This window comes from Helianthus annuus, chromosome 17 (assembly GCF_002127325.2).
Source record: "Helianthus annuus cultivar XRQ/B chromosome 17, HanXRQr2.0-SUNRISE, whole genome shotgun sequence".
NCBI classification, from domain to species: domain Eukaryota; kingdom Viridiplantae; phylum Streptophyta; class Magnoliopsida; order Asterales; family Asteraceae; genus Helianthus; species Helianthus annuus.
In genome coordinates this window covers 26,798,111-26,870,199 of record NC_035449.2, presented here as the reverse complement: position 1 = coordinate 26,870,199, position 72,089 = coordinate 26,798,111, and the positions used below count along the sequence as shown (strand labels likewise).

At 38.7% G+C, this 72,089-nt stretch overlaps 3 protein-coding genes across 5 annotated transcripts; 1 reads left to right on the top strand and 2 right to left on the bottom strand.

Moving 5' to 3' along the window:
* Positions 1 to 658: 658 nt before the first annotated feature.
* On the bottom strand, positions 659 to 6,971 carry LOC110868030 (zinc finger CCCH domain-containing protein 13). 2 transcript variants are annotated; one of them, XM_022117111.2, is made up of 10 exons: positions 6,653 to 6,971; positions 4,685 to 4,811; positions 3,737 to 3,878; positions 3,591 to 3,659; positions 3,413 to 3,510; positions 2,893 to 2,964; positions 2,513 to 2,784; positions 1,470 to 1,663; positions 1,217 to 1,405; positions 659 to 904 (listed from the first exon to the last, which is right to left on the bottom strand). In XM_022117111.2, exons 1-10 carry the CDS (start codon positions 6,798 to 6,800, stop codon positions 827 to 829), a joined length of 1,389 nt encoding a protein of 462 aa, XP_021972803.1. In that variant the 5' UTR covers positions 6,801 to 6,971; the 3' UTR covers positions 659 to 826. The 2 variants fall into 2 exon arrangements, with proteins under 2 accessions (XP_021972803.1, XP_021972804.1); XM_022117112.2 differs by having other exon boundaries at positions 3,591 to 3,647; positions 6,653 to 6,970.
* A 50,236-nt stretch (positions 6,972 to 57,207) lies between these two features.
* LOC110932218 (berberine bridge enzyme-like 22) lies at positions 57,208 to 58,858 on the top strand. The gene has a single exon (XM_022175570.2). It carries the CDS (start codon positions 57,227 to 57,229, stop codon positions 58,757 to 58,759), a length of 1,533 nt encoding a protein of 510 aa, XP_022031262.2. The 5' UTR covers positions 57,208 to 57,226; the 3' UTR covers positions 58,760 to 58,858.
* Positions 58,859 to 59,446: 588 nt separating this feature from the next.
* On the bottom strand, positions 59,447 to 67,976 carry LOC110930006. Of its 2 annotated transcripts, none has more exons than XM_022173214.2 (8): positions 67,698 to 67,976; positions 67,431 to 67,566; positions 64,841 to 66,471; positions 63,888 to 64,732; positions 63,679 to 63,809; positions 61,013 to 61,578; positions 60,771 to 60,883; positions 59,447 to 60,001 (listed from the first exon to the last, which is right to left on the bottom strand). In XM_022173214.2, the coding sequence occupies exons 1-8, from the start codon at positions 67,752 to 67,754 to the stop codon at positions 59,698 to 59,700; spliced, it is 3,783 nt and encodes a 1,260-aa protein (XP_022028906.1). In that variant the 5' UTR covers positions 67,755 to 67,976; the 3' UTR covers positions 59,447 to 59,697. The 2 variants fall into 2 exon arrangements, with proteins under 2 accessions (XP_022028906.1, XP_022028907.1); XM_022173215.2 differs by having other exon boundaries at positions 64,865 to 66,471.
* Between the last annotated feature and the right edge of the window lie 4,113 nt (positions 67,977 to 72,089).

Sequence of the window (72,089 nt, the reverse complement as noted above, 5' to 3'; positions counted from 1 at the left end):
TCCATTTTCAACAAACTTTATACCGTCATATTGAGAAAACCATAAAAAACAAATACAGATTCGGTACTAATGTTCAAACAATGCCGGTTCGGTTCCTCATGATAAAGTAAAAGTTCTATTATATTTGACCTATTCAAATAAAGGCGACCTCATACGCCCGCAACCACAGACAACGCCCCAAGCCCATCGCAAACAAACGGCCACTAAAATTGTTTATCGTATTGTAATGAAGTTCATTAAGATTTACCATGTCACTATCTAAATAGCAAATAGAGTTGAATGTCATTTTAGTCCCTGTGGTTTGGGCCATTTTGACAGTTTAGTCCAAATGTTTCATTTTTCGCATGTGGGTCCAAAAAGGTTTCATCATTGCCATTTTAGTCCACTAAGTTAACTTCATCCATTATTTATGTTAACGAGAAGGGCAATTCGGTTATTTTATATGTATAATTCTGTTAACTAGAATGACAATTCGGCCATATAAAATGACCGAATTTCCCTTCTCGTAACAAAAATAATTGATGAAGTTAACCCAGTGAACTAAAATGGCAACAGTGAAACATTTTGGACCCACAGGCGAAAAATGAAACCTTCGGACTAAACTCGCAAAATGATCCAAACCACAAGGAACTAAAATGGCATTTAACTCTAGCAAATATAATCACACGCATACTCTATTGCTACAGAAGTCCCTGCCAAAGCCTAAAAGTGCATAACCCTTACTTGTTACCGGGTATTAGAAACACGAAAGCATATCAAAATACTGTTACACATACTGCAAAAAACTAGGGCGACTATGCATTCTGTATTTCTGAGCTAATAAGAGTCAATCTATGTCAACATCCAGCATCTCGTCCTCGTCAATATCGTTAACCGCATCCAGAGTCTCATTTTCCCCCTTGTACTACAAGCAAAATTAAAAAACAAAATCATATCTCACGTGCCGAAAGGCTTGATGAAATTTGAGAATTTCACTTGGAGCATCTTACAAAGTAAGAATTGTTCAAGTTATGTCTCATGACATAATTGTTCAAATTGAGGGTTTAACCGTCACACTTAAATATAAGAAAGTAGTTTAATTTTCAAGGAACACTAAAATATGATATTGCTGTCATATAGAGACAATATTACTTTATAGTAGAACACTTCAGTTGAGAAATAGTAACAGTATAAAAAATATAATTTATACCAAATTGATAGATAAATATAAGCTAACCTGTAAGTAAGCATTGGAGGCAATCGGAGGAGGCGGTGGAGGTGGCAAAGCTGTAATTTCGCGTGTAGTAGAGCCACCCTCAACTCTAGTAGAGGTATCTTGTGCTTCAAGTTTTTCATTCAATTCATCCACTTCAACAACTTCATCCAGCGCATTTGCAGCCATTCTAGTTGCCTTCAGATCCTTATACTGCTCATCAAAGTAACCGTAAACAAATGCTACATAATAAGAAAGTACGAATACAAGAAGGTACCCTGTTTCCGGAAGGAGAGGTGCTGAAATTGCTATTTCTTCTTATCGGCTTGCGCTTGCCATCGCTGCCCAAAGGCTTAGTGCTGCTTGTTCCGTTATTCTCCGTATTTTTTGTTTCAGCAAGGTGTGGGACCCATCTAGAATGCCTTTCAGATCTCATATTTCCAAAACTTGCCCGTTCTCCTGTAGCAGAACCTGATGGTGCACCAAAAAGATATCAATAAAAATTTTGATGAATACAATAATATTATAATAATAATGATAACAATAATAATGATAATAATAATAATAGCAGCATACGGCAATTCTAAAAAAAAAGTGCTTACATACTTCTATGTAGGAGTGTGCATGGGTCTGTTTTCGCCAAAAACTATAATCATAACCGCGACGTCGGTTAATGGATAACCACAACCATAACCATAACCAATCGGTTATGGCGGTTTTGGTTAATCGGTTTTGAAGATTATGGAGGGTCGGTTATGAGTCGATTAACCTTGAATTTGGGTCTAGCTAAAAATAGCTCATTTTTCTAAACCATATAATAAATTGTTATTACACATTTTTATATAATAATATATAACATAGGATTAAGATATACAAAATCTATAACATAAATCCATTTAATTACCGAATATTCAAACAAAACGATATGCTATAATCCATAAATTCAAACAAACATTCAACCAAAACGATATGATATATAACCCATAAATTCTAACAAACATTTAACTAAAAACATCGAATATTGAAAAAATGGTGAAAAATCTAAAACGTGACAGATTTTATCGGTTATGGCAGGTATGGAAACATTGATAACCATAACTGGCCCACTACTTTCGGTTTTCTGAAAAACAATTTACCGACCCACCAGTTTTTTATTTGGTTCGGTTTTGTCAGTTAATTCGGTTTTTGCACACCCCTACTTCTATGTTATAACAACTAATGCCCTTAGTCCTTAATCCCAACCATCATATAGAATTATTAAAAACAATAGAGCAATAAATCATGGTAGCTTGAGCTTCAGCAAACAATATAAAAAGATACCTTGTTTTGATCTTTCGTCAGCTTCTACGATGTGAGCCCTCATCCTTTTCTTGCTTGGAGAAGCATTATATTCATCCTTCCGTGGGACCACTAAACGATTACCAAACGTCTCATTCTTCGTTGGTGAAGCCTTGTGAATTTTGGGGCTCATTAAGAGATTGCCCATAGTTTCTTCATCACTTAATATACTAATGTTGGTATCATCTTCATTAGCAGCAACTCTAGCATCTGAACCAAGTTGATCCCCAAGCCTTTGAAGACGAGATTGCGACCTACATAATGTAAAATTTGTCTGAAGAGTCAAAGAGGGAAATCAAACGGAAGAAAATATAATAGCCCCAACGAATGTGCAAGTTGACGATAAAGCAACAGATGTTTGCCTCTTTAGTTCCTCTTGCAGCCTTGTATGGCGGTTATTAGCCTTGACAAACTTCCTAATTTTGGAAGAAATTCTGGCATAAACAAGAAAAATTATAAGAGATTAAAAGTTCAGAAAGAGGGTGTAAACATAAAACTTAAAAGTAAAAATGAAGATGAGTAAAGTACACGGATAGTCCCTGTGATTTTTCAAAATTTTGGATTTGGTCCCTAGCTTTCCAAAAGTACACGGATGATCCCTGTGGTTTGCACTTTGTAACGCATTAGTCCTCAGCTAACAACTGAAGGTTTTAGGAGGTCCAAGTTAGGGACTAAATATGTTACAAAGCGCAAACCACAGGGACCATGCGTGTACTTTTGTCAATAGTTGGGGACTAAATGCGTTACAAAATGCAAATTACCAGGACCATCCGTGTACTTTTGGAAAGCTAGAGACGAAATCCAAAATTTTGAAAAACCACAGGCACTATCCATGTACTTTACTTAAAGAAGATTATATATTTGATGTGGCCCATTAAATACCTCTTGCATTCATCTTTCTCGGTGGATAATTGCATCTCAAGCTCTTCAATTTTGGAATTTAGACTTTCTGCTTCTTGAGTACTTTCTTCCAAATAGATCTATGTACCATTGCATTGATTACAATAATGCTTACAAATGTAAAAAGTTTTTACATGCACCTGTAGTTGGTCACACGCACCTGTAGTTGCTGCTTGTGATCTTCTAGCATGTCAATTTCAGATTGCAATTGCTTCAACTGCACCATGGATTTAAAAGAAAATACAAATAGGTAAGCAGCAAGAACATGGTAATTAGCAAATAATGACTTACAAGTAATAAAAAAACCTGCTCATCATGAATATCGTCAAATTCTGGAGATAAAGGTTTTCTATCTCGGGCATGCCGTTCAACTCCATCGGCTAATCTCAAGCTTCCGGAATAATCATTTTCGCCATCAAAGTGCTGTCTTTTTCTATGACCCCAATCACTATAAGACAAGTACAAAATAGATAGATAAGTAAAAAAGAGATTGCTGAAATCTCAAACGGATCTCTAATGAAAATCCATTTAAAACAATAAATCACACAGCAAGGCCACTAAGTATCTTAAAATAAGATCACCACCAAATTAAATGTTCTTAACCTATTGACTATATGTGGGCCTGTAAACAAGCCGGACATTCATGAACTTGTTCGGCGGGAAGCTCGTTTATTTAATAAACGAACAAACGAAGATGAACACACGTTTTGTTCGTTCATTTATGATCATGAACGTCCGTCTATGTTCGTTTATTTACATTTGTTTATATACATAAGTAGTTATATTTTTATAAATATTAAACATAAAAGGAACTTTCTAACTAGTTATATAAATAGAGCTAATTGTTAATTGGCTTTCTAGTAATAAAAATGGGTTTTCCAATGTAATTTATCGTAATTAATCACTAATTTATATAGAAAATTACTTTATGTTCGTTTATGTTTAGTCAGTTATGTTCAATTGTGTTTGTTTAATTGTGTTGCTTTATGTTTGTTTGTTTGTTTATGTCTGTTTACGTTCGTGACCTGTTCGTTTAGGTTTCAAACGAATGAACCTAAACGAACACGAACATGCCCATTTTCTTAATAAACGAACATGAACAAAAAAATGTGTTTGATTGTATGTTCGTGTTCGGTTAAAGTTACATGAACGAACACGAACATACCTTTGTTCGTGTTCGTTCGGTTCATTTACAGGCCTAACTATATGCAAATTAAAAAGGAAAAAAAAAAATAACTGATTTCAGAAACACACCTCCTTTTCCCATATCTTGGAGACGGGAGTGGATCTCTTGAGTCTCTTTCAAGAGAGTTTCTCCGAGGTGGGGACCACTGTCTTCCTAACTTATCTCTTAAATCACCAGCACGGTGGTCCCGCCTCGCTGCAAAATGTGAAAATACGATTTTCAGTAGATTGAAAACCAGCATCCGCTTGTTTTAAATTCAAAGTAACCATATGTGCCATAGTCAATATTCAATAACAAAGATACGCCTTACCATTAGATGTAACCACATCTTAACAAAATGACGAAAAGTTACGGTGCCTTCTTTCAAGTGCCAAAGAGAGCCACAGCCCTCGTATAAATAAGAACGTATAAGATTGTAGACATTTCTCTTCTTGAATAATATGAATAAGGTATGGTGTTTTATAACTTTATTCTTCTTGAAGTCATAGAATGAATATATAAGTCCGTCGCTCTTGCTAATAGCTATATAATTGGTTGTTTCGTATAAATATTCCGTTCGACTGATTCTGTTGCCGTATCATGTTCAAAGAGGAGTGAAAATGATAAAGTAGCATAGTCGCACAGACTCCAACAGCACACAAGCGAATACGTAACAGAAAAGTGTGAACATTTGAAAATAACCATCTGATGATGTCTAAGAGCAAATGAAGATGAAATTCCCGAGAATAATAGTACAATACCACCAGCAGCAATAAAGCAACCAGTATAATTCCTTCTGATAATAGATGATAGAGATACGCAACTGCTGATACGATTATGTATCTCAACAACTTGATGACATACGTAGGAAGTTTGCAGTCATAGATATACCCATAAATGCATTATGAGCACTGTACAGTAACCTGATTGACTTAAGTAATACTTAAGAGTTAAGACGGGTTCAAACCGCAACATAAAGAGCTGAAAAAGTGCCGTGGAAGTCCTAGAGCGTAAAGAGGATACGAAAACCACTCAGAAAACCACAATGCAGATATGAGCATACTTGCTTAGGTCAACTATTGAATCGCGTTTTCAAATACAAATAGTTAGATGATTAGATAAAATAATTATTCAGAAAACCAGATGCTTGTATCTAACTGCAGTGATAGTTGTTATCCTTGACGAACCCGTGAATCTTGGGCCTAAGCAATCCTTACCAAGTATTGACTTCAACCAAACATACTTTAACAACTGAGTAATAATAAATCTGGAAAGGAAAACTATACTGGATATCATATGCACTTAAATAAGTGACCTGTCCCTTTTTTACATGAAATAAGGACGAGCAACAAAAGGTTACATTATACTCCGCTAATCCTATTTTCTTGTGAACAAAAATGCTGTCTACTGAAACGAATCATTCATATCATTATGAGTACACAAACAAAACAAAGTAATTAGAAAAGCATACAAGTAACCGATACTTCCACGAACATACCTTCCCCAATTTCCCCCATTCCAGAATTCAAATATCAAAACCAATGACCGACCGATAAATCAAAATAATAACAACCACCTCCTTGTGCTCTTATAATTACAGTCAACACATGTAATCTTTCATAAACATTATCATACTCTTGGTTTAAAACAGCGAGCCTGGGCGAAAGGCGCAACCCCCTGCGCTTTTGGTAGCATCAGACGCGCCTTATTCAAAACGCACACCTGAGGCCCGACTTTGTGGCAAAAAAACTGACCCTGAGGCGCGCGCCTCATGTACTTCCCATATTTTGTGCAGCAGGTTGTTGTACGGTATGCTTTTCAGGTTGTACATGTATTTAATTTCCATAGTAAAACATATATAAAGCTTACTTATCTTTAAATATTGGGTAAATGATGCTAGAAACCTATAGTTACAGATGCAACCCTAAGATCATATATGCTAACAACAGCAAACCCTAACTGAAACAAAATTAGGTGGTAATCAAGTTAATTAATATAAATTGAAGCGCAAACAAAGCAAAATAATAACAAAGTGAGGTTGGTATATTGTTGAATACCATTATTATTAAAGGAGGATGATGAAGAACTATTATTATAGCGACGGAGCTCAGCGTCACCGTGTGCAAAAGAACAGGACTGGCGATGACAACGGCCTTTTGTATATAGAACGCATATCCTCGTTTTGAATACCTTTCGTCCAACCATTATCGATTCGATTTGAGGAATAGATTCATACAGATATCAATTTACGCCCGTTGTTAAAAGAAAATAAGATGAATTGCAGCGAATGAAAGGTCGAATTTCTGATCATCGGTCGGACAGCGAATGGCCCGTTGAGAAGAGGGAGTGTAATTAGGTATCCTGGTCATCTCAACTCGGGTATATATTAGGTAAAAGGGACGAGCACGCTTCCCGTTCGTGCAATTGGTACAACAGGACACGTGGTAACATCTTCGTGCACGCACAATACGTCTAGGACACGTGGCACGTCTGTGACTTGCGCTTCTGTCAAGTCTACGAAAAGCTGTAAGTTGACAGTCGGTCTCTAGGCCCATTGGCCTTTCTCTTTCACTTTTCGGCTATAAATACTCACTTCGAACCAGGTTTGAGGTAATGGTAATCTGTTCCCTCACAATTACTACTTAACACTTATCTTGCTTCCAAAGCAAATACGTATTCTTACGCCGGAGGTGGTAACAATGAGCAACCCCCACCTCATTCTCCTTGTTGCGAGTCACGGTGTGTTTCACTATGCAGGTGACAGATTAGAATACGACCCAATCATCGATCGAGAAAAAAAAGGGATTAACCCTACTTGACGAGACTCGACCCGTGGACTATCCTTCCGGTTAACCATTGTTTCTAAAGAACCTTGCATATTTTAATAGATGGAAATGTGCTAATTTACATCTTGTGTCCCAATCCCTACAAATCCTCTCTTTGGCCCATTTTCCCTTGTCCATTGCCCATGCCTTCTCCCTAGCTTGTTTTAACCATTTTGTCTTATTTCCTTTTCTTATGTATGCCTATATAGATAGGTGGTATGTAGCTTTCTCATCATTCATTTTTCAACAGATCTTTTACCATAATAAAATTATTATGGTATCAGAGCAAACACACGATCCTACATAAAACAACCCCCCACCCCAAAAAAAAAACGAAATCAAGGGCTGCTCGTATCGAAGGTGAAACAAGCAAGATGCCAGGATTAACCAACGAACAATACCAACAGATTTTGAAGCTCTTTAGTGACAAAATGAGTACCGCTAAAGAGGAAGAAACGCCGATCATTAACATGGCAGATAACATCAACCATGAAGGTAAATGGGTTAGACGTAAATGGGTTGTTGATTCGGGTGCCACCGAAAACATTACTTGTAACGACTCTATGCTCGAGAATAAAACAAAGAAAAACTATGAAGCACCGGTTGTCATACCAAACGGTGATGCCATAGCCGTAAGAGGAAGAGGAGAATTCATGTGACAACTCGAAATTTAGAACCTTTCGTTGTAACTTGCTTGTACGTTATGTGATTAGTTGAATGATTAAACTTAATGATAATGTGAACTTTTATGTGCTTTGTTTTGTGTGCATTGTATGTATATATGTATGTGTGTTATATGTGAACCGAGAACCCGACACGAAACAACAAGGACCCGACTCGAGACCATGTGGTCTCGAGTGAACCGTAACCATTAGGCCGGTTTGGGCCTTTGGCCGGTTGGGCCATTGGGCCGAAAACCCTTAGCCGAAACCCATAGGGTGCACACACTTGGAACTTTGACTATAAATACACTACCTTAGTTAGTGTTACCATTTTGTTGAACATTACACCCACATACTCTCCTACTTCTCTCTCTCACCTAAACTCTAGAACACAAACACACTCCATCATTCTTGGATCTTTGGACTTGGATCGGCTCACACACACACCCGGTTGGAAGCTTTTCACACACCCTCGAAATCCATAACCGGTTAGTGTTCTTAATGCTTTGTTGAATGTTAGTGTGTTTATGTTATGTTTGTAAGATGAGATTATGTGACAATATGTTAAGATGAGTTATACATAATGTTTTGAAAAGAAATCGGTTCATGAATGTTTCTTGTTATGAGTTGAACTATACATAAATATTTGATAATGAAAATGGGTTCATTGTATGTTAAAAAGGGTGAATGATGATATTGGTTGCACTTGGATTAGATCCGAAAAGTTTGGGTGTTTATACTATGAAAATCGGCTAATGAATATGTTTGTCAAGTAGGATGCATGCTAGTAAAATTGTATCTTGATAGTTGTTCATGATTTTGGGTGAATAAGTGGTTAATATGTTATGAACTGGTTGAATATGTGTTTGAATATGTGAAGAACACTTTGAATGATAGTTAAGAATGTGAAAACCCTTGTGATTTTGATCCATCTTTGACTAGTAACCTGATTAGGAAAACTGTTAGTGGAATGCTATTGGTAGTTTCCGGATTTGGGCCTGATTATATTGTACTAATGGGACTGATACACCTGCATCAACACGTGAACTTGAAAACGACAGCTTACCGACTCGCAATCACCCGTTGCGACTCGCAACCACAGCGTGATGACTCGAGACCACGCGGTTGCGACTCGCAACCATAACAGGACAAGCCGAGACCGCAGGTTACGAGTCCCGTTGCGACTCGAGACCTCAGCATGATGAACCGAAACCATGGTTGCGACACCGGTTGCGACTCGCAACCATCCATGATCAACACACAGCATGACTCGAGACCATGATTACGAGTCCGGTTGCGACTCGAGACCACACTTTTGGGCCTTAGTTAGTGGGCCGGACTTATGAACTTCTGTGCTACTGTTGATGAGTTATTTGGGCCTGTTATCACGAGCCCAACTGTTTGGACTTTGAACATGTGATTAACTGTTACCTATGAACTGTTACTGATTAAACGTGCTTGCCAAACGTGTTGAACAATTGTGCACTACTTGATTCGAATCTGATTATACGTGGTAACCGTGTTAGGACGTTATTGACTACTTGCGACTTGATTGACTTTCTGTGAATAACTGCCGAGCAAACCAAGGTGAGTTCACACCCTCTACAAAGCATGGGATTCCCTGGGTTGGGAACGGGGTTAAGGAACGTGGATTCCTCGTCCTCCTTGGGTAGGACGTCAGTGGTTCAGGAATGTAATTCCTCGTCCGGATGGATGGATAAACGTACTAGACTAAAACTCTATCACGAAGTCCCTCCTTTTTGTATCGACTAATCGCCGGGCCAATGGCGAGCGGGTCATTAGTTAGATAGCGCTATTTAGGTCTGACAAGCCTCACACCGTGCCGCAGAGGACGGGCGTGAACTAATGGATCTGGGGCACGTCAATGATGATAGACATTGATGTTTTCAGGGCACATAAACATGACTACAGTCAGCAATCGATACGGTAACGAGTCTAGTATACACATGGGGTAGCCCCCACGGCTGGAGAGCCAGATGATGTACATGGGGTAGCCCCCACGGCCGAAATGCCTGATAACTACATGGGGTAGCCCCCACGGCCGGAGTGCCGGAGTAACTGGGAACGAACTGGTCACGTTTTTAAAACTATGGGGTAACCCCCACGGCAGGATGCCAGATAAAGTAAACTGCTTTCGAAACAACTAAAACTAACGCCCACCCGTGAACTCACTCAACTAGTTGTTGACTCGTTACTACATGCTTTGCAGGACCATAGGTACTCAGTGGGAGCTTGCATGGAGGAAGATCGTTGTGGGACAGGGATTGCTACAAGACTATGTTAAACTTGAAACTTTTGGAACTTATGTTATAACTTTAAACTTATGCTTCCGCTTGCAACTTAAACTTATTTGTTTTGGAACACCAATCGTGATGGTTAAACTTTTATAACTACTTATATGCTTGTTCAGTATGATTGGTGGCTGGATCCTGGTCAGTCACGCCTCCAAGCGGTAGTACTCCGCAGGTGGGATTTTGGGGGTGTGACAGATTGGTATCAGAGCCATTGGTTATAGTGAACTTGGTTTTAATAAAGGAGAAACGTTTTTGTTAAAACCAGACTATAACCGGTTTAGTGCTCAACGGTCCACAACGACACTTCGCTCCTCATGCAAGGCTCGACGTTCTAGGTAATATGATGTATGTATATTGCCTACTTGTTAGTTGCGTAGTACATTGCTCATGGTATGCTTGATTAGTATAACTACTGTTGTTTGAACACGTGCGTGCTTACCCTGTCTTACTATCGTACTTTCGCGAACCTCTCTCACACGTATTACTCTTGTTATGAAGAACTATGTCTGGACGCGTTAACATGACACAAGCCCAGTTAACGGCTTTGATCAACGAACGAGTTGCCGCAGCACTCGCAGCTGCACACGCAGGAGGTATATCCTGCAGTCCGAAATTGTTCTAGGATCATTTGGATCCTACTCTCGTGAACCAACCTTTGTGTGTTAAACTCTGTCTTTCTTTCACCTACCTTAGGTCAGTATGCTCAGGCACCGGTGTGCACTTTTAAGACCTTTATGGACTGTCGACCCACGACTTTTAGCGGCACTGAAGGAGCAGTAGGTCTCCTACACTGGTTTGAGAAACTGGAGTCCGTGTTCGAAATGTGTGAATGCCCTGAAGCGCGCAGGGTGAAGTATGCTACTGGTACTCTCGAGGGTTTGGCTCTCACGTGGTGGAATGCTCAAGTGCAGATGTTGGGGTTGGTTGCTGCCAACGCCACCCCATGGGAAAACTTCAAGGAAATGATCAGGGAGGAATACTGCAGTCGTGACGACATTCACAAACTGGAAGATGAGTTCTACAATCTCAAGATGTCGGGGTCAGAGATTGAGGCATACACTAAGAGATCGCATGAGCTAGCCTTGTTGTGTCCTACTATGGTGGATCCTCCCTACAAGCGAATTGAACTCTATCTCAAGGGCTTGGTGCCAGAGATCCAAAGTCATGTGACTTCAGCGAGGTTGACTACTATCCAACAGGTTGTACAATTGGCTCACCGTCTCACTGATCAAGCGGTGGAGCAGAACAAGTTACCGAAGCGTATAGGTGCTGCAACTACTTCTGGTGCTTCTAGTGGGGATAAACGGAAATGGGATGGAACTTCAAGCAGGGGTTCAACTTCAGTGCAAACCCAGTCTCAGCAGAGAAAGACGGATGATCACAAGAGCCCCGGTCAGCAGTCATCTAGTGGTCAAAGTCATGGTGGATACAAAGGGTATCACCCCAAGTGCAATCGTTGCAGCCTACACCACAGTGGGCCATGCACCAGGGGCAACTGTCATCGATGCAACAAGCCTGGTCATGTTGCAAAGGATTGCAGAAGTGCATACCCCGTCAATCAGAATCGTCAGCAACCTCAGCAGAACCAGCGACAGCAGCAGGGTAACAACAAAGGGTGCTTTCAGTGTGGAGCTGAAGGCCACTTCAAGAAAGACTGTCCCCAACTGAATCAGAACAACAACAACAATCAGGGGAATGGTAACAATGGAAACAATAACAATGGTGCTAGGGGACGAGTATTCGTGATTGGTCAAGGTGAAGCAAGGAATGATCCCAACGTGGTGACGGGTAAGTTCCTTCTCGACGACTTTTTTGTTACAGTCTTATTTGATTCGGGTGCCGATGCCAGCTATGTGTCACTAGAAGTTAGTAAGATACTTAAGCGTATTCCTACACCCCTGAGCGACAAGCACACTGTAGAACTAGCTAATGGTAAGAGTTTGGAAGCCTCACACGTAGTCAAGGGTTGCCAGCTTATTCTCGCTAACCAGACCTTCTCTATCGATCTTATTCCTATTGTCTTGGGTAGTTTCGACGTTGTCATTGGAATGGATTGGTTATCCCAACACCGAGCAGAGATTCTTTGCAACGAGAAGATCGTTCGTATTCCTGGTTTAGGTGGTGAACCTCTCATGATACGTGGCGACAAGAGAAGTGCTGTTGAGAACATCATCTCTCTTCTTAAGGCCCAGAAATGCTTACGAAAGGGCCACACTGCGATTTTGGCTCTAGTTACTGACACCACAGAGAAAGAGAAGAAGCTAGAAGATTTTCCGGTTGTACGCGACTATCCTGAGGTATTCCCTGAGGAATTACCTGGTCTTCCGCCCCATCGCCAAGTCGAGTTTCAGATTGATCTAGCTCCTGGAGCCGCGCCTGTAGCCCGTGCACCTTATCGTTTAGCGCCATCAGAGTTGGAAGAACTCTCCACGCAACTACAAGAACTCTTGGATAAGGGTTTCATTCGTCCTAGCTCATCGCCTTGGGGAGCTCCAGTGTTATTTGTGAAGAAGAAGGATGGTACCTTCAGAATGTGTATCGACTATCGCGAACTCAACAAGGTGACTGTGAAGAATCGTTATCCTCTACCGCGTATTGACGACTTGTTCGACCAGTTGCAGGGGTCGAGCTACTATTCGAAGATCGATTTGAGATCGGGATATCACCAGCTGAGAGTTCGGGAAGAGGATGTCTCTAAGACGGCCTTTAGGACTCGATATGGACACTATGAGTTTCTGGTCATGCCGTTTGGGCTGACGAACGCACCGGCAGTTTTTATGGATTTGATGAATCGAGTGTGCAAACCGTATCTGGACAAGTTTGTTATAGTCTTTATCGACGACATCCTGATCTATTCTAAGAGCAAAGAGGAACACGAACAACATCTACGACTTATTCTGGAACTCCTTCGAAAGGAACAGCTTTACGCAAAGTTCTCGAAATGCGACTTCTGGCTTCGAGAGGTCCATTTCCTAGGGCATGTGGTGAACAAGGATGGGATTCACGTTGATCCATCCAAAGTGGAATCTATTAAGAACTGGCCTGCGCCTCGTACACCAAAGGAAATTCGCCAATTTTTGGGATTGGCAGGTTACTACAGGAGATTCATTAAGGATTTTTCTAAGATCGCGCAGCCTCTCACCCTACTAACGCAGAAAGGCGTTGTTTATCATTGGGGAAATGCACAAGAGTTAGCTTTTCAGCATCTAAAGGATAGACTTTGCAGTGCACCTATCCTTTCATTGCCAGAGGGCACAGAAGATTTTGTGGTTTACTGTGATGCATCAATTCAAGGTCTTGGTTGTGTATTGATGCAACGAGATAAAGTCATGGCCTACGCCTCACGACAACTTAAAGTTCACGAGAAGAACTACACGACGCATGATTTAGAGCTGGGAGCTGTTGTTTTCGCACTCAAGTTATGGCGGCATTACCTGTACGGAACCAAGTGCGCCATCTACACCGACCACAGAAGTTTAGAACACATATTCAAGCAGAAGGAACTGAATATGCGGCAGCGACGATGGGTCGAGCTGCTGAATGACTACGAGTGCTCTATCAGGTATCACCCGGGCAAGGCCAATGTAGTGGCGGACGCCCTCAGTCGAAAGGACACTACGCCTAAGCGTGTAAGAGCTTTACAACTCACGATCCATTCTAGTCTACCTTCGCAAATACGAGCTGCTCAGATAGAAGCACTGAAACCAGAGAACATTAGAGCTGAAGCTCTACGCGGGTCAAGGCAACGTTTAGAACAGAAGGAAGACGGTGCTTATTATGTAACAGGACGCATTTGGGTCCCACTCTATGGCGATTTACGGGAACTCGTGATGGATGAAGCGCACAAATCTCGCTACTCGGTACACCCTGGTTCGGACAAGATGTACCACGATATTAAAACTACGTATTGGTGGCCTAGCATGAAGGCCCATATAGCAACTTACGTCAGCAAGTGTTTGACTTGTGCGCGAGTCAAGACAGAATATCAGAAACCTTCAGGCCTACTCCAACAACCAGAGATACCACAATGGAAATGGGAGCAAATTTCCATGGATTTTGTTACTGGCCTACCTAGATCACAGCGCGGAAACGATACTATCTGGGTGATCGTGGATCGACTCACAAAATCCGCACACTTTTTGGCAATCAAGGAAACGGATAAGTTCTCCACTCTGGCGGAGATATACCTCAAGGAAGTTGTTTCGAGGCATGGGGTGCCCACTTCTATCATCTCTGATCGAGATGCACGTTTTACTTCGGAACTGTGGCAGGCAATGCACAAATCTTTTGGCTCACGTCTTGATATGAGCACAGCGTATCACCCGCAGACGGACGGGCAGTCCGAGCGTACTATCCAAACACTAGAAGACATGCTTCGCGCTTGTGTAATCGACTTTGGCAACAGCTGGGAAAGGCATCTGCCACTCGTGGAATTTTCGTATAATAACAGCTACCACACTAGCATTAAAGCTGCTCCGTTTGAGGCATTGTACGGACGTAAATGCCGGTCACCCCTCTGTTGGGCAGAGGTGGGGGATAGTCAAATCACTGGTCCAGAACATGTGGTAGACACTACTGAGCGGATTGCTCAAATACGACAACGCATGGCGGCCGCTCGTGACCGTCAGAAGGCATACGCCGATAAGGGCAGGAAACCACTCGAGCTCCAGGTTGGGGAGCGGGTATTACTCAAAGTTTCACCCTGGAAGGGTGTGGTTCGTTTTGGTAAACGCGGCAAACTCAACCCACGGTACGTTGGACCTTTTGAAATTCTTGAGAAAATAGGCAAGGTGGCCTACAGACTGAAATTACCAGCAGAACTCGGGGCAGTTCACAACGTTTTCCATGTGTCGAATCTGAAGAAGTGTCTGTCAGATGAGACGCACGTAGTTCCTCTGAAGGAACTTACGATCGACGAACAGTTGAAATTCGTCGAAGAACCTGTCGAGATCACGGACCGGGATGTTAAGGTCCTCAAGAGCACTAGAATACCTCTTGTTCGAGTTCGTTGGAACTCACGTCGCGGCCCAGAGTTTACCTGGGAGCGCGAAGATCGGATGAAACAAAAGTATCCCCAACTGTTTGAGAACAGTACAAACGCTACTGAGGCTGAAGCTACGGAATTTCGGGACGAAATTCCAGATCAACGGGGGGTGGATGTGACACCCCAGGAAAACCGGGAAAACCTTACAACTTGACTAGCTTCCTCAGTGAGTGCCATCAAATTTCGGGACGAAATTTCTTTCAACTTGGGGATGATGTGACAACTCGAAATTTAGAACCTTTCGTTGTAACTTGCTTGTACGTTATGTGATTAGTTGAATGATTAAACTTAATGATAATGTGAACTTTTATGTGCTTTGTTTTGTGTGCATTGTATGTATATATGTATGTGTGTTATATGTGAACCGAGAACCCGACACGAAACAACAAGGACCCGACTCGAGACCATGTGGTCTCGAGTGAACCGTAACCATTAGGCCGGTTTGGGCCTTTGGCCGGTTGGGCCATTGGGCCGAAAACCCTTAGCCGAAACCCATAGGGTGCACACACTTGGAACTTTGACTATAAATACACTACCTTAGTTAGTGTTACCATTTTGTTGAACATTACACCCACATACTCTCCTACTTCTCTCTCTCACCTAAACTCTAGAACACAAACACACTCCATCATTCTTGGATCTTTGGACTTGGATCGGCTCACACACACACCCGGTTGGAAGCTTTTCACACACCCTCGAAATCCATAACCGGTTAGTGTTCTTAATGCTTTGTTGAATGTTAGTGTGTTTATGTTATGTTTGTAAGATGAGATTATGTGACAATATGTTAAGATGAGTTATACATAATGTTTTGAAAAGAAATCGGTTCATGAATGTTTCTTGTTATGAGTTGAACTATACATAAATATTTGATAATGAAAATGGGTTCATTGTATGTTAAAAAGGGTGAATGATGATATTGGTTGCACTTGGATTAGATCCGAAAAGTTTGGGTGTTTATACTATGAAAATCGGCTAATGAATATGTTTGTCAAGTAGGATGCATGCTAGTAAAATTGTATCTTGATAGTTGTTCATGATTTTGGGTGAATAAGTGGTTAATATGTTATGAACTGGTTGAATATGTGTTTGAATATGTGAAGAACACTTTGAATGATAGTTAAGAATGTGAAAACCCTTGTGATTTTGATCCATCTTTGACTAGTAACCTGATTAGGAAAACTGTTAGTGGAATGCTATTGGTAGTTTCCGGATTTGGGCCTGATTATATTGTACTAATGGGACTGATACACCTGCATCAACACGTGAACTTGAAAACGACAGCTTACCGACTCGCAATCACCCGTTGCGACTCGCAACCACAGCGTGATGACTCGAGACCACGCGGTTGCGACTCGCAACCATAACAGGACAAGCCGAGACCGCAGGTTACGAGTCCCGTTGCGACTCGAGACCTCAGCATGATGAACCGAAACCATGGTTGCGACACCGGTTGCGACTCGCAACCATCCATGATCAACACACAGCATGACTCGAGACCATGATTACGAGTCCGGTTGCGACTCGAGACCACACTTTTGGGCCTTAGTTAGTGGGCCGGACTTATGAACTTCTGTGCTACTGTTGATGAGTTATTTGGGCCTGTTATCACGAGCCCAACTGTTTGGACTTTGAACATGTGATTAACTGTTACCTATGAACTGTTACTGATTAAACGTGCTTGCCAAACGTGTTGAACAATTGTGCACTACTTGATTCGAATCTGATTATACGTGGTAACCGTGTTAGGACGTTATTGACTACTTGCGACTTGATTGACTTTCTGTGAATAACTGCCGAGCAAACCAAGGTGAGTTCACACCCTCTACAAAGCATGGGATTCCCTGGGTTGGGAACGGGGTTAAGGAACGTGGATTCCTCGTCCTCCTTGGGTAGGACGTCAGTGGTTCAGGAATGTAATTCCTCGTCCGGATGGATGGATAAACGTACTAGACTAAAACTCTATCACGAAGTCCCTCCTTTTTGTATCGACTAATCGCCGGGCCAATGGCGAGCGGGTCATTAGTTAGATAGCGCTATTTAGGTCTGACAAGCCTCACACCGTGCCGCAGAGGACGGGCGTGAACTAATGGATCTGGGGCACGTCAATGATGATAGACATTGATGTTTTCAGGGCACATAAACATGACTACAGTCAGCAATCGATACGGTAACGAGTCTAGTATACACATGGGGTAGCCCCCACGGCTGGAGAGCCAGATGATGTACATGGGGTAGCCCCCACGGCCGAAATGCCTGATAACTACATGGGGTAGCCCCCACGGCCGGAGTGCCGGAGTAACTGGGAACGAACTGGTCACGTTTTTAAAACTATGGGGTAACCCCCACGGCAGGATGCCAGATAAAGTAAACTGCTTTCGAAACAACTAAAACTAACGCCCACCCGTGAACTCACTCAACTAGTTGTTGACTCGTTACTACATGCTTTGCAGGACCATAGGTACTCAGTGGGAGCTTGCATGGAGGAAGATCGTTGTGGGACAGGGATTGCTACAAGACTATGTTAAACTTGAAACTTTTGGAACTTATGTTATAACTTTAAACTTATGCTTCCGCTTGCAACTTAAACTTATTTGTTTTGGAACACCAATCGTGATGGTTAAACTTTTATAACTACTTATATGCTTGTTCAGTATGATTGGTGGCTGGATCCTGGTCAGTCACGCCTCCAAGCGGTAGTACTCCGCAGGTGGGATTTTGGGGGTGTGACAATTCATATTACCCAATGGCATGAAAATAAAAGATGTTCTCCATGTTCCCGAATTCAAATGCAATCTCCTATCTGTTAGTAAACTGACACGGGGCCTTAAATGTGTTATAACCTTTTTTCCAGATTTTTTTATCATGCAGGATTTGAGTACAAGGACGTTGATCGGAGTGGGTGATTGCGAGAACAGTCTATACAAGATGGGGATGGCGGGAGAACAAAGAAGGGCAATGGCTACCACGGTTGATACATGGCACAATAGATTGGGTCATGCTGCGAATTCTAAACTTATTCATGTTGATTTTCTTAAAAACGCCCATTTGAACCAAATGTTTTTTTGTGATTCTTGTGTTAAGGCTAAGTTTGCAAGATTACCGTTTCCTATCAGCACTACTAAAGTCTAAAACCAATGCTTGCTTTGATCTAATACATTGTGATGTATGGGGGAAGTATCACACACCTTCTCTTTCACGAGCAAGCTATTTTTTGACAATCGTAGACGATTTTAGTAGAGCTGTGTGGGTCTTCTTGCTAAAACACAAATACGAGGCAAGCACTTGTCTCATCACTTTCCATAAGATGATACAAGTGCAATTTGAAAAAAATATAAAAAGAATCCGATGTGACAATCGGGGAGAGTTCACATCCACTCACATGCTCAATTTTTATGCAAATGAAGGAATTGTCTTAGAAACAACGTGTCCACACACACCTCAACAAAATGGAGTGGTGGAATGGAAACATCGACACCTTTTGGAGATGGCTCGGGCCTTAAGATTCGAGTCCAACTTACCAACAAGGTTTTGGGGCGAATGCATTCTTACCGCCACATACATCATAAACCGGTTACCATCGGAGGTTATTGGTAACAAGACTCCTTACGAGATTCTATACAATTTAAAACCCGATTACGAACATATGCGAGTTTTTGGTTGTCTAGCATACTATAAGAGCACCGAAACACTTGGTGACAAATTTGTTGAAAGAGGCAAACCAGGTATTTTTGTGGGGTATCCACCGGGCACAAAAGGGTATAAAATTTTTTCGGCCAAACAAAACAAAATAATTATTTCAAGAGATGTCAAATTTGTTGAAAACATTTTCCCTTTCAAAAATGCCACTCTTGAAGAAGAAGAAGAAGAAATCTTTGTACCCCCAAAATGGCGGGATAATGAACCTATATTTCAGTTCAATTTAAATAATGAAATCTATATTTCAATTTCATTCTGAATCTATTCCATATATTAGAGAAACGAACACTACCTTAGAGTTAACTTTGGTTTTCCTCCGGACAAAAAATAACTATTTTTATCCAAAAAATTAAAATTAAAAAATCATTTTACCTCCAAAAGTTTCATAAATATTTCATGTTTATCCAGACCTCTAGCCACATCCTTTTCATCTGTTAAGTTTAACCCATGTGTATGTCATGTGATGGGTATCTTGGTCTTTTTGTCTCTCGTTGATTAAACTCAAGAAACCTTACGTAATCCAAATCCCTCCCATGTTCGTTTGTTCATTCCAATATGTTCGTCACATGTGTTAGATTTAACGAAGGAAATGGATGTTGTTAAAGGTATAGAAAAAATGAAACAAGATATGAAATCTTTGAGGGTAAAATCGATGTTTTAGTGAGCAAAACCAAACTTAGCTCTTGAATTTATTTGTTCTATTAATGTTTTATGAAAACTTTGTTTATAAATACTAAACCCGAAATCTAAGCCCTCAAAAAACCTAAACCCCTCAACCCTTCCCCCCCCCCCTAAAAAAAAAAAAAGCCCTCAACACGGTTTTACCCTTTTAAATAATAACATATGAACAAGGTAGAAATGTTTGAAAATTTATATATTTTTCCTATTTTCTCACTAATTATGAGTTTTTAATTGAACCCTCCTATATATATATATATATATATATATATATATATGATTAGGTTAGAACCCCGTGTATTACACTGGTTGAATAAATGTAATTTTATATATTAAATAATAAAAAATTATATCGTTATGAACCCCGTATATTGTACGTGTTAAATAAATGTAATTTTATATATGAAATAATAAAAAATAGTTATCTCTTTAAAAACCATGTGTATTACACAGATTAAATAAATGTAATTTTGTATACTAAATACTAAAAACGTCGTATCTAAAAAAACGTATATAAACGGGTTAAATAAATCTACCAAATAATAAAAATATTACATCCTTAAAAAACCCCGTATGTTACACGTGTTGAATAGATCTAAAAATAGTTATATGTTTAAAAACCATGTGTATTACACATATTAAATAAATGTAATTTTGTATATTAAATACTAAAAACGTCGTATCTTTAAAAAAACCCGTGTATAGTCGGGTTGAAGAAACTATCAAATAATAAAAAATTGTATCCTTAAAAACCTCGTGTATTACACGTGTTGAATAAATCTAATTTTACATAGCAAATGATAAAAAGTTATAACTTTAAAAACTTCGTGTATTACACGTGTTATATAAATGTAATTTTGTATAGTAAATAATAAAAAAAGTTATATTTTTAAAAATCCCACATTTTACACGTGTTGAATAAATATAATTTTGTATACCAATTAATAAAAAAAGTTATATTTTTAATAAATTAGGATAACATTTAATATTAATTTATTATTTATATATTTAATATAAAATAAGTAGGAAAGAGACGTATTTGTTTTAAAAATATATTAAATTAACAATTCAGATTTAAGGATAATATTTTATTAAAGCATGATAAGATTTAATATTAATTTATTATTTATTTATTTAGTTAATATAAGATAAGTATAGATTTGAGGATACCTTCTATGAATGACACGTATCCAAAACTTGGTTTCTTTTATTATAGTAGATAGATGTATATTAAATACTAAACACGTCGTATCTTTAGAAAACCTGTGTATAGTCGGGTTGAAAAATCTACCAAATAATAAAAAAAAATTGTATCCTTAAAAACCCCATGTATTACACGTGTTGAATAAATCTAATTTTACATAGCAAATGATAAAAAGTTATAACTTTAAAAACTTCGTGTATTACACATGTTATATAAATGTAACTTTGTATAGTAAATAATAAAAAAAGTTATATTTTTAAAAATCCCGCGTTTACACGAGTTGAATAAATATAATTTTGTATACCAATTAATAAAAAAAGTTATATTTTTAATAAATTAGATAACATTTAATATTAATTTATTATTTATATATTTAATATAAGATATGTAGGAAATAGAGGTATTTGTTTTAAAAATATATTAAATTAACAATTCAGATTTAAGGATAATATTTTATTAAAGCATGAATAGATTTATATTAATTTATATTTTATTTATTTAGTTAATATAAGATAAGTATAGATTTGATGATATCTCCTATGAATGACACGTGTCAAAAACTTGGTTTCTTTTATTATGTTAGATAGATAGATACTCATTCTTTAATATACATGGGATAAATTGGAATTCACTTCTTTTCCCTTACGAATCAATTAGATAAAGATACATGTATTAATTATTGAAAAATCAAAATAAAATATACGTATTAACTATTTAAAACTTAAAATATAATAAAAAAGTTATATTTTTAATAAATTAGATAACATTTAATATTAATTTATTATTTATATATTTAATATAAGATAAGTAGGAAAGAGAGGTATTTGTTTTAAAAATATATTAAATTAACAATTCAGATTTAAGGATAATATTTTATTAAAGCATGATTAGATTTATATTAATTCATATTTTATTTATTTAGTTAATATAAGATAAGTATAGATTTGATGATACCTTCTATGAATGACACGTGTCCAAAACTTGGTTTCTTTTATTATAGTACATAGAATAGATACTAGTAGGGTGCCCGCGCGATGCGGCGGGGGTGACACTTTGCATTGTGGTACTGGTTTCTGGTAGTTTTCTTATTCGTATAATACTAGGTTATCACCCGCGAACTTCGCGGGTTGGACCATTTAAATTTTATCAATCACAATTGTATATACATTTTAAAAGAGATATTGGATTTAAGTAACCTAAACTTTCATCAATTGGTCGATAACACTTTCAACTTTCGATTTGTAGCACACAACTCTCAACTTTTAACTAATTAGCCGATAGCACTTTATAAAAATTATAAAAATAATAATAAAAAACAAAAATATGTTATGTTCATGTACAACGCTAGTATCAGTACCAACTACTATGACGCCAAAGAGGAGATCAAGTTAGAAACTCGAGTTACACGGGTTGAATCCATTCATGACTATTCACAAAAACGAAGAAGATAAAAAAAAGACATTCATGATTAGTGATACAACTATTAACGAATAAAAAGTAAACGAATGAAAAATGTATTGCATATAATTAAAAAATCATGTTATACGAGTGGAATCCAACTACTAACCATGCTTAGTGCCTATTAACCAACATGGTACCTCATTAGGTTTAATCTTGAATGCACCCAAATCCACTCCAAAATCATATACCATAAGATTGACAGATGCTAGTTTTGTGGAAAGAACCTGAAATTCATGTATTAAACAATAGCTGATGTGTGTAAAATGCAACATATAAATTACATCAAATTAGGCATAAAACTAACCCCTTTTTTAGTACTAATGTTGGAAAAAATGTGCTTTTGTCTTCCTTTTGTATTTTCAGGGTTAAATGAGCTTAAATAAACAAAAGAAGCAAAAATACAGCCAAATCTAACAATAATACGAGAAAAGGAATAAACGTGGCATGCCCGACCCCTCGACAGCATCTTCCCAAGCAAAAACAAGACATTAGAAGGCTGAACACGCCCCGTGCCCATCGGACACGGGGGCGTGCCCAAGTGTCTGCAGAAAAGACAAAGTTGTAGAAGCTTCTATTTCCCAACACGGGGGCGTGCCCAGCGGACATGGGACCGTGGTCAACGATAAGATTCGCAGAATCCAAGCAAATCTTGATAGTACAGATACGCTTCTGCACACGGGGCCGTGCCCAGCAGACACGGGGGCGTGGTCAACTAATACAGACAAACTTCAATTAATGAAGAAAGAGAAGATGGGTGGACACGGGGTCGTGCCCAGCGGGCACGGGTCCGTGTCCGGCCTTCTGTGCAGACTATAAATAGGGGTGTTTGGTTCACTTCAAAGGCATCCCTTGACAAACCACCTCTCTCCCACTTCACCCACACTCCACCACCATCACAACACCTACATCCACCACCATCATCCATCATAAAGTGTGTGTAGTAGTCTCGCGATCCAAGATTGATAGTAAGAGTTCTTGACAATCAAAGGCCATGTTTGCCTAAGTCTCTTACATCACTTGGTGAAGACAGGCATTTAGTGTAATACTTTTGTTTTTTTTTTTATCTTTTCGCACTTTTTATTTAGTTTTGTATTAATGACTTTAATAACTAGTTTCTTATGTTGAAGGTGAAACTTCCTTATCATTTGTCTGTGGTATCTTGGCGTTATTTTACTGTCTATATAAAATAAAAGATTTACACCATTCATATCTCCACGGTCTATATGGAGATATGTTGGCTACCTAGTCGGGGGTTAAGGGAATGGTTTGGTAAGGTTCTTGCCTTGTTCAGTGTATAGATCCTGCAAGGACCTGAGTCAAGCTTAGTAGGACCTCCTTCAATACCCAATGGTATTGGATGGCGGGGGTGCGAATTTCTTGATTCCCTCATATGTAAACTACTATTAATACATTAACCCGGCTACTTGGGATTGTATCTCTGCTGACTCAAACCACTTAGCCGAGGGTAACGTCACCTTCAAAAGAGGGGCCTACCACATTACGCATTAATAACTTAATTAATTATCTTCCAATAATCCAACCCTTTAAGATTGTATCCTTGCTGACTCAAACTACTGGGTTGAGGGTAACGTCACCTTCAAAAGAGGGGCCTACCTCTATAACTAAGATAATCTCTTAAAAAATGCAAAAGTGCGGAAAACATCAAAGGTTACACTAAAGGCGAGTCGGATCCAAGTGATTCATCTTGTCTATCTGTTTTTATTTTTATTTTCAGCATTTTTAGTTAGTTTTTATTTTCTTGTTTAAATTTTTTTCTAAATTTTTGATTTGATTAGACGTTGAGGATAAACCGGTATTAAAAGCTCTTGTGTCCTTGGACGACCTCGGTATCTTACCAACGCTACACTATGCTCACGATGGGTGCACTTGCCCATATGTGTGTTTAGTGTTAGTAAAATATCGTGTTTTATAAATTTAAAACTTGACTAAAGTGTTAAAAAGAGCTAAAAATATACATTAAAAACTATATAACACGACACACATCAATAGCCAAGTAAGTTTATCTTCTCCAACTAATATAATTAAACAAAATAGATACACATACACTTCGACTTTATTAATGAAAGGGCCAGACATAATTAATAATTTCATCTAATATGAGGGCCTTTCCAGTTACCCACATATCAATCAATCCAACATGAAATTGTGGAATCCTAAACTAAATTTATCTTAAATAATTAAAAAACAAAGAAAGAAGAAAGCCGGTTCACCTTGTCCGGAGCAATGGTTTGCAATTTCATCCCTTTCATTCAGTACCACATGTGTAAAAGTTGATGCTTTTAACGTAAACAACCAGCTGCTGTGTTTCAAATATTTGATCTAACACAATCGTCAACATTCTTTATTAGATTCCTATATTACAACTTCAATTCAGATTTGTTTTCCTACCAAATAATGTTGTTGATTTCAAACGCTTGAAGAATCTACTAAGTTTAGCATTTACTCTATTTTTTTATCGAAAATCCTATACCTGTGTTAGTTAACAATTTACATGACCGGTGGTTGTTATGATTATACGTCTTGCCATCGACTATTGCACGCTCCATTTCCTAATCGTCATAATTAAAATTTGTATATGATTGTAGCTGTATACTAAAATTAGTAGATTGATTACCAAAACTTGATATATGTCATGTTGCCACTAACCGTGTCATGTGTAATTTCCATGTCTTATCTGCAAAGAAACGGATGTAGAACACTTAACCTTATGAACAAATAAAATACAAAACACATTCTTATCTGCAAAGAAACGGATGTAGAACACTTAACCTTGTCAACAAATAAAATACAAAACACATTGATGAGACATAAAACTTAATTCTGAGGTGGTGAGTCTGGCCCGTTCACGTAATAAGTGGTGAGTACGGCAATCAAACTTCTTCCCAACACCCATCTTATCAAATAATTAAAAAAGTATGTGAAGAAAAAAAAATAAAAACTGAAAAACCTAATCCGAAATGAAGAAATCCTAATTTGAAAAAAATCAAATCGATGAACATAAATTTAACAAATAGAAAGCCTAATTTGAACGAATCGATGTAACAAAACTAAACAAAAAAACCCTAATCTAAACTTCTTTGTAAAAATAAAATGTAATCCAAACAAAAATAAACCCTAATCTCAACGAATCAACATAACTCACCTCGGAGTGGAAGAATTAAAAACCCAAAGAATTTCTTCTTGATGATAAGCAATACACGTTAGAAAACGGATTAATAATAAAAACAAAGAGGGAAAGAACAATAACATACCTATGATAAAAGAACAATAACATACCTACCATCATAATTAACACATACATTTAAAAGGGCAAGAGGTCCTTTATGAGCCACCAAAATAAGAAGAGTAGAACCAACACCAAACATCAGTTCCAGCGACCATTGCTTTATTTCCTTAAAAAAACTCTTAGACGCTCGATCTTCTTCCCAAGCTCCGCCATTTACTGCTGAATCAAATGGTATCCGACTTAGAACTGAATAAGAGAAGATAAGTATCCTAGCCTCAAACGTCAAGAGAACATGCAACAAATGGATGATCAAGAAGCGTTGGCCAAGCCAGCCTATATTGAAACTTTGCTTAAAAGGGAAACTTGTTTGTGGGACATCCTAAAAGAATTAAGCTTTAAATTTTAGAATAGATTTGGTAAAATATTCACTATGATCATGAAAAACGAATGAACCCTATCCTTGATGTGGATATGTTGATATTCAATACATGTAATGCAAAACAAATGAACCCTATCCTAAACTATTATTTCTCTATATCCATCAATGGAGATGGAACTCTAAACCATTTAGGGGCTGTTTGGTAGCCTCTTAATGACCATTCAGATGCTACCTCTTAATGGTTTAAAACCTCTGAATGAATAAGAGGTAACCTCAAGTCTGAATGGTTAAGAGGTAACCTCAAGTCTGAATGGTTAAGAGGTAACCTATGAATGGTAAATCATCACATGTCACATTCTTCTACCTTCTCATTGGTAAAATTCTTAAAGGTTCCATTAAGAGGTAGCCTCTTAATGACCATTCAGAGGCTACCAAACAACCCCTTAATTTGGTTTGTTAATGCCAAGTAACAACCATCAATCCTCCAAAAGACCAAAGAAGCACTGTAGTTTGCAAGAATAAGAAATAGTGGACAATTCGTACAAAAGTACTTGCGGTTCCGACAAAATCTAAGGTTGTTTTGGATTTTCGCAAGAACAATAGTTCATTTACATTGAAAAAGCTAAGTATGATGTCACACCTCTATCTCCACGTGTCACCGGTGGGCCCGGTGTGGGGTATGGTGACGTAGTTGGCATCGTCATAGACAAACAACACAATATAATATAATGCACAGCGGAAGCAGAATAGATTCATTTCAACTTTATTCAAAATGTAATAATAAATATCACAAGTAGTTGAAACGGATCCACAGGCGGATCAAATAAAATAAGATATATTGTTCAACAGTTTATTGTCGTCCGAGCTTGCGAGACTATTGTGGACGCTCTTTAGGAAACAGCCAGCCTAGTACGTATAGTACCTGCACTTAACCTTTTGGGAAAATACATCAGTTTACACTGGTAAATACAAATTAACTGACTCATTTTAAAAATGATTGAAAATTGATTTAAATGCACATGGCATAAATATTTTTATAACTTGGGATAATTATGCAATATAAACTTGTGAACGAATTACATGCTACTCGTACGTTTGGTAGCCCGGGATCTTGTCCGGGTTAAAGATTAATTGACACACCATATTAAAGAGTTATACACGACGGGTGTACGCCTACACCCCGTGCTCTGGTCGTGGCCATCTCGTAAGATAATGCCAAGGATATCCGGGACACGGTCAATAACCCCCCAAAGGCTTAAAGTAAAACAAGACTGTTTAAACGAGCCGATCAAATTATTCCAATTGCATACCCAAGGGTGCAAGATTTGTACGCTCGATCAAGCGGTATTCTATATACCGTACCCCAAGCCCGTATAGGGAAAATAAGTTAAAATGTATTTACCTGAGTAAGTATGAATCACAATTGGTAAGTGTAGATAGCTTTTACTGGGCCTCCTATTCTGGAACAAAGGTTTGTAATAACCTATTAGATTCCTAACGGGTCTTTATTTAAGCCTAAGCTTAGACCGGTTAGTTTTAAGGACGATACGGTACACGCGCACGATTAAGCGAAAGACCGGATAGAATGTGATTTAGACCCGACAAGTTTGAATACTTGCATAATATGGGTATACTAAATACATTCTGGATTTTGAGACAAAAATGATAACGTTTGGACCCGTTTCGGCCAATTTATGCAAACTAGTTACATAAACCGAACCGAGCGCTAAAAGAGCGTTACGGGTAGCCAAAAGAGTCATATGCAAGTTCCCTGAGATCATATGCTTTAAATATGATATAATATCAGCAAGTTATGTTCTATTATGCCCCGAATGAATTTAAACTCAATTTATGCCTTATAAGGGCATTTTGGTCATTTAAAAGATTATAAAAGAGTCAATTTGGAAATCTGAGTTACGGGTCTGATTTATACAGTAAATATACTTCATTTAACATATTATAACAGTAGGGTATGACCCATATACAAAACTTATCATTTAAAATCAAACTATGCACCGTAGGGGTATTTTAGTAATTTCACAAGGGCTAAAAATGTCAAAACTGGAAATCTGAGTTCAAACTCTTATACTTACTGTTATTATATGAAAATATGCTAAATACATCAGTAGGTATGAATCTTATATGTTTAATATGAGTATAACGCTTACTATGCGCTAAAAACGCTTAAAAATGCGATTTAGAGCCGTTTCCGGGTTTTCAAAAGAAAGCTGAGATTTTTATATTTCCAGAATGCTCAAAATAATTTATTTAACAAATAAAATCAGTAGAAAAAGGTTTGGGGTCAAAAGGATTTATAAAACTCATTTTATGGCTTAAACGGTCAAAACCGGCATTAACCGAATTAACTTAGCGACCTATGATACGTTCAGCCAAAAATTAAATAAAAATCATCAAAAATCCCAGAATATTATATAACATCAGTGGGTAAAAAGTTTTATATTAAAACGTGGCCTTAAATAGATTATATGCTAAATGCGCCGTTTATTTAACATAAAGATATAGTTTTACGATATCGGCCATAACTCAAAATCTGGACCTCCAACTGGTCTCAAATTTTCGGTGCAAGTTTATAAATCAGTAATAAAGATTTCTACTCTTTCACTTTTCCAAAAATCACGTTTTATATCAGAAAGGGCAAAATAGTCAACTTTTAAGCATAATCAGAAACATGCATATGAATCGGTTAAGCATAGACTCAAGTTGCAAAAATTCCAGAGAGTTAGACTAAAATAAAAATGGTCAAAAATAAACTCTAAGACAGATCTCAAACATGCATGCACGGATCCGAATCGAGAGTCAACGAAAAAGTCGTTTTATAAGACTTTCGGTTCCGATCCGAGTTTATACCAAGGATTGTCGAGTTGATTATGATAAAACACATTCTTATATTCATTATAAGTTATTTTTGATGATCAAACTGATTGCATGTCATCTACATTACCATTTATGCTATTTTTCGCAAAAACAATTTCTGTTGACTTTTTAAGAACAACTTTGACTCGACAAATAGCATGCTTAGAGTGGGAATCAGAGAATACCCTTTTGAGGGTTTGTTTCCCACATAAATACCAACTTATAAGTGGTTTCAATTTGAGAAATGACAGAGCCAATTTCGTTTAATTGAAAAGTCAAACTATATGAACAACGGTTTGACTTTTGGCTAATAATCAAAGCTAGAACGAATTATAGAATGATATGAATGCTTACAAAGGTCCTAATGAAGCTTAGATAACACTATGAGGCTTCCTTGACGACCAGAAAGCTCCTGGAATGCTTTGTGAAGATCTTGCAAGTTTGGTGTTCTTGTTTCTCTAACCCAAGTGCCTCCAAATGAGGAGTTTGATCAGATTATAAGGTGTTTTCAGCTGTTGTAGGAGCATCACAAGTGTCCCAACATGCATGTAATCTTATTGGTGAGTTTTAGAGGTGCTCACAGCTGTTTCCAACTCAAATTCGGACCCAAAATGGCCACTGTTCGCAAAATCCGGAGCTGGGCGCTGGGTCGCGGCCCGCGTAAGGCCTCAGGCGGGCGCCTGGGGTCTGCAGCTCCAAACTTGGTTCATTTGTTGCAGTTTTGGTCCCTGTACTTTGGTTACGATGATTTTGCTGCTTATCTTGACTCGTAAACCCTAAATCTTGGTTTTTAGGAACCTTGGGACATTTACCAACATGGTAGAGTCCTCGGTTAACTTTGCGCTCACCCGAAAAGTCATGAAATTCGACGTTGACGCTTTTAACCCCTCAAGTACGGTTTTGGCCATAACTTTCTCATACGATAACGAAACTTCATGAAATTTTTACCACATATTCTAGTGAGTATATTTTAGCATTACAAAGCTTCGGGTCTGCCAAAAGTTTACTCAGAGGTATAAATTCAACATGTTGACACTTTTGGCCCCAATAGTTTGTAATTCCTCACTTTCGTGCATTTTCCGCTTCGTATGATCCATGATCCATCCGTTTAAGGTTATAAACATTATGTAGGGTTATCATAGAGTCAATTTATCCATTGTTGACACTTTGGACCCTTACGTTCCATAGTTTTCACCGTTTGTCAACTTTAGTCCCTCTAAAGTATATTTTTGCATATGCAAAGTCTATGACACGTGTCAATGCATTATTGGACGAAATTTTTCGAGGTGTTACATCCTCACCCCCTTAAAAGAAATCTCGACCTCGAGATTTACTGAAACAAATGAGGGTATTTCTCTTTCATCGTGGATTCCACTTCCCACGTATATTCGGGACCTCTACGGGCATCCCATTTGACCTTTACAATAGGTATATATTTCCTTCGAAGCTTCTTCACCTGTCGGTCCTCGATCGACAGTGGTTTTTCCACGAACTTCAAACTCTCATCTATGTGTATATCTGTATGTGGTATAACCAGTGATTCGTCCGCGAAACACTTCTTCAAATTACAGATGTGGAACACATTATGAATAGCGCTAAGTTCTTCCGGCAAGTTTAACTTATAAGCAACTGCCCCGACACGTTCGATGATCTCGAAAGGTCCTATGTTTCTCGGGCTTAGCTTGCCTTTCTTACCAAATCGCATCACCCCCTTCCAGGGCGATACTTTAAGCAACACTTTATCACCCACGTCGAAGTGAAAATCTTTGCGCTTAGGATCCGCATAACTCTTCTGCCTATCCCTGGCAGCTTTCAAACGATCGCGAATCTGAACGATCTTGTCCGTCGTCTCAAAGACGATATCTGGTCCTGACAGTTGGACATCTCCAACTTCTGCCCAACAGATGGGCGATCTACACTTTCTACCATATAAGGCCTCAAAAGGCGCAGCTTTTATGCTGGAATGGTAGCTATTGTTGTAGGAGAATTCAATCAGTGGTAGGTTCTTATCCCAACTACCACCCAAGTCGATCGCACATGCACGCAGCATGTCTTCCAAAGTTTGAATAGTACGCTCACTCTGACCATCGGTCTGAGGATGATAGGCCGTACTAAAATTCAAACGAGTGCCCAATGATTGTTGGAAACTCTTCCAAAAATGTGACGTATATCTAGTATCTCTATCAGAGATAATAGATACAGGTATACCATGTAGCGCTACTATCTTATCAACGTATAATTGAGCTAACATATCGGAGCTATACGTCTCCTTGATGGGTAGAAAATGAGCTGACTTTGTCAGTCTATCTACTATGACCCATATGGTATCATTTCCTTTTCTCGTCTTTGGTAACTTGGTGATGAAATCCATTGTCACCATTTCCCATTTCCACTTGGGAATTTCAGGTTGTTGAAGCAAACCTGACGGCTTCTGGTGCTCAGCTTTGACTTGAGCACAAGTCAAACATTTAGCTACATGCTCAGCTACAGACTTCTTCAAACCAATCCACCAGTAGTTTGCTTTCAGATCCTGGTACATCTTATCAGCTCTAGGATGAACGGAATATTTAGAGCTGTGGGCTTCCTGGAGGATAACATCCCGAAGTCCTCCATAAACTGGAACCCATATTCGTCCGTTTAGCCTTAGCATTCCATCCTTGTCGTAGGATAACTGCTCCTCAGTTACTCCTAACTTCTCTTCAGAATAGTTAGCTTCCAACACAGCTTCCTTCTGTGCGGCTAACACTCTTTCATTCAAATTATTCCTTATTTCAATGCGCTTGGCATTGATCCTGATCGGTTTTACTCTCTCATTTCTGCTCAAGGCGTCGGCAACTACATTTGCCTTGCCTGGATGGTATCTGATCTCACAGTCGTAATCATTTAGAGTTTCCATCCATCGCCTTTGTCGCATGTTCAATTCCTTCTGATTGAACAAGTGTTGAAGACTCTTGTGGTCCAAATAAATTATACACTTGGTTCCATACAAGTAATGTCTCCATAGCTTCAATGCAAATACAACAGCACCCAATTCCAAATCGTGGGTGGTGTAGTTCTTCTCGTGCACCTTGAGCTCTCGAGAAGCGTAGGCAATTACCTTGCCTCTCTGCATGAGTACACAACCCATACCAGTGTGCGATGCATCGCAATACACCACAAATTCCTCTATACCATCAGGCAATGTTAACACTGGGGCATTGCTCAACTTCTTCTTCAAAATGTCAAAGGATTCCTGCTGCTTAGGGCCCCAATCAAACTTAATCTTCTTACGAGTCAACGAAGTTAGGGGCGCAGCAATCCTCGAAAAGTTTTCAATGAATCGCCTATAGTATCCTGCTAATCCTAGGAAACTGCGAATCTCTGTAGGAGTCTTTGGCTCCTGCCAATTCATGACTGCTTCTACTTTAGCGGGATCTACTTGGATACCACGCTCACTTACCACATGTCCAAGGAATTGGACTTCTCGAAGCCAAAATTCACACTTCGAAAATTTGGCATAAAGTTTCTCATGATGTAGAAGTTTGAGAATACAACGGAGGTGTTTCTCATGGTCAGCTTGGTTCTTCGAGTAGATAAGGATGTCGTCAATAAAGACGATGACGAATTTATCTAGATAAGGCTTGCAGACACGATTCATGAGATCCATGAATGCGGCTGGTGCGTTAGTGAGCCCAAAAGGCATCACTAGGAACTCGTAATGTCCATATCGAGTCCTAAACGCTGTCTTGTGCACGTCTTCATCCTTGACCTTCAACTGATGATAACCTGACCTCAGGTCAATCTTTGAGAAATAGCTTGCTCCGTGCAGCTGATCGAACAGATCGTCGATCCTGGGTAACGGATACCTATTCTTGATAGTGACCTTGTTAAGCTCACGGTAATCGATGCACAGACGCATCGATCCATCCTTCTTTTTAACGAACAAGATTGGCGCTCCCCAAGGAGACGAGCTAGGTCTAATAAAACCCTTAGCTAACAAATCATCCAATTGCGTCCTCAACTCCTTCATCTCCGTTGGTGCCAACCTATATGGTGCTCTCGCTACAGGCGCTGCACCTGGAATGATGTCTATTCGAAACTCCACTTGCCTATCCGGTGGCAAATCGGGTAGTTCTTCAGGGAATACTTCAGGGTATTCTGAGATAACAGGGATATCTTCGATCTTCGGCTTTGGCTCATCAATAGTAACTTGTGCCATATAAATGACACATCCCTTCTGCAGACATCTGGATGCCTTGAGCATGGACACTTGCTCAGGCAATCCATGCTGGGTATCACCTTGGATAGTAAGTGACTCACCAGACGGAGTCTTAACTACCACTTGCTTTCTATTGCACACAATCTGGGCTTGGTTACGCGATAACCAATCCATGCCTATCACTATATCGAATCCAGCTAGCTTAAAGGGAAGCAAGGATAACGGGAAAGAATGATTCCTAATGGATATAACACATCCATCTAGAACAGTCGAGGTGGTTTCTATGGTTCCATCGGCTAATTCCACCTCATACTTCACACTTAAGGTTTTAACAGGTAGGTTTAACAACTTACAGAATTTATCATCTACAAACGACTTATCAGCTCCTGAATCAAATAGAACTCTAGCAAAAACATCATTTACAAGAAAAGTACCTGTAATGACGTTGTCATCAAGAACTGCTTCCTTGGCGTCCATTCTGATGACTCTTGCATTTGTCTTCTTTCCCTCATCGGCTTTCTTAGCATTCTTTGGGCAATTCGGTCGGATGTGCCCTTTCTCGTTGCAACCATAACAAGTTGCATCCTTAAGTTTCTTACAATCTAATGCCTTATGATCCGGGGACTTACAAATCCCACATAATTTCTGCTGAGATTGAGATCTAGACTCCTGTCTGCATTTCCCAAAATGATGCTTCCTACAAACCTTGCATCTGGGTTTCTCACCCGACTGATGTTCTCCCTTCTTGAATCCCGACCCTTTCCTGTGGTCGTTGTTCCCTCGGTGTCTTTTCTCCGATCTTCGTGAGGTGTCATCCTCACGTTTCCTCTTGTTTTCCTCAGAGTTCTTAAGAGCTCTCAATCTGACTACATCCTGAGTGAGTGAGAGAGATAGATCAGCTACTGATCTGAATGTCGTAGGCCTCGATGCCTTAACGCTCGCCTTGATCTCTGGTGCCAAACCTCCAATAAATCGGGCGATCCTTCGCGGCTCAGGGGTCACTAGGTATGGCACTAATCGAGACAGAGTGTTGAAGGTGGTGAGATATGCCTGACAGTCGAGGTTCTTCATCACTAGGGATACGAAATCTGACTCAATCCTTTCGACCTCATGTTGCGGGCAGAATTTTTCTTTGATCAGAGCTACAAACTGATCCCATGACATATCGTACAGTGTGGCCTTACCGGCAGCTTGTAGGAGCGATTTCCACCATGCTAGAGCATCTCCTTTAAATGACTGGGACACGTACTTCACTACGTCCCTATCAGCACACCCGCTGATATCAACAACCGTATCCATCTCATCTAACCACGTCATGCAGTCGACTGCTCCTTTTTCCCCAGTGAAATATCTGGGTTTGCATGAGACGAAATATTTGTACGTACAGGACTTGCTGTGCGTTTCATGCTTCTGCTTGATCTCCTGTTTCGGGATACTGCTGTGGTTGGAGGAGTGATTATCCTCATCATTCTTCTTCGGCTCATCTTTCTTTGATACATCATTCTTAGAGGGCGGCTTGCTATGAGCCTCTGAATGATTCTTGGATTTGGAACGTTGTACGGTTCGGGTCCTACTTCGAGTCCCGCTCGATTCCCTGAATTGCCTATCCATGGCCTTGGCAACAGCATTTTCAACTAGTGCTTGCAGTTCCGCACCAGTTACATGAATCTTGGTGTTATCAGGGTGTTCCTCAGAACGACTGTTTGTTTCTTCCGATTTTGCCATGTAGCTTTAAGAGCTACAATAAAGTAAGGACAAGGTCTATTTAGAAACCTAACAGTATTATCGTTCTTGAAGATTTATTAACCATGGTAATAAAAGCCATATTAATTAATTTATTTAATTTCATTCAGCACTTTTAACAGCATTTATCATAGAATGAAATATATATATTGGCACAATAGGCCTAGTCACTTGGACAAATTTCTAAATTCTAAATTTAGATTTTTATAGGATTAGAATTGTATAATTAAACAAATAATCCTTTGCTTGGCGGGGAGTTATAAACCACAACTGCCTTTTTGTTTTATATGACATAGTCATAACCCGTAGGCATCATGTCATAATCAGACATGTATACAGATACAATCTGTAGATAATTTATTAAAAAGGTGGCTTGTGTGATTCTACAAATCACGCTTGGCCAAGAATGTTAACATGTTTACAGATGTTAACAGAGATTTGAATCTTTTTAACCAGGTTTTACCATATTGGCCAGGCCTTTTAATAAGACATTCAAGCTAGGTTTTACCTTCTTAAGATTCTTATTAAATGGCAAATCAAATAATAATTGATATTTTTCATTTATTTATATATTATGTTCCTGCACATAGATAAAATGAAAAATTTAAATTAACCATTTTAAATAAAGTAAACTAGTACAACTTTTGCCCTAAACGGGACTTTAACTCAAATAACATGCCCACGCAGGGGCTAAACCAAATAACAAACAAAACAAACAAAACAAACCCACGCAGGGGTTAAACAGAAACAACATACCCACGCAGGGCTAGAACAAGAGAAATATACCCACGCAGGGGTAGAGTACAGGAATAAATGTCCTCGCAGGGACATGAGTAAATGAGCTAACAAACAAAGGATTTAATAATCCTTCTTACCCTTACCCTTTATCAAGTCAACCATTTTCTTAAACATTCCGCGGTTGTGTCGGCGATCTTCCCGCATTTCATGTCGCAATTCACGTCGCACGTCGTTTATCCCTTGTAGGATTTCTTGGACTTGCAGTGGCGACATCATTGGCGCCGGCGGCGGTGGCTGATACTGCGGTGGCTGTGGAGGCTGCGGCTGCTGGTACCCTTGCGGTAAGTACCCAAAAGCTGATTGTCCCGTAGCCCAGGGACCTCCAAAAGTACTCTCCTGATTGAGAGGGTTGTAGCCTGAAGCTATCCAGTAGGGATCCCCTGTATAGTCATAACCTGGGGGAAAAGTCGGCTCGAAAGGGTTGAACTGTGCTGCGCTAGCATACGCAGGGATTGGCTCTCCAAAGTTCTGTGGTGGCAGTGGCGTAATAGGCGCAGAAGTAACCTCTGAGGCGGGATGCTGAGATTCTCCCATCTCTGACTCCTCGTGAAGCGGCGAGTAGCGGCTGCTACCTGAATGTGGAGGGGTGCCAATGTGTATCCCTCCTCGCGTAGACATACGGGCGTTCCTCCTTGGCCTCTGTGGCGGAGGAGGCAAAACCGGAGGTGGTGGCGGCGGCGGAGTGACCACGTCGCGCCAGAATCCCTCAGAAGGATCCTGCTGCTGCTAAGGTTGCTGCTGAAGCTGCTGCTGGGAGTGATGCTGCGAGTGCACGGGAGAGCTGTGGTAGGACTGGTGCATGGGGGAGTTATGGTAGCTAGGGGTATACACCCAGTCGTGCTGCTTAAACCTCTCCTCGTAGCTGTCAACACCATTGTAGGGTGATCCCCTGAACGGTGACCCATCAGATATCTCAATGGGGTGGTTAGGTGTGCCGGACGGTGGCATGGAAGGATCGGTGTCCTCATCGACCTCCATCTCGTTGCCACCCGGGAAGTGGTCTTCAGGTCCAAGTGGGTTATGACCCACTGGTTCTTCCAAATAGGCATCAGGGTTGTACAGGCCCTGATAGACGGGTGCTGGGTAGTCATAAGGTGACTGGGGCAGAGGAATGAAGGATCCATGGGAGTTGTGGGGCCCATTTTCAGAGTGAGGACCAAAAGAGTGTGGTAGGGAAGGTGAGGTACTCAGTGAGTGCCTAGCGGGTTCAGCGAACGATCTCCAAAGATCTCGGGCATCAGTGTTATGGGATGCTGATGGGGCTCGCCTATGCGAAGGCCCTGCCTCATGGTCATGAGAGGTGGCGAATGCTCCTCGTCCCCTTCCTCGTACACGTGGCGGCATCTTGAACCTGTCAAAAATCAAACAAGTTGCACAACAAGATATATGTGAGACAAAGCTAAAAATAAAATAAACGAAATTTTGAACATTTTCCTAAGTTCTTTGTCTAGACTCGAAAATCGAGGAATGTGCAATTGTGTAACTGAGATTAAACACAAAAGACTAGTGTTTAATTCACTCAGCATTGGCTCTGATACCAACCTGTCACACCCCTATCTCCACGTGTCACCGGTGGGCCCGGTGTGGGGTATGGTGACGTAGTTGGCATCGTCATAGACAAACAACACAATATAATATAATGCACAGCGGAAGCAGAATAGATTCATTTCAACTTTATTTAAAATGTAATAATAAATATCACAAGTAGTTGAAACTGATCCACAGGCGGATCAAATAAAATAAGATATATTGTTCAACAGTTTATTGTCGTCCGAGCTTGCGAGACTATTGTGGACGCTCTTTAGGAAACAGCCAGCCTAGTACGTATAGTACCTGCACTTAACCTTTTGGGAAAATACGTCAGTTTACACTGGTAAATACAAATTAACTGACTCATTTTAAAAATGATTGAAAATTGATTTAAATGCACATGGCATAAATATTTTTATAACTTTGGATAATTATGAAATATAAACTTGTGAACGAATTACATGCTACTCGTACGTTTGGTAGCCCGGGATCTTGTCCGGGTTAAAGATTAATTGACACACCACATTAAAGAGTTATACACGACGGGTGTACGCCTACACCCCGTGCTCTGGTCGTGGCCATCTCGTAAGATAATGCCAAGGATATCCGGGACACGGTCAATAACCCCCCAAAGGCTTAAAGTAAAACAAGACTGTTTAAACGAGCCGATCAAATTATTCCAATTGCATACCCAAGGGTGCAAGATTTGTACGCTCGATCAAGCGGTATTCTATATACCGTACCCCAAGCCCGTATAGGGAAAATAAGTTAAAATGTATTTACCTGAGTAAGTATGAATCACAAATGGGTAAGTGTAGATAGCTTTTACTGGGCCTCCTATTCTGGAACAAAGGTTTGTAATAACCTATTAGATTCCTAACGGGTCTTTATTTAAGCCTAAGCTTAGACCGGTTAGTTTTAAGGACGATATGGTACACGCGCACGATTAAGCGAAAGACCGGATAGAATGTGATTTAGACCCGACAAGTTTGAATACTTGCATAATATGGGTATACTAAATACATTCTGGATTTTGAGACAAAAATGATAACGTTTGGACCCGTTTCGGCCAATTTATGCAAACTAGTTACATAAACCGAACCGAGCGCTAAAAGAGCGTTACGGGTAGCCAAAAGAGTCATATGCAAGTTCCCTGAGATCATATGCTTTAAATATGATATAATATCAGCAAGTTATGTTCTATTATGCCCCGAATGAATTTAAACTCAATTTATGCCTTATAAGGGCATTTTGGTCATTTAAAAGATTATAAAAGAGTCAATTTGGAAATCTGAGTTACGGGTCTGATTTATACAGTAAATATACTTCATTTAACATATTATAACAGTAGGGTATGACCCATATACAAAACTTATCATTTAAAATCAAACTATGCACCGTAGGGGTATTTTAGTAATTTCACAAGGGCTAAAAATGTCAAAACTGGAAATCTGAGTTCAAACTCTTATACTTACTGTTATTATATGAAAATATGCTAAATACATCAGTAGGTATGAATCTTATATGTTTAATATGAGTATAACGCTTACTATGCGCTAAAAACGCTTAAAAATGCGATTTAGAGCCGTTTCCGGGTTTTCAAAAGAAAGCTGAGATTTTTATATTTCCAGAATGCTCAAAATAATTTATTTAACAAATAAAATCAGTAGAAAAAGGTTGGGGTCAAAAGGATTTATAAAACTCATTTTATGGCTTAAACGGTCAAAACCGGCATTAACCGAATTAACTTAGCGACCTATGATACGTTCAGCCAAAAATTAAATAAAAATCATCAAAAATCCCAGAATATTATATAACATCAGTGGGTAAAAAGTTTTATATTAAAACGTGGCCTTAAATAGATTATATGCTAAATGCGCCGTTTATTTAACATAAAGATATAGTTTTACGATATCGGCCATAACTCAAAATCTAGACCTCCAACTGGTCTCAAATTTTCGGTGCAAGTTTATAAATCAGTAATAAAGATTTCTACTCTTTCACTTTTCCAAAAATCACGTTTTATATCAGAAAGGGCAAAATAGTCAACTTTTAAGCATAATCGGAAACATGCATATGAATCGGTTAAGCATAGACTCAAGTTGAAAAAATTCCAGAGAGTTAGACTAAAATAAAAATGGTCAAAAATAAACTCTAAGACAGATCTCAAACATGCATGCACGGATCCGAATCGAGAGTCAACGAAAAAGTCGTTTTATAAGACTTTCGGTTCCGATCCGAGTTTATACCAAGGATTGTCGAGTTGATTATGATAAAACACATTCTTATATTCATTATAAGTTATTTTTGATGATCAAACTGATTGCATGTCATCTACATTACCATTTATGCTATTTTTCGCAAAAACAATTTCTGTTGACTTTTTAAGAACAACTTCGACTCGACAAATAGCATGCTTAGAATGGGAATCAGAGAATACCCTTTTGAGGGTTTGTTTCCCACATAAATACCAACTTATAAGTGGTTTCAATTTGAGAAATGACAGAGCCAATTTCGTTTAATTGAAAAGTCAAACTATATGAACAACGGTTTGACTTTTGGCTAATAATCAAAGCTAGAACGAATTATAGAATGATATGAATGCTTACAAAGGTCCTAATGAAGCTTAGATAACACTATGAGGCTTCCTTGACGACCAGAAAGCTCCTGGAATGCTTTGTGAAGATCTTGCAAGTTTGGTGTTCTTGTTTCTCTAACCCAAGTGCCTCCAAATGAGGAGTTTGATCAGATTATAAGGTGTTTTCAGCTGTTGTAGGAGCATCACAAATGTCCCAACATGCATGTAATCTTATTGGTGAGTTTTAGAGGTGCTCACAGCTGTTTCCAACTCAAATTCGGACCCAAAATGGCCACTGTTCGCGAAATCCGGAGCTGGGCGCTGGGTCGCGGCCCGCGTAAGGCCTCAGGCGGGCGCCTGGGGTCTGCAGCTCCAAACTTGGTTCATTTGTTGCAGTTTTGGTCCCTGTACTTTGGTTACGATGATTTTGCTGCTTATCTTGACTCGTAAACCCTAAATCTTGGTTTTTAGGAACCTTGGGACATTTACCAACATGGTAGAGTCCTCGGTTAACTTTGCGCTCACCCGAAAAGTCATGAAATTCGACGTTGACGCTTTTAACCCCTCAAGTACGGTTTTGGCCATAACTTTCTCATACGATAACGAAACTTCATGAAATTTTTACCACATATTCTAGTGAGTATATTTTAGCATTACAAAGCTTCGGGTCTGCCAAAAGTTTACTCAGAGGTATAAATTCAACATGTTGACACTTTTGGCCCCTATAGTTTGTAATTCCTCACTTTCGTGCATTTTCCGCTTCGTATGATCCATGATCCATCCGTTTAAGGTTATAAACATTATGTAGGGTTATCATAGATTCAATTTATCCATTGTTGACACTTTGGACCCTTACGTTCCATAGTTTTCACCGTTTGTCAACTTTAGTCCCTCTAAAGTATATTTTTGCATATGCAAAGTCTATGACACGTGTCAATGCATTATTGGACGAAATTTTTCGAGGTGTTACATATGATGGTTTGAAAAGTAAATTACTCACAAATCAACAACTGACCCTGATACTAAGCTGCTAATGTGATAGGCAGTTAGTAAGACAGTCTTACATCTGTTTTCGATCACTGTGCAGATAAGGTTTTTCACAATATTCTGCTGCCGAATATAGCCGAGGCCTTAAGTTCTTGAGTTCCTAAAATACCATATAATAACTAAAGCCTATTAGCAATACAAAAAAAATAGATATTATTCTGGTATTACAAAATAGCCTCCAGTAATCGCCATTAAAGCACAAAACATATCTAGTTAAGTAATATGTAACCAACTGGAGAGTAAAGAAACGAAAGTTATATTATATAACTTTAGCTTCTAAACCTAACTTATTTGACTATATAAGTCAAATACAACTCTTTTTAAATACATGTCTCCTTACATACCATCAAGATCACAACTTGAAAACCCAAATACATACTTAAGTCCTACAGATTCAATCTAATTAACTCCCAATATGTATATCAACAACAATTAACTAAAGTCATACATAGATAAGAAAAGGAAAATTTATAACTTTCTTAATCATAGTTAGGGGTCAATATTAAATCCATGAGTAAACTATACCTATTAAGAAGTACTCGACACAAAGGCTCTCAAATTCTATCTTCCAAACCACTAACAATGAGAGGACTCAAAACCATGTTCCGAGCTGAGATGACTTCCAGGTCATTATCAAATGATTTACATATAACATTTAAAGAGTTAGAACATTATGATCTGTCATGACCTGTCATAAAAAAGTTCATAAATAATTGTTTTATCTACTTTCATAAATAAGCGCCACCTTTAATGATGCCAATCATACCAAATAGCTATTAAAGTAGAACTAAGAAATGTCTTCCAAATCCAATAAATCAACTAATCCTTACAATCATGCTTAAACTAATTGAGATAGGTACCTATTCTTAATAAGCAGGGGAAACACATTCAAGATATCTGCCAATTCCCAACATGCATCATTCAATCTTTTATCATATATGGTGTACTCTAGAGACTATTTGCATGTCAAATTGCTAATACATCTTCAACTCTTCTTTCTATTCATCTAGCTCTCTTAATCTCTCCTGAAAGTATTGTAAGTGATGAACTATACGCTTTTATCTTGATTCATGTTATTATCATTAAAATAATATAATAACATTTCCAATACGAAAAAAAACAAAAAAAAAAAACAATTCAACAATTAATATACCAGTTTTGCATGAGTTTTCAGCTTATGTGACGAACCTCTTCATAATCTCTACTACCAGCAATTTTCTTTAGTAGATCAAGTCGTTGTGAATCTTTCATCACAGTCAACACTGATATCTACAATAAATGCACTTCTATTAGTAAAAAACATGAGACTTCTGCTCCATGAAACAGGTTTTGTCAAAACATTTTACATTTCAGTCATTACTCAATAATCATTTTCCACTTATGCGTCCAGTTTATCCTGTACGAAAGTATCAAGAAACCGTGGAACAACAAATAATGTAAGAATACATATTGTGCTACTAAACCACAAAATAATATGTTTGTTTGTTCGATAATCATTTCTACAACGATAAACTTCAAAGTTAAAACACATCCCAAATGCTATATAATGTTTTAATCGTTAAAAAATAATAATAAAAAAAGAATATTACCATTCAATGGTAACAATTACAAACCCCAACCTTTTCACCCGTTATACTTTTTGCGAGATTCTGGATTTTCATCGTATAACTCCGGGGGGGGGGGGGTTGAGGGGTGGCGGGATAGGATGCCTGTCGACATGTGTTCCTTGTAAGGATTTATCTTCAGGTAGAAGCTCCATTGCATCACAAAATGAAAGAAATTCCCACATATTCAAAGTTAGGCGCATTATGTTAAAAAAGTTATACCTTAAATTGATAATGAACAACACCTTCAACTTAGATTGTAAAGTCTTCAGAATCTATATCTTGTCATCATTGTGTCGAGTTTTCTCAGTCAATTCAGCAAGATAAATTGGGACCTGTTCCCGAAATCAAAATCCTATATATGAATCTTTTTCTAACACTAATATAATATAATATATTTTAGGATAAAGAAAAAGAACAACCAAAGATCTACATAAATGAATAACATTTACCAAAATATACTTGAGATTTGTAGTGCTGGTTTCTTCCTTGGTCTCATTAGTTGAAAACAACCCTGATTTGCTAATAATTTTCTCGTAGTTTGCAAAGCTTCGCATGTACCAACCCGCACCTTCGTGCGTTGTTACTACTCGATACACTCGTTACGCCTAGCACTAGAGATTCGGATCATAATGTAACTATATCAGATATATCGCTAAATCGAAGTATAATCGAATGATTACGCATATTCTATCGCTATTACAAACCTATTTTCATAAATTATAACACTCACGATGATGTTGAGTGAGGACCTATTCTACCCTCCTCGATAACCGTGAGGTGTCAAAACGTAAACAATCAACGCTAACAAGGACTATCGGGTGAGTACCATGCCTCCAGTCGTCATGACGATGATGGCAATACGAGCAAGTAGTACCCCGATAATCACTGTGGCACATCACATCGAAGAACGCACTCGAAGGCACGCGTAACTCGATCATCGCACCGAATATTGGATATATAGATGCGTATATGCGACCCTTTCGTAATTAATTATAATAAATAAATAAATAACAATATAAATATATGAAAACGTGGCCCAAACTACCGCAACGCACCAGAAACGAGGATTGAAAGGCTTCCGTACGGACGGGCCAACCAAACGGCTGGGCCAGTCGATCGAACGGACCAGCAGAACGGCTGGGCCGCCCGATCGAACGGGCCAGCCGATCAGCTGGGCCGGCCGATCGGACAGGCCAGCCAACCGGCTGGGCCACCCAATCGAACGGGCCAGCCGATCGGCTGGGTCGGCCGATCGGACAGGCCAGCCGATCGGCTGGGCCGACCGATCGAGCGGGCCAACCGATCCAGCCCACTTCTCCTCCTTTACCCTCCTCCCTTGCCTATAAATACCCCTCATTCACCCCCAAACACTTGTTGCTGCTGCTGCTACTCGACCAAGACGTTCCAGCCCCTTAATCTCTCGATTTCTCGCGATTCTTGTAAGTTTTTAACCCAAATCTTGTACTTCCTTGATCTATATGCATTCTTTCATCTTTCTACCTTTCAATTTTCGACTTTTAACCGTAAAATCATCGGATTTGGAGTGTTCTACCATGGAGTTCTTCAAGAGTGATGTCATCCCATGAAGAACAACTCAGATCCGAATGGTTTCCATACGATTTTACATAAATCTCGTCTAAATCTATGTTTTCCAATCAAGAAGTTATGGATTTAAGATGTTCTAGAGTGATGTCATCATGAAGTTCCTATGAACTTCAAGTGTGGGCCTCATTCCACCAAGAACAACTCAGATCTAAGAAATTCCGCTATAATAATCAAGGTTTTCACATCAGATCTATACATAAAAAACGGTAGAACCAGAGCTTAGACCGACCTTCTACTCATTCCTAGTGATGTGTTGGTCAAAGATCTGATTTCTAGCAATGTTACCACCAAGTACGAGTTAAACAAAGGAAAACCGTCAAGAACGGCAAGTCCTGATGGAACGGGGTGATTCCCGGCCGTTAGAACAGGTCGGAAATTGATGGGATTTCAGTTGTTCAACACGTCACAACAACGTCCCGACCAAACCACCGAAAGCACGCGAAAATCTTCGGAAAACAACTGGACAGGCTGGCCGCTCGATCGGCAGCCGACCGAGCGGCTGACCATTCGATCGAACAGCCTATCCGATCGAACAGCCCATCCGAATGGGCCAACTTTCGATCTAACTTTCGTCCAATTTCGCGTAATCCGATACCAATTAACGTGTAATTCGTTACTCATGTAATCAGTCTGAAATCAGGGCATTCTCAGGCATCATCCCGTCAATCCAACCAAATACGCACTGTGAGTATACTTGACCCCTTTTATCGAATTTTGGGTGTAACATACGTTCCTTATAAATCGAACTTATCCAACGAATGATTCCAAATTGTCAATTTATCACTTGCGAATAACTGTTTGCATAGATATACGTGATGCTAGTTGCATGTATGCTAGGACTTATACTCGTGACGTCCCACCACGACTAGTATAGTACTATTGCGCCCGACGGGGTCTAGTTATGCCATCGAAGAGTCGAGCATCGAGGACTTAGCTGGTAGTATCAGTTTTATGAGTATATATGTCGTGTATTACGTTTATGCATATGGAAATTCGCAGCACTTTTAATCTATTATACTATTACATATCAAACCTGTATACTCGCCAACACTTTTGTATTGACATTATTTTAACGTATGTTGCAGGACTAGTTGAAGCCTACATCAAATCAAGCTAGGAAGTCTGGAAACTCACCTAAAATCTAGGTTGTCGTATTTGAATTGTTCGAGAGGACAAGAAATCTGTGATGACTTATGTGATTGTATTACTTGTTAGTATGGGATAACGAATGTAATAAATATTATCGCAATATAGTTGTTATGGATTCTCTTGAACAATCTGATTCGCCTAGTGCCGCGCCCCGATGATTCCGCCATCATTTGGGGTGTGACATCGCATCCTTTCTCAACATCTTCTACAAATAATAATGAATAATGTAAACTAGATAAGTCTTATGATAACCAACAATAGAGGGATGGTTCTTTAATTGTTAAAAATAAGGGGGTATAAGTGTGAACAGGGACGAACTAGCCTTACTTAACTATGAATATACTATGAATCCTCCATTTACTCAAACTCGACCGCACATGTCCTCGATCTCGAACCCGATCTCGTTCTCGATTATTATATTTCTTCACATATAAGCATGTGAAATGAAATTAGGTTTCATTCAGGCACAATAGAAATATTCAACATTGAAACTAATTCATAGATTTTGTTATCACCAAATTCGAATAATAACAATACATGTATGATTTGAGAAGCTGGTACTTACAAACGGGTGGTGAGTACATTCCATTTACAGGTTGTCCAAAAAACAAAAATATCTCCCGCAAGTGTCCGCCATCGTTGAATCTGTAAAGAAAAAACAAGTATACATTTGACTAACAATCAAGAAACAAAGACCAGTCTGAATCATTGAACGATGAAGAAGGAGGAACAAATCGATGTAACAAATCTGAACAAAAAAGACCCTAATCTGAACTAATTTGTAAAAAAAAAAAAACATAATCTAAACACAAATAAACCCTAATGAACAGCACCTTCAACTTAGATTGTAAAGCCTTCAGAATCTATATCCTGTCGTCATTGTGTCCAGTTTTCTCAGTCAATTCAGCAAGATAAATTAGGACATGTTCCCAAAATCAAAATCATATATATGAATCTGTTTCTAACACTAAAACAATATATTTTAGGATAAAGAAAAAGAACAACCAAAGATCTACATAATGAATAACATTTACCAAAATATACTTGAGATTTGTAGTGCCGGTTTCTTCCTTGGTCTCATTAGTTGAAAACAACCCTGATTTGCTAATAATTTTCTCGCAGTTTACAAAGCTTCGCATCCTTTCTCAACATCTTCTACAAATAATAATGAATAATGTAAACTTGATAAGTGTTATAATAACCAACAACAGAGGGATGGTTATTTAATTGTTAAAAATAAGGAGGTATAAGTGTGATCAGGGACGAACAAACCCAACTTAACTATGAACATACTATGAATCCTCCATTTACTCCAACTCGACCGCACCTCTCCTCAATCTCGAACCCGATATCATTCTCGATTATTATATTTCTTCACATACAAACATGTGAAATGAAATTAGGTTTCATTCAGGCACAATAGAAATATTCATGTAGAGAAGTCAGTGATTGCAAACTATAAGTCACCCAACAATACAAACTTACGTTAAAGAATTTTCACGATTTTGGCAGCATCCCGAGGTCTCTTGTGACCAGCAAAGCTTGACGTATCAGCAATATTAACATCAACTGACATTTAATTTAAGCAAAAAATAATACGTTTATATGACCTTTTATAAAATTTGTGACATGAGACTTGTTTTTCACTTACAATGAGAGCCATAAACCGGAGGTACGCATTGTTGTTATGACTTCCTACACCGTAATCTTCGTAATCCAGTTCAAGAAAATGATTCTCAGAATCAAAATCCAAGAAGTGAGCATCCCGGAGATCGATTTGCGGGCCCCATGCATGCCTAAAAAATACAATGAGAATCAAACACAGTAAACCTTGTACAGAAAGATTTAAAAAAACGAAGAATAATTTTTTCGCCAAATCTTTGTAGCAACTTCACCTGATATCAATAGTCATGACATCTGGATTGGTTCTAGCTGGTGGAATGGTGTAATCCAGTGAATAAAACTATGAAACATGTCAAATTCAATAGCATTTCAATAAAAAAAATTCACCAAATTATTAAAATCCTGGACCAAAAAAGGCCAAACCTGATTGCAAATCTCACAGGTTATATCCCCTATCTTATTGCAGCATTTCTGAATACATTTCCTATGAGCAAACTGCATCCCATTAATACAAAATTACAATCAAATGTGACAATCCAATTCATTAGAAAAAAAATACTAATTTTGACTAAATTATCATCTGCATTTAATAAATAAACCTGAATCTTACATTGAACTAACCGATTTCAACAATAATACTAAATTAATAGAAGAAAAAATCGATTATGTATGAAGGCGATGGAATAATATTTAGGGATTTGAGAAACATACCGATGGATCGATGAAACACAACTGGGAATCCAACGTAGAGATGAAATGGCATCTTTGGAGGTTGATTAAGAACCGGATGATTGTGGTGGCGGCGTCGATTGATTTAGGGTTTCTGATTAAGGGAAAGAGCAGAAGCCACCAGTTTTAGAAAACCCTAATTACTCTCAAATCCCGATTAGAATACCTGGTAGGTTTACATACCCGATGGATTGTATTGTCTGGATCGTAGATGCTTCAATCAAAAGGAAACATCACCATCTTGTGATCTTGTGGAACTGATGGAGGATCTTGGCGGTGGCGATAAGAGGGAGAGATAGAGAGTTGCAGCTTTGTTTTTCTAGGGTTTGTGGATGAGTAAAAAGCAAGCGTGTGAAAGAAGAATGAGAAAAAAAAGAAATATAAAGGATCCATTAACTCTGACCCGATTATAATTCGGATCCCGTGTCTAATTCTCAACACATCTAATATTGTGTCTTTCCTCCCAAAATCAACCTCCACTCCACCATAACATGCCACATAAGCAAAATGGCTCCACCATTCAAAGACAAATTGCCCAAATCATCTCATTTATTTATATACATATATTTATGGTAGCATTATTACAATGGATATATGTCGTAAGTATTACACATGTCTAGTAATTATTAAATTTAAAATTTAAATTATCAAGTAATTCAATAAACCATTGACGCAATAAAGTAACACACGAATAAAAAAAATAAGTCTTAAACATAAATAAAAGTTATATAAAGTAGTACACGAATAAAAAAATATAAGTCTTAAATATAAAAGTTGAAAACTAAAAGCTCAAGTGCCAAGTACTTTGCATCATGATGAGATCAATTTAGCAATCATACGGCTTAAACATCTCAAGGATGTCATCTATATTGTCACACCACCATTTGTCATAATCGAGATCAACGTCCTCCGGAATTTCTTGTATCTCTTCCTGTTTGATTATTACATCCTTTAGATGATGAGTTTCTTCTCTGTTATCCTCTTTAATTGATACATAAGTAGTAGCTGGAGTAGTTTGGTGAACTGAAAAAAAAATGTTAATTATTTTAGTTACATATATTATCATGTTACCGTTATAAAAAATATAGGATAAAAAACGAAGTTCACAGTTAAACATGATATAAAAAAACAAACAATATATCATGTTTTAGAAACATACATACCTACATGTGTAAAGATCTGAAAGGATGAATATTGAAGCTCCAAAACCATTGAATAATAAAAAAGATGAATGTTATGTGTGGGCATAGAAAAATAAATCAAAATTATACACAATAAAAAATTGAAATACCTGTAAACCAAAACTTCTAAAGAACAAGAAATTTCTTAAAGTGAAAAAAGATTAATGAATTATACTATATATTGAACCTATAAACCAATGAATTAAATAACATATAGCTCTTTTCAACTAATTAATGTTATCTATAAGAGTATTTTTGTACTTATAATCCCTAAAAAATGCAACAGAATCTGGTATTCAGTTTTTGAAGATGTATTATGTTTGATTATGGAGTTTTTTTCCTAAAAGTTTGTTGGTGGAAAACTTATTTACCAAACGTTGAAAAAAATGTTCTTATAAAAAAAGTTATATGAAAACGAAAATGCTATAAAAACGTTTTAATAATTTTTTTTATGAAAACTAAAATTCCATTTTGTTGAATATGGTATTATATAAAGTTTTTTAATACAACCAATTAGATAAAACAAGTGAGATTGTTTGATGTCAATTTACTACCTGTTAACCCGTGTAAGTATGTGCACCCAACCAAATAAATACACAAACATACAGAATACGAACAAAGCTCATATCAAACCTGTATGTGCAAGGTTTCGAAATTTAATCTAGTCGCCGAAACAAATTGGTAAACAATCTTAATCAAACGAAAATCGGGGTGAAAAGGGTTAGAATATTATTAAACTGATACTGATGACAACAATGTAAAGAGTCTTGAGCATTTAAAATGTGATAGAACCTATTGCTTTAATCACTTGTACACTAATGCATCGTCTACTTGTACATTTTAATCCACACAACAATACTGACCAAGACAACTATCGAAATGTCGACAAAAATTAGTAGGTCATCACGGTACCTTTGGATTCTTTTTAAAACATTATAGTTTATAAGATATGACAATAATACGCAAAATAATTATAAGTTTGTTGTGGAAAGTGATAAGTGTAAGTAATTAGCCATAATTTTGTTAAAATAAAGGGATTTAAATGTAATAATATGAGGGACTAAAATATAATTAGTGTTTAAAAGACTAAGTTACCCTCTTTGTAGGGGTGTTTTATAAATAAAGAGGGAAGAAGTTCTTATTTTTTTGGTATCTTAAAATACCACTCACTCATGCATTATAATATAGTATATATATTTAGGGGTTAATTAGGATGCTAATAAACTTATATTGTATTTGATTGAACTTGGCTTTAGCTTATGATATAGTAGGTGAAACGTATTTTGGAATTTGGATATATCTTTTTCAACTATGAATTATATTTTAGACCATTTAGTTTTAAAAGTTATGTATTAAAATTTCTTTTTAAGTTCGAGCCTAAATGAGTTGAGCTGAGTCGGTTCGGTTAAAAACCAAGCCGAGCTCGAACTAAGATTTTCAGCTCGGTTTCAAATCCGAGCTGAGCCCGAACTTGCCCTAGCTCAGCTCGGCTTGCGAACACCCATACACAATTCCATGATACTCTTATATGAAAGATTGCCAACTAATTGAAATTACGAGATAATACAATGAGTGAATGACTTGAAACAAAAAGGAATTCAAAATCCTTCCTATATGTGAAGGAATTAAAGTAAATTCATTGGGATCTTCGACCATTTCGACTCGCACCGTTTCGAGCCATACTGGTTTCGAGCCGAACCGTTTCAACGCGAACAATTTCGACTCGTACAGTTTCGACCCGTACCGTTTCGAATCAAACCGTTCCGACGCGAACCATTTTGTTATATTTTTGGAAGTTATGTTACCAAGTATAGTTGTTGCCTTCCATACTTCTACATTTGCATATTTCAACAGGAAAAAAAATGATCGAAACTTTTTCATGTCATTTATGTTTATAAACTTTAGCTGTTACAGTTTCTTTTTCGAGTCTGGGAGTTTTGTTTAGCTGTTACAGTTTCTTTTTTTGTTTTGTTTTGCCCTAAGTAAAAGGTGGCTCGGCGCGAACCGTTTCGACCCGTACCGTTTAGAATCAAACTGTTTCAACGCGAACCGTTTCGACACGTACTGTTTTGACGCGTACTGTTTCGGCACGTACCGGTTCGACGCGTACCGTTTCGACCCAAACCATTTCGACCCGTACCATTTCAACATGTAACGTTTCGACCCAAACCGTTTCGACGAGAACCATTTCGATCCAAACCGTTTTGACTCGTACCGTTTCGACTAGTACCGTTTCGAATCGAACCGCTTCGAGCCGAACCGTTTCGAATCGAACCGCTTCGAGCCGAACCGTTTCGACCCGAACAGGTGTCGTGGGTGCCGGGGTGATGGATTCCAATTCCTTTGACAACCAAACACAACAAAAATGGAATTGAGATTCCAATTCCAATTGGAATGTTTAAATTCCAAATCCAATTCCTTCAAATTCTAATTCCTATACAAATTCCAATTCCAATTCCAAATCATTCTGCAAACCAAACCCCCCTTAAGTTCCCGATGATATTTCATTAGTATGTAAAAAATGCAAAAAGTTATTCAAGTGTGTTTATTTTGTATGCATTACCTGTTTTTTTTTAATAAAGCTTCATTAAAACACACCTCTGACTCAAACGGGCAAAAGGCCAAACAAAACAGCACCCCCGACCCAAACGGACAAAGGGCAAAATTACAACATATACAAATGATATTTACACCACTCCTTCCAAATAATATATTTACAAGAAGATCTATTTTTAACCCACCCAAAACCTCTAGACTTAATCTCTGCCATAATTTCTTGCGGAGTTCTCCTGATCTGATTGAAGACCAACTCGTTCCTACTTTTCCAGATACACTAACACGAGATAATAACCAATCCAATGATAATCTATTTCGCTGTATTCCCGACATGAAGGGAATTATGGGTATCCATTAAATCTTTGAATTCAAAAGCGAAGATCGGGGGAATGTTGCACCACGCTTTGGCAGCCGCCCATACTCGAAGAGCCACCGAACATGCAATGAATAAATGATCCACCGATTCCTCATACCCGTCGCAGAAGGAACACATAACCAAATTAATATCCATGTTTCTTCGTCTCAAATTAAATCTAGTTGCAAGCCTATCAAAGTTATCTCTCCATGCCATTATATTGCATTTGAGAGGCACCCATTTGCACCAATCGAAATTAGGAAGATTGTTATTTCCCCTGTCAGAGATTAACACCTTTTTCAGTGATTTCACCGAGAAGCCTTCCAGATTGTCAACGTTCCACAGCCACGTGTCTTTATCATTGGACAATCTCACAATGTTGATAACATCTTGACATTCCTGCCACTCCTTTAGCTCTGTATCAGACTCTAGTTGTCTAACCCAATTCCAAGAGTAGCCACCATTTCCATGTGCCGTATCAATTTTTCCGAAACCCTGCAAGTTTTACACGAATCCAAAACAAACAGATGTGACCATCTTTCCATGAAGGGAAGATCGCCCACCCAGGTGTCTATCCAAAAACGAATATCATCCCTATTCCCAACCTTACCCATAATCATCCAATTTAAACCCTTTCCATTTAATTTCATTTTGGAAATCAATTTCACTATGTTACTCCAGCAACCCGCATACTTACCATTAAGCGGCAGAAAACTTTTTTGATTGTTTTTACTATGACAAGCTTCCACCACTTCCTCCACAGATTTTGATTTTCGACCCAATATCTACATCCACATTTATAAAGAAGAGCCTCATTAACTTCTTTAAGTCTGTTAATACCCAACCCCCTTTTTTTCTTGGGCCAAATGAGCCAGTCCCAGGCCACCCACTTCATTTTGCTATTTTCACAAGTACCCGCCCAAAGAAACTTTCTCATTTTAGCTTCGAGAATCTTAATTATACTAACCGGAGCTTTATATAAAGAAAAGTAATAAATAGGAAGACTCTCCAGAACAGAATTAATCAATGTAACCCCCCCCCCCCTAATAGACATGGTTTTAGCTTTCCACACCAACAACCTTTTGTCAAAAATCTCAACAATTGGGTCCCAGTTGATAATTCTATTCATATCGGCCCCCACCTTGATACCCAAATAGAAAAGCGGGATGTTATCCGTGTTACACCCGATCACCTTAGCCATATCCTTGTATCACAATTTTCCACATCCAACCTGTATAAGTTTAGTTTGTGAAGGTTAATCTTTAAGCCATAAACCAAGTAAAAAATTCTAAGACATCTAGCCACATTCGTCACATTAGCCCTATCCCAATCTCCCAATATGAGAGCATCATCAGCCAAACTTTGAAGCGTTTTCCTTCCTCTACGATTGTTACCACTTCTTCTATCCTTTCCACTGAGCCTGTCAACACACATACACTGTCTGGTGTTAAAAGGTTTTCCTCCGGTTGCCATTGCTAGGCGTGGATCACTTTACCAAAGCACCTTCCATTCCTTCCAATCGAGTCAAAGGTCTCATTCCCGGACAAGTGGAGAGGTACTCCATGTATGTTCAGCCACGTGATTCTCTCGAACGCAGCCGGTTGGCCTTTCCAAATTTCCACATTAAAGAACCACCCGAAGCCTGGTGCCTGTGACCTGAAACTATTGGCCTCAGCATTTGACTTAAAGGCGACTAATACAGACAGACCCCCAAGGTACATGATAGCCGAATCTCCGAATTTTGCTTCCTTTAGTAAAATGTCCAATTTTCTGAGCGTCCGTAAGTCCTTCGTCTTTCCGATAATTGCGTTCCCATGTAACTCAACGTAAGCTTTAGCAAACTCTGAGACCATCACTTCTTTCGTATTCGAAAACTGTTGTTGTTTGTCGGTCAAAGAGCTGGCGTAAGATTTACCGACGGAAACGAAGGAGTTGAATCTCAATCCCTGTTCCTTGTAACCTTTGTGTTTGTCTCCGAACTGCATCTACGTCTTGCCTTTAACATCCCGGTTGTCCTTTCCTTCTTCGTTTTCCTTGGCAAATTTAGCAATGTCGATAAACAATCTGAAACTACCCATCCACACATTCTGCATTGCCTTTTTAATTTCCGCCACATTCTTCGCCCCTGTGAAACTAACAAAGCCAAAACGAAAACCATGTTTTGTCTCTTTTCCTTGCCACATACACACCTTCCAGGGACGGAACCACAGGAGGGTCAGGGGGGTCCATTGACCCTCCGGCGGTGGAAATCTTAGGTTAACAGGGTATCTGAAATGGTCGTTTTTTAACGGTTTGACCCCCCTGAAAGTCGTTTTACTGAAGAAAAACGGTGAAGATAGAATGATCGACAAATAATTTTCGACGCCCGAAGACGACGGTGCAAGGCTCTGGATTTGCAAGTTTCCGGTGGTTTTATTACAGAAAGGGAAGAAGAAGAAGGAGAGCGCCATCTTTTATTTTGTCGTTTTGGGCTTTTTATGACTTTTAGCCGTTTGCTTTAATATTTTTAATAATTTATTCTCATTGTTGATTTGTTCAATACTTCAATTGTTTATACAAGTTATTTTGAGAGTAACAGTTGTATTTTTTTTACCATTCCATTCCATTCCATGATTATTCGTCATCTTCTTATTTTATTTTTTTTTACCATTCTATTCTATTATTATTCGTTATCTTCTTATTTTATTTAGACTTTATATTTGATTTGATTTTTTTGTTATTAAATAAATATATATACATGATTAGTTTTAGCATGCCCTTGTTTGATTTTGTCTAAAAATACCTAGCTTTCTTGTTATTTTATTTGTTTGTCTTTTTATCTAACTGTTAGTTATTCATTTGTATATTTGTTTGCATTTTTCGAGTTAAAGATGTGTATTTGTGAACATACAAGTGAAAAGTATCGAGTCGACCATAATGATATGTTTAACTCTTAAAAAAATAATACTAAAAGGGGTTTGGTTTGCATTGTATTGTATTGATTGGTTAAAACTGGTTGCAAAAGTCGCTAGGCGCTCCCTAGTCGGATTCGGGAGTACTCGGCATAGGCAGAGATTACTCGGGGAGTAATGGGCCTAGGTGAACGGTACTCGGGACTCGGCAACCTACCTTGTAGCGAGTACTCGGGAAGTACTCGGAGCCTAGGCAGGACTTTTACAACCACGGTTAAAAGAAATACGATTGACAGTTACCTACTATCGTTCTCATGCTTGTAGCACGACAATTGGTTATACAATTATATTAATCTTTGAATGCTAACAAATTTAGTAAATTCCTATTATGACCCCCCAGTTGAAAAGTTCTGTTTCCGCCACTGACACCTTCAATCGCCCCATAAGCACCTAAAGCCTCTTCGATATCTTTCGAGTTGCACCTCTCCGGTAGTCTTGCCACGTAGAACTTCGTAATCCCTTTCGTTCCCCTCTCCTTCCAGTTTGCAAAGTCAGGTCCTGGTCTCCGGCCGTCCATTTCGCCGGCTGCCTCCTCACTCTTCCTCTTTCTCTCTCTAGTCTCTCTCTCTCTCTAAAAGATTATTCCAGGAGTAAACGTTACCTATATATTACCTATATATTATCTATATATTAATTTACAACTTTTATTTGTGAGTAAAATTACCTAAAATTTACTATTCATTTTCTCTACACTTTTCACCCTTATACTTTTTTTTTACAACTTTGTCACAAACCATTTTTTTATTATAATCCTAATATTTCAACACTTTAAACTTTGGACCTTATACTTTTTCATCTTTTACAACTTTGTCGTTTTATGTTTCAGTCTAAATATTTTGAGTAAACACACTGCAAAGCGTGTGTGTGGTTCAACACTTTTTTGCCGTTTAACGGCCTCGTTGCAATGTGCAGGTACTATTAGTTATTATTTTCTACGTTTTACGTTTCGGTATAAGTTTTGCGAGGTAGAGGCTGCAACATGCATGCGTGGTTTAATGTTTTTACGTCTACTTTTTATTCAGGTTTAATGGTCCCACTCCAAAGCGCAAGTCTTAAATACTAGTTTTACTAAATATATTTACTGTTTTCTTAAATATACATAACGTACTAAAAATATTCTTTTATTTTTATATTTACTAATTAACTATTATAAAACCATAATCATAATGTCATAAATAAGTAATACAAAGGAATAAAAAGAAACCCTGCCGAACAATTACAAGAGGGATCCTCTTCTACTACTAGGATGGCAATCGGCAAGTATCATGTTTTTTTTTGTTTGAACTTTTAGATTGATTACAATAAAAGAAACAAAAAGTTGTCATACATGTACGTCAATGTTCGGTATTAGAACTCATAATATTTTGATTAAGCGTTCACATTATTAGTTACTAGTGATTAATTAATATAAGAGTTAACTTTCATTTTGCTCCATGTAGTTTGGTTATTTTAACGGTTTTGCTCAAATAGTTTAAAAATAGCCATTTTCCTCCCTGATTTTTCTAACTTATCTTCATTTTGCTCCCGGCCTCTAACTCCATCAGGGAGGAAACTGACAACAAACTCGAAAGATCAGGGAGGAAAATTACTATTTTTAAACTATTGGAGCAAAACCGTTAAAATGAACAAACCACAGGGAGCAAAACGAAAGTTAACTCTAATAATATAATCACAACAATGTTCTTTCTAAGATATTACATAATTCTTTTATAATCTATCAAATTGGACATGTAATATACTGCCAATCACATTGTTTCATTTAAAAAAAGGCTATCACTATTCTCAAACCTCTACATTTTATCAAACCAATAAAACACGGTGAAGCGAAGTTAACAAAATCAAGTAATCAATCACTTTTTGTTGTATTTTGATTTTATAGTAAATTCTAAAGTCATCATGTGTTGTTCAAATTGAAAATAAAAGCTAACAAGTTAGTGAGATTAAAAGACTTAAATAAACACGTAAATTTAGATAATGAATGATTTGCAGATGATTGTCGGGACCTGAGCCCCGTAACTTCACTCATATGCTACGATATAATCTTTTTGCCTTGTTTCCTTTGCCACGTAAATATAAAAATATAAATATAATAAATCAAGAGTTAAAACTAAAATTTTGAGTTCTTTAACAATAAATAATGTTACAACAGATTCAATACAACTTTTCCAATATTATTCATCAACTTCAGAGTACCTTTTTAACACGTTTTTACTACCAATTTAATGTTTAAACTCAATATACCTTTTGGGTAACAACTATGTTATCATTTTTGTAACTTCGGACCACCATGGTATAAGTGTAGAATATTTTGCAGAAAGTAATTAATGTGAAAGTTGCCAAAAATGTTATTCCGGCATTAACTATATCTATGTATAAGTAGTGGCTTAGTTGTCACTTTCATTGCATTGTAATTATCATATGGTCCATGACAAATACCCAAACGCAAAGAATTTGTCTACAAATATTCCAACCCCATAACTTTATATGATCTATCATCCTATAAGTTAGTTTACCACTTTTTAAAAGAAGACGAAAGCAAGCCATCATGGGTCTAGTAGCAACTAGTGTTTTATGGATTGCGATTATATCGATTATGTGTATCGATGTAATCAGAGCCCATGATGGATTTGTTTCATGTATGAATGATATTATCCCATTCGTGAATACATCAAGTTATGTGTTCACGCGTGACATGCCAATGTATTCATCCCTAGTGTCGTCTCCACACAACCCAAGATGCTCGAATTCGACTGCTTCTAAAAGGCCAGTCGGAATTGTTACACCAAATAACATATTCGAGATACAAGCGTCTGTTATATGTAGTCGAGAGCATGGATTGCAAGTCAGGGTTCGAAGTGGGGGGCATGACTATGAAGGGTTGTCATACCTTTGCAAAACACCATTCGTGATTATCGATATGAGAAACCTTCGGTCGATTAGCATAGATATTAAGCAAGAATCCGCATGGGTCGAATCAGGGGCGACACTAGGGGAGCTTTACTATAGTATAGCACAAGAAAGTCAAACTCATGGGTTCCCTGCAGGGGTATGCCCGAGTGTTGGTGTTGGCGGGCACTTTAGTGGGGGCGGCTTTGGTGCTATGGTTAGGAAATACGGCCTAGCGGCAGATAACGTCATCGATGCTTACTTAGTTGATGCCAAAGGACGTTTTCTCGATAGGGAATCGATGGGTGAAGATCTTTTTTGGGCCATTAGAGGAGGTGGAGGGGCGAGTTTTGGTGTTATAGTCGCGTGGAAAATCAAGCTCATTAGAGTTCCACCAAAAGTCACGGTGTTCAACGTCTACAAGAATATGGATCAACACACCATCGATATCATCCGTCATTGGCAACACAAAGCGCCCAAGATGAAAAACGAGCTCTTCATCAGAGTACTCATTCAATACGTTCATAACGATACCAATCCAAATATTTCGGTTCAAGCACTTTTCAACTCGCTTTTCTTAGGGGAACTCAAAGACCTAATTCCGCTAATGAATGAAACTTTTCCTCAATTAGGTCTAAAAGAAAAGGACTGTCTCGAAATGAGTTGGATCGAGTCGGTTCTCTTCTTAGCAGGCGGCTTAAACAAAACCGCGGAATTGTTACAAAGTAACAAAACCGACCCTTACGTGAGCTACTTCAAGGCAAAATCCGACTTTGTGACAAAACCTATACCACAACATGTGTTTGTACGGATCCGAGAAAAGTTTCATCAACAGAAACTCATTTTCATGATAATGGATCCATATGGCGGGCGGATGAGCGAGATATCAGAATCGCACATTCCATTCCCCCACCGAAAAGGAAACTTGTACAACATACAATACTTGGTCAAATGGGATGTCAACGGTGTTCGAGCATCAAACAAGCATATACATTGGCTCAGGAAGTTGTACAAGTACATGAGACCTTATGTCTCAAAACACCCAAGAAGCGCATATGTTAATTATAGAGATTTGGATATCGGAACAAACCCGCAAGCGAACACGAGTTACTTGGAAGCCAAGGTGTGGGGTGAGAAATACTTCAAGGGAAACTTCAAGAGGTTGACAAAAGTTAAGAGCAAAGTAGATCCAGATAACTTTTTCAGAAGTGAACAAAGTATCCCACTTCATCAAGATTAATATGTTTATGCACATTAGAGGGGTATTAGCGTAATTTGCATGTGCATCATGAGTAAAAGTTGTCAATTCAATGAATCGAGGATCACTATTAAGTACTAACTATACTATGTTCATGAATTTTGCTTCAGTTTCCCCTCAAATGGGCACTCAACAGTTGAACACTAATCATAAATAGAATATTCCTAATTTATTAAAAAAAAATGAGAAACATGGTTGGACCCAAACTAGACGTGTACAAAAACCGGTTTTAGGATCGAAGATGGAAAAAAAACAGAAACCGGTTTTTCAAAGGATTTTTAAAAACCGGTTTGGGCTTTAACCCGACCCGGCGGTTATACCGGTTCTTCGCGACACTTGTAACCGGCTTAAAAACCGAACCGAATTTAGAAGGCCAGTTTAAACGGTTTTAAAACCGAACCGTTAGTACTAGTTCGGGTTCTCCTCGTATCAAACCGGTTTAAAAACTGAACCGGTTTTTGAAAAACCAGTTTTTGTGCCAAAAAAAAACGAAACCAGTTAAAAAACCAGACTAGTTAAAAAAAAACGATTTGTACACCTCTAACCTGAACCGTTTCAACCTGTGGCTAAATAGTGGTAAGTTTTAAACCGAACCAGTATTGACCCATTACCCAACAGTCGCCGCCTACAATTGCATACTATGAGTCAATACGTTAAGAAGTACGATGATGAACAAAAATAATATTCCTCTTTTATCTTTCATATATGCAACTCGCGCCTTTTGGTTTTTGAACCAAAGGGCACCATACCACTTGAACAACTATGTTAGGGCAAAAAAAAAATAACCGACTGCCTGAAATGATTAACCTTCAAAATACTCGGCTAGATCAACTGCCAATAGCTACAAAATTGATTGGTTTCAACTACAAACGACTCTTCAAAATGTGGTTGCAGTAATGATGGGCTATACACTTCAGCAGCTAAGAGGCATCAGGAGTTAGGAGCCTAACTGACAGTGACTTTCGCTCATCGCTCAGCAAAGAAAACCATCTTTGTATGCAATCTGTTGCGGACCTTACAGGTGGCGGCAGCGTCGGCAGTTCTAAGCTGTTCTTGCAAATTTCCTGAAAACTGAGAGGTGTTGTACCCAATAAAGCCGTTACAGCAGCAAACTGGACGGGTAAACTGATTTCGCTTGAGATGCTCTTGGATATAAATGATATTAATTTGACTCTAATACTCTCAACGCCAGCATCTTGGATTCCATTAGCATCAATACCAAGTCTGTAATATAACAAAAAAATTGATCAATAGAATTATGGGTATAGAAAATGATGACTATTCAATAACTGAAATGAAAGAGACTCGTCTCTAAAATTAAGGGGTGTAAATCAGTCGGGCAACTCGTGCGCCACTCGAGATCGGCTCGCTAAAAGCTCAAATCGAGCCAGCTTAAATGAGCTCGAGCCTATGTTGAAGCTCATATAATAAACGAGCTCGAGCCCGAGCTTCAAATACCCAGCTTGACTACCCTTGCGTAGGGCTGTTCAAAAAGCTTGCTCGAAAAAAGCCAGCTAAAAAAACTCGATCTGAAACGACCTCAGCCAAGCCGGCTCATTTTGTAACCGAGCCGGGCTTGAGCCAAGCTCGGCTCATTGTTCGGCTGGTTGGCTCGTTTAACTTCGAGCTCAAGCCGAGCCGAGCCGAGCTGCCTCATTTAATTTCAAGCTCGAGCCCACCCTGGCTCGACTCGGCTCGTTTACAGCCCTACGCTTGTGAGCCCACACAAGCCTTTAGTATATATTAATATAAGAGTTTTTCTTTTTTTATGATGAATACACAAATAAATATTATGTCAAATCATACATAAACTTATAACAAAAAATCTAAACAAAAATATTTTGTTATATATAAAGTTGTAATAAGTAATATAGAATTATATATACATAAATAATTACAAAATGTATATTAATAAACTAATTCACAAGCCGAGCTCAGGCTCAACTCGGCTCGTTTACACCCCCACTCAAACGCAAGACATACTCTTACTCACCTTGCCATTTGGCCTAGAAGTACAAAAATGGAAGTCAAAAGAGTTTCCTTAACACACGCTTCCGACATCTTCAACAACTCACTGACTATGTTCTTGCTAACCCAACCCCAGCTCTGCACGTCAAGAATAAAGCACACCAAAAGTTAGTACATCCAAAACTAAAGCAAAAAATCTAAAAGAAACACAATAAACTATTAAATAAAGTGTGTGTATATATATATAGTAAACGACAAATTTCATACCGTCTTAGTTGCCAACAACTCCAACAGGGACATGACATCACCCAAATCAGATAAAGCATCATCAGAAACTGTTAATGATGTGTATGTCTTCAAGAGAATAGATGCAAGTTCTTCCATGGAAACAGCACCAATAGAAAATGGACACTTGTCACATGAAGGGAAGACTGATGACACATTTTCACTCTCACAGAATATAACTAAAGATTTTATTACAGTCATAATCAAATTGTAGTCACCATGGTTTAACAATTTTTCTCCACATACATAAGCAAACACATGTAGAAGAGTCAAAGTCAAAGGACTGGTGATGCGAGAAAGGGTGTATGACATCTCACATAAAAAGTCAACACGGTCAAAAGCATCGCAAACAGAAGCTAAAAGAACTGCCCCAACCACCAACGCATGCGGTGAAGCTTTAGATTCAGGCAATGATAGTGTCTCGGAACTTGTTTCTGTACTGCAAACCAGTATTTCTCCATTAATAAGAAAATTTTGAACCAGAGTGATGAGTTCTTCCAAGCCGCATACTTTTGAAAACCGGGCTCTTGTCTCTTTATCGGACAACACTGCAAACCAATGATAAAAGATGAAATTATAAAACTTGAAGAAAATCTGAATCTATAATTATCCAATATGACGGACTACTTGGCAAAATGGTCGGTTGGGTCGGGTAGGGTAGGGTAACGGGTCAGAATGGTTGATTTAAAAATGGTTATCGGGTGGTCAGAATGCCATCGGGTCAAAACGGGTCGGCTTAGAAGATGCCAGAAAGGTACAATCTTTTATCCAGTTTCTTTTTTAGCATTTTCTAAATTACAGGTTCATGTTGTGTTTGAATACATAAATTTGGATGACAAATGAGAGTTTACGTTCATGATGGTTTTGACCTTGACGATGCACTTATTTTATGATACTATTTTTTGTTTTTATAAGACATCTGTTAATATTATAAACAAAAACGGGTCATTTTGACTCATAGTTATCAAAGGGGCGAGGCCTAGGGTCTAAGCAAAAGGCACAAAAAAGCGTGGGCCTGAGGAAAAAAAAAAAGCGCACTTAAATAAAAGGAAAAAAGTTATAATATATTATGTAATGTAAAAGAACACGCCAGGCAATTTTAACCTGCCATCCGAAAATTGGGTTGATACGGGTCATTTTTTAAAAACATATGGGTTGATATGGGTGGCTGTTTGTCATTGAATGGGTCAGACTGGGTTGATTGAGACAACCCATTCTAATGAAACAGGTCAGAATGGGTTGGTGTTATTATTCAAACGGGTCAGCATAGGCAGGTGTTATTTTTCAAACTAGTGACAATGGTTATTCTTTGCTGCGCACACGAGTGAGTAAGTTGAGATAGAAGATAAAGAACTTCTGAACAAATCCAATGTCGCAACCCGGTACGAGCGTAACCCATGCGTAATCGGCACCGGAATGTGCGTAACCTGCATTAAGCACGCCAAACTGACGCTTAAACGCGCGTAACCCGCACCGGTCACACGTCGAGTGTTGGGTTAAGTGCGTATCAAAGCTGAGTTACGCGCGTTACGCGGCGCATGGTGGGTGTTTTCCGGCGCCGGTACGCATGACCGGCATTTAAACACGCATAACCAACGCCGCGCGCCTACGCGATGCCTACATAAGCGACGCCTAAACGCGCGTAACAACACCGGAATGCACGTAACTGAAATTAAACACGTGTACCTGTTGATTGAATGCGCGTAACCCGCAGGATGGGTTCGGGTTAAGATGAGATGAGAAAAAAATTAAAATGTTTAAAAAAAATTAAAAAATACTAAAAATGTAAAAAACCGAAAATTAAAAATATATAAAATATACAAATTTAAAAAATTAAAAATACATATAAAATAACAAAAATTGCAGGCGACATGTATTTTTTGGTTATTCATGGGACCTTGAGTTTCATAGAAAAAGATATGTTTGAATATTACTTAGTTAAATTAAATAATGCTCTACATTAACCATACACGTAAAATTGGCTTCAGCGTCAAGTAGTAGGCTAGTGAATTAGTATGATTCACACATTAACACTCAATCTTTATGGATTGCTACTGAATTTGCATGTTTGCTAAAAATCTTAGTCATCTTAGTGTTAGTGTAATTGTTTATGGGTCGTCGAATGTGAAAATATTGTTTCAGGTGATTATTTCATGCTTCCAATACACACCTTTATTAGCAGAATGGGCAACTGCCAAAATAAAGATAGAACTATGTGCTCGGAGTGTATCAAATTATCAATAGGCCCGATTCTCAAAGTTGGTTATGTAAACTTGGACAACAAGTTATAAGAATAACCAACAAAGGAATAAGAAGATCAGATGAAGAAAAGGAGTAAAGTTAAGTGTATACCCACCCAGAAGATGAAAGAGAAGTTGTTTCGGTTATATCGCCATGAAAGTGAAAAACGCTAAGGATTAGGGTTGTGCGATTGTGTTTTGAGGGCAGCGCCCATCCTGACCCGCTATGTGATTTTGACTTACCCATTCTGACCCGCCTGAATTTTCTACTTTATTTACTTGGCCCATCTAAACCTACTAACACTTTACTTCTGCCCCAAGACAACCCAAACTGTTATATTAAATGCCCATCATGACCCAAAATTTAGTTAATGGGTCAAAATTGCCAGATGTAATGACAGCACATACCTTTCTTCAATTGTTCAGAAACAATACGTATACTGCGACAAAAGTTCCCATCATTCGCATGGTTAAAATTGGTCAAAGCAATGCTCGAGAAGCTCTTCAAGAACAAAGAGAAGAACGCACAGACTTTTTCCCTGATTAAAAAAGAAACAAAAACACATAAGCACATATTCTAAATATTCAGACAAACGATTGAGTAACAGGGTACTTACTTAGGTGATAGAACTTCATCTGCAGAAAGAGTAGCTATTATGTTTTTAACCGCTAACTCAATCTGAGAAAACGCACAGCAATGAGTGCTAAAAGCTTTTGTCATGTGAAATATTTCAGAAAGGCTCCCACCGTCTCTAATATCCGAAAATACAACAATAGACCAAGGTTCTATTGCAACAACAGGGATCTCAGATTCCGATGGTCTAGAGTCATCTAGATCAATCACATTGCTTTTGTACTCGATGTTCGGAAGAGTAGGCGAAAGAGGCCGTTCAACTGCAGCACGATATCGTTCTTCCTCAACTTCACTATCAAAATTAAGCAACTTCATGCAGTCGCCATCAAACGTTTTCTTAAAATTCTCAAGATCCACATTTTCAACTGTTCTTATTCCCTCCTCTTTGTTATGCTCAATAGCCAATGGTAATTCACACACGTTCTTTGCTAATTTTGAATGCCGTGTTTTACCCTCGGATGGCAAATGCTCAACAGATTCACATGCATTAAGAACACGCTTTCGTTTCTTGGTGTTCACATCTTTGTTTCTAATGTTAAGAGCGTTTTTAACATTATTATCCACCACCTCAGCATTCTCACCGGACAACCGAGATACAGGCACCAACTGTCGATCAGAAAAAGATGCCATGCTTGAAACAAGAGCAAAACTGTCTATATTTTTTCGGTTACACAGAGGCTCCATTTTAGAGGCAGTACCTGAGGTGGACTCAGTACACGTCCCAGATATCGGAACTGACGGGGTAGACGCATCTAAATTCGGTTTGATATATTCAGACGGTTTTATAACCTTTAAAAGTTCTTTTCCCTCTGAAATCACATTGCCATTCTGTGAATAAACAACAAAAAAACAACAGTTTTATCAATATATTGTAACGACGAAAAAAATAAAAAAAAAATGCATGTTGCACGACCATAAATACGGTAAAAAGCGAACCTTTTCGAGGCAAGATTTACCTACATTGCAGACGTCAAAACAGCTACAGAGTCCTACGCGACTTGAAAACCGAGCAAACTCGAGCTTTAGTCGATGAAGTTCTTCTTCAACTGTTTTTTTACACTTCTTTTCATGCTCGACTACTTGGTTGAAATGCTTTCTTCTATCCTTTTCAAGCTTCAATCTTTTCTTTAAAAGTTTCATTTCGGTTAAACTTTTGGAAGAAACAAGATCCGGGGTCACTTTATGTTCATTTTTGGTCCGCTTCAGGGTATCTTCTAACCGCTGTGCTAACTTATCAGCACGGGATTTTTCTTTCACGGCCTGCAGTTTATACATTTCTGCAGCCTTTTTATACTCCGTTTCTTTAACCATATTCAAATCTACACCGTTTCCCACTAAAATTGGCTTCTGTTTTATATTTGTTTCGTAATTTTCCATTTCTTTTTTCAGCTTATCGTACTTGTTTCGACAATCATCTAACTGCTGTTGAAGACGAACGGCATTTTGCTTCTCCTCCAAAGCATGTTTCGTACTCATTTCCGCAATCTTTTGCTGGTCTTCAGCTTTCTTTTTCTCTTTAATCGATTTTTTCTTTTCGGCTTCAAACTTCTTGTTTGCTTTTTTAAAATTTAAACCCTCCGAAACCAACTTTGCTTTTGCTTCATCTGCCTCACACTTTAACTTTTGCAACTGCCGTGCAAATTCCTCCGTTTTTTTCCTTTCAACGTCAAATAACTTACGTTGCTCATCAACTTTACTTTGCTCAGCCTTCAACATTTCTTTCACTTTGTGAGTGTTTTTCTTCTCGGTGTCGGCTTTTTTTGCCTCACAATCAGCTCGTTTTCTCTCGTTTTCATACAGCTCTTTGAGCCGCCCAATTTCTGTTTCCAAATTCTGATGCTCGGATTTCTGTGAGCTTAGATCGTTATTCTTTTTCTCGGACTTAAGAACTTCAACTTCCGCCTGTTTGGTTTTTAAAGTTTTCGACATTTCATCAGCTCGTTTTTTCTCCGATTCCGCTCTAGCTCTCTCTTTTTGAAGATCCTGCGTTAGCTTTTTCTTTTCGGTTTCGGCTTTTTTTGCCTCACAGTCAGCTCGTTTTCTCTCGTTTTCATAAAGCTCTTTGAGCCGCCCAATTTCTGTTTCCAAATTCTGATGCTCGGATTTCTGTGAATTTATATCGTTATTCTTTTTCTCGGACTTAAGAACTTCAACTTCCGCCTGTTTGGTTTTTAAAGTTTTCGACATTTCATCAGTTCGTTTTTTCTCCGATTCCGCTCTAGCTCTCTCTTTTAGAAGGTCCTGCGTTAGCTTTTTCTTTTCAGTTTCTACGTTAAGCAACTGAGTTTTAAGATTACTTAATTCGTGCTCGATCTTGCTTTTCTCCACATTGGCTCGTTTCTTTTCTTCTTGTAGGCAGTTTATCTCCTTTTCCTTGTCAAAAACACGTCCTTTAAGAAGTACGAGTTCTTCACTCGTACTTTCCGATACTGAACCTCCTTTTTTGCTCAATGACGAAATCTCAGCCTTTAGGGTAGATATCTCGTTCTCTATTGAAACTCGAGCAGCTGATTCTTTTTCTTTTTCTTTCCTTTCATGGTCAGTCTGCAGCTTCTCTTCTTCATAAGCTGCAATCCATAAAATGTCCAAAATAATACTATTACTCACTTTTATGTAGTAGTCTAAAGTAAAGCCTCGATAAACGAATACCCTTAACCAAAAAAAAAAATATCCACTTAGCAAGGTTATTCATTTATCGATAATACTTTAGCCCCTTTGACAGTATCAAGGCAATAACGTATACTTGTATAGTTGTCTTTGACAGTAAGTTATAAGAGTAGATGCTACGATTCTCTATATGAACAAAATTCAGTCATCTAATGAGTAATTAAACCGTTTCTTCTTAGAAACTGAAATGAGATCATACATTAGCAGGTAGCTCGGTCCATAGTTGTTAATGGCGAATAGCGACAAATAGCGATAAGGTAGCGAATCACGATAAATAGCGGGCACTATCTTATAAATAGCGATACACTAGAAAAATTTTTAAAAAATAAATTATATGTATATTATATCAAAATACCCTGGTATATACGCTATTTTACATGTATATTTAACAAAAACCTAAAATCCAGCTATTTTATTGCTACATTTAATCACTATTTATATTAAAAAAATAAAAATAATAAAAAATAAATAAACTGAAATCCCGCTATTTATGGCTACATACCCTGTAGCCTTTGACCTATACACTACGCTATTCGCTATAGCGACCATAACGACCGCTATTGACAACTATGGCTCGGTCCATAAATACTGATATTGCTATCAACCTCAGTTATCGGTTTTAGAACAAATATGTCTTTTTACATCAACTATACGATCCCAATAGCGACTCATTTAACCCTAGAATCAAGATGCAATGTTCCCATTGTCCCTTTAATCTCATAAATCCACCCAGTAATGTTGCCCAGTTTTCCTATGGCTATACATACACCATTGTATTGTACCCTAAATATATATATCAATTATATAATTTAAAAGGAGTCTAGAAATTACAAACTACTACATATTCTTAGTTTCTTACCCTTCTTCAGCTGCAGTTTTTCATTCTGCATCTTCTCAAACTGTTGCTCATAAATCCCGACCGCCTTCTTAAGCGCGAGCCGACCATCTTCCGTCTTCTTTAACTTGTGTTGCAGCTTCAAAAACCTTTCTTCCCACTAATACAACATTAAGTAACTATCAGTACCCAACCACAAATAATCAAACATAAATTTATCAAAAATCGGTCAAGTACTAAACCTAATTTCTCAATTAACACAATTAAATGCACAAAAATCGAACAAATTACCTTGGTACAACAAGGATTGGTGGTAGATTCAACTTTCAAGTCGATGTTGGCCGCCATTGATACTAATTCTAGGGCATACGCCCATCAGTAGCTACTGCATCGATCTGAGTGTGCTAAACCCTCGTAGGCCGCCTGTGTAAGTAAAACCCTTTCTTCTGTGTATTAACTTCTTAGTTCTTGCACTACACCTTCAAACGTTGTGAAATCTTGCTTTAAACCGCCATGGGGTTTGTTTTTCTATCTAAATTGGCCACGATAGGTTTTGTATTTTGCAAAGTGGGGATGTAATTTTATTTGTTCAAAAGTTAGAAGTTAGAACTACAAATTTAACTCAACTTGTAGATGTGTTTTTAAAAGTTTTGATCTTTCAAATTAAAGGTTTTAGGTAAAGTAGTGTGACATGTAATATGATATGAAGTGATATATATGATTTAAGGAAGAGTTTGGTATTAACCGGTATTGAAAATCTTAAAAAATGGGTATCGGTATTTAAGGGTAAAACCCGGTAAATATTGGTACTGAAAACGTTACATGTCAGTACCGAAAATATTTCGGTTTGGGAAATTCGGTATCGGTTTCGAACGGGTACCTGGTACCATTTGCTCATCCGTAACATGATTAGTGACATGACATGATATGATATGATATGATATGATATGATATGATATGATATGATATGATATGATATGATATGATATGATATGGTTAAAGTCGCATGTATAACATTAGTGGAATTAATTCCTTCTATTTTACTCCTTTGACCGTTAAACTAAAGGTTCATTTGTTATATATTTTAAACACAAACATAGTTGGTGGCGGTAGGTGTGGTCAGGGGCGGATCTACGTTGGAACATCGGGTTCCCAGGAATCCATTCGATTTGTAGTTTTTAGTGAAAACCTATATAGAAAACTGAGTAGGAACCCATAAACAAAATTGCCTTGTGTCCAACTGGTATAGCACGCCGTTTCCATCCTCAACATGCAAAGTTCGACTCCTGCATTACGCATCATTTGGAATTTTTTGTTCTACTTTTTAATAATAGCAAGACCCATATCAGTTCGATTTTTTTGCTTTTTTTAGGGTTAAACTAAAATATAGGCTTCATCACATCATCAGGCGAACAACGAACAACCTATTCCCTTTCAAAATCTCTCACAATCTCTCAAGTATGTTAATATGCTTTAATATGTTTCCTCCATGCAAACACCGAACAACCTCCTCCCTCCTTGAAGAGGTATGGTCCCAATTCCCTACCTACATGGCAGGGACCACACCACTTTTGTGCACACAAGGCATCCACGTCAACGAAACACTCCAGAAGCTTCTAGAAACTTCTGGATGATTCACAGTTGGCACCAAAGATGCTCTATCCGACATAAAGGACAACACGTGTCACCACTAGCAGAATGCCACATAGGCCTGCGACAATTCAGGGAGCAGCACTGACAATACCGGTACGAGGTATCCAGCGCAGGCGAATGCAGGAACGCCACGTGTACCACTACACCTGCCATGACAGAGCAGACCAAGAGGATATTCCCCTTGGTCGGACAGCTGGCACGCGCTCACAGCTGGCACAGCTGCTCCATCCTTCTTCACCCTCCGGCTATAAATAGGACCCTTCATCATTCAGGTTCAGGATCTTTACTCTCCTTACTCACTCTACACACACACTGTTTATTTCCTCTCAGAACAGTACTTATTCTCACGCCGGAGCCTGGTTAAGAGGGAAAACCCCCTTCCCCCCTCTTAACGAGACTAACGGTGTTTACTGTTTTGCAGATCTCGAGCCATCAATACGAGTAGAAGAAGAGGTTGAACCCATTAGACGAAACAACCACACTGATTGTCCTAGTGTTTTAACATTGGCGCCATCCGCTTTTTTACAAAACCACTCTCACCTCTTTTCTTTTCTAAAAAACACTCGTGAAAATGGCAGAACAAAATCACTCACACCCAGTCGACGGAGAAGTTTCTTCCTTTGAACTCGTTTCGGACACGGCACGCGTCCAAAGGGGTCAAAGGAACGAGACCATCCAAGAGGGTCAGCTGAACAACGATTTTCCACCCATCTTTGGAAGTGCATCCAGGGCTGTTAGCCAAACCACAACTGGACCCACTTTCCAAACACCAGCAAGAATTATCACTCAAACCACAAACGGAGCTGCTTTCCAATCTCCAACGGGGATATTACACCAAACACCTCCGCCGATGCAGACTCTAAGCCATGGAGCAGGCCCCTCTGCTCCATCGGAACAAACACAACTCAACTACTCTGCACTTTTAGGGCTACCCGAGGGAAAAACTCTGGCTTCCTGGTATGCCGAACAAATGGCGTCCATAAACCTCGTTTATACGCAGCTCAGCGCACAACAAGCCCTGCTCCAAGCACAGGCTAACCAATCAGCATTCGTAACTCCACAACCGAGGTCTCTGAGTACACACACGGCTCAGCAGACAAATGCGTGGAACTTACGTCCAGAAAGAGGACCAGTGCAAAATGTAAGAAGACCTAGCGTACACGACACGCGCGATACCTATGCTGAAACAGAGAGCAACTTCGTGCAAAACTCCAATCCACAGCGAAGGCCGATCCAAACCTGTTTGGGTGCGCGCAACATCAATACGAGTAGAAGAAGAGGTTGAACCCATTAGACGAAACAACCACACTGATTGTCCTTGTGTTAACCAGTGTTTCAAGTGTGAACCCATTAGACGAAACAACCACACTGATTGTCCTCTCAATACGAGTAGAAGAAGAGGTTGAACCCATTAGACGAAACAACCACACTGATTGTCCTCTCAGAAAAGATGATGCGCGCACACTTCATGAGGGCGGTCAAGTGTGACGATTTGGTTAAAAGAATCAAAGGGAGAGACGGAGGACCCAAAGATTGGGAAACCTTCATAGAAGCAGCCAAAACCATTGCGCAGACAGACAGGCAGTTGACCGGTGACGACCACCGTCAACGCGCGCACAACCATAACGATCGACACAACAGAAGGGGCATAAATCAACCCTGGAAGGCCTCTGGGCACAGAGAAAGAAGCCCCCCACGGGACGACGCACGCCACATGATCAACCAGATAGCCCATCGAAAGGAAGTGAAGCGAGAAAACAGAGAAAAACAGTGGACTCCACTGACCAAAACACCTTCTGAAGTCTTGGCCACAGAGAACCATCAGTTCAAACCACCTTTGCAAATGCGCAACAAGAGAGGCCAAGACCCAAATCTCTTCTGTGAATTCCACAAAGATACGGGCCACTTAACCGACGACTGTTTCAGTCTAAAGCAAGAAATCGAGAGAGCCCTGCGAGATGGAAAGCTCACTCATTTGGTCAAAGGCGGAAAGCGCGATTACCGCCAAATACAAAGAAGAGATGGGGGCCAGATAACAAAAAGCTCAGAAAGCTAGAAACCCACATGGTGCAGGGAGGTCCACGAAGACCAAGGAAAAACTACAACAAGCGCGCGCAAGATGATTCATGGCGCGAAAGGCAAGTTATTTTTCCAGTTGTTAGGGGGTCCAAGAGAAAAGCGACCAATAATCATTCCGGGTGTGGTTGGCCACTACCAGACAGATTACATCTTCATTGATCCCGGGAGCACCGCGGATATCATATATGAACAGTGTTTCAATCAATCTGATCAAGAGGACAAGGCGCGCCTAGAGCCAGTCGATTATCCACTAACTGGTTTCTGCAACGAAGCCGTCTTTCCCCTAGGACAAATATCATTCCCGGTGTTGCTTTCAGACGGGAGAAACTCAAGAACTGAAGAAGTCACATTCATGGTATTGCCGGCGCACTCAAGACATGACATCCTCCTAGGAAGAGAATCCCAAGGAGACTTCAGTATGATCTGCTCTGCACCACATTCCGTTGTTGGATTCCCCACCGAAACAGGCATTGCGCTGATATATGCAAGTAAGGAAGTTTTAGCAACAGACGAAATCAGACCGGCCAAAGCAAGCAAGCCAGCACCGCGCATAGAGGCAGAAAAATGGGTATTGAACAGCGCATACCCAGAACAAACAGTCACTCTGGGGCCCGCCATGTCCGATCTGACGCGCGCGGCGCTCAAGAAATTACTACACGAAAACATGGACGTGTTCGCCTGGACACCGGCTGATATGGTTGGTGTTCCACGGCACATAGCAGAACACCGTCTAAATGTCTCAGAAGACGCAAAGCAGTGGTGCACGCCAAACGCCACCTGGGCGACATCAAACACGATGCCATGAAAGAACAAGTGCTAGAGTTGCTAAACGCAGGAATCATCAGAGAAGTCAGGTACCAAACATGGGTAGCAAGCCCAGTAATGGTAAAGAAACCAAATGGCAGCTGGAGAATGTGTGTCGACTATAAAGATCTGAACAAGGCATGTCCC

Bases quoted from the DNA above. Each gene is read 5' to 3' on its own strand.
- LOC110868030 (XM_022117111.2), bottom strand. From the start codon at position 6,800: ATGGTTGGACGAAAGGTATTCAAAACGAGGATATGCGTTCTATATACA. The intron at 2,965-3,412 runs GTATTTAATGGG...TGTTTATGCCAG, and splicing joins GAGAAAGATGAATGCAAGAG to AATTTCTTCCAAAATTAGGA. The intron at 1,406-1,469 runs GTACCTTCTTGT...TTTGATGAGCAG, and splicing joins CCTCTCCTTCCGGAAACAGG to TATAAGGATCTGAAGGCAAC.
- LOC110930006 (XM_022173214.2), bottom strand. From the start codon at position 67,754: ATGGCGGCCAACATCGACTTGAAAGTTGAATCTACCACCAATCCTTGT. The intron at 61,579-63,678 runs GTATGTGCTGTC...ATTGGTTTGCAG, and splicing joins TTCTGAACAATTGAAGAAAG to TGTTGTCCGATAAAGAGACA. The intron at 60,884-61,012 runs GTATGAAATTTG...CTTGACGTGCAG, and splicing joins AGTTGTTGGCAACTAAGACG to AGCTGGGGTTGGGTTAGCAA.
- LOC110932218 (XM_022175570.2), top strand. From the start codon at position 57,227: ATGTGTATCGATGTAATCAGAGCCCATGATGGATTTGTTTCATGTATG.